The sequence below is a fragment of the Tachyglossus aculeatus genome, chromosome Y4 (genome assembly GCF_015852505.1).
Source record: "Tachyglossus aculeatus isolate mTacAcu1 chromosome Y4, mTacAcu1.pri, whole genome shotgun sequence".
NCBI classification, from domain to species: domain Eukaryota; kingdom Metazoa; phylum Chordata; class Mammalia; order Monotremata; family Tachyglossidae; genus Tachyglossus; species Tachyglossus aculeatus.
This window is the reverse complement of record NC_052096.1, coordinates 13,402,999-13,459,998: the sequence shown is the minus strand read 5'-3', so window position 1 is coordinate 13,459,998 and position 57,000 is coordinate 13,402,999. Positions and strand designations below refer to the sequence as shown.

The 57,000-nt window shown below is 53.1% G+C and overlaps 1 protein-coding gene across 1 annotated transcript; it reads right to left on the bottom strand.

Moving 5' to 3' along the window:
- Positions 1 to 14,953: 14,953 nt before the first annotated feature.
- On the bottom strand, positions 14,954 to 44,360 carry LMNA (lamin A/C). The gene is given in 13 exon segments (XM_038768863.1): positions 14,954 to 15,036; positions 17,190 to 17,456; positions 18,153 to 18,260; positions 23,225 to 23,344; positions 23,761 to 23,868; positions 26,046 to 26,289; positions 29,868 to 30,088; positions 30,189 to 30,314; positions 32,100 to 32,270; positions 32,360 to 32,485; positions 32,925 to 33,081; positions 43,946 to 44,235; positions 44,237 to 44,360. Coding segments are annotated over 13 exon segments (2,040 nt in total). The 5' UTR covers positions 44,312 to 44,360; the 3' UTR covers positions 14,954 to 15,009.
- Between the last annotated feature and the right edge of the window lie 12,640 nt (positions 44,361 to 57,000).

The window sequence follows — 57,000 nt, the reverse complement described above, 5'->3', positions numbered from 1 at the left end:
GGGAAGTCCAAGTCGGCAACATAGAGAGACGGTCCCTACCCAACGGCGGGCTCACAGTCTAGAAGGGGGAGACGGACAACCACACAGAACATATTAACAAAATAAAAGAAATAGAATAGTAAATACGTACAAGTAAAATAGAGTCATTCATTCACTCAATCGTATTTATTGAGCGCTTATTGCGTGCAGAGCACCGGACTAAGCGCTTGGGAAGTATAAGTTGGTAACATATAAAGACGGTCCCTACCCAACGGCGGGCTCACAGTCTAGAAGGGGGAGACGGACAACGAAACAGATCATATTAACAAAATAAAATAAATAGAATAGTAAATACGTACAAGTAAAATAAATAAAGTCATTCATTCAATTGTATTTATTGAGTGCTTACTGTGTGCACAGCACTGTACTAAGCGCTTGGGAAATATGAGTTGGCAGCATATAAAGACAGTCCCTACCCAACAGCGGGCTCACAGGCTAGAAGGGGGAGACAGACAACGAAACAGAACATATTAACGAAACAGAATAGTAAATACGTACAAGTAAAATAAATAGTCATTCATTCATTCAATCGTATTTATTGAGCGCTTATTGTGTGCAGAGCACTGTACTAAGCGCTTGGGAAATATAGGTTGGCAACATATAAAGACAGTCCCTACCCAACAGCGGGCTCACAGTCTAGAAGGGGGAGACAGACAACAAAACAGAACATATGAACAAAATAAAAGAAATAGAATCGTAAATACGTACAAGTAAAATACATAGAGTCATTCATTCATTCATTCAATCGTATTTATTGAGCGCTTACTGTGTGCAGAACACTGGACTAAGCGCTTGGGAAGTATAAGTTGGCAACATATAAAGACGGTCCCTACCCAACAGCACGCTCACAGTCTAGAAGGGGGAGACAGACAACGAAACTGAACATATTAACAAAATAAAACAAATATAGAATAGTAAATACGTACAAGTAAAATAAATAGATTAATTCATTCATTCATTCAAGCGTATTTACTGAGCACTTACTGTGTGCAGAGCACCGGACTAAGTGCTTGGGAAGTAGACTGTTCTCCCCCTTCTAGACTGTGAGCCCACTGTTGGGTAGGGACCGTCTCTATAAGTTGCCAACTTGTACTTCCCAAGCGCGTAGTATAGTGCTCTGCACACAGTGAGTGCTCAATAAATACGATTGAATGAATGAATGAACAAGTTGGCGACATATAGAGACGGTCCCTACCCAACAGTGGGCTCACAGTCTAGAAGGGGGAGACAGAGAGCAAAACAAAACATATTGACAAAATAAAATAAATAGAATAAATATGTACAAATAAAATAAATAGAGTAATAAATCTATACACACATATATACAGGTGCTGTGGGGAGGGGAAGGAGGTAGGGCTGGGGGGTTGGGAGAGGAAGGAGGGTGCTCAGTCAGTCCTTTCTGAGGTCGGGTCAACGAATCCATCCCCCTGCCTCCGCGCCCCCCTCCGCACCATGCATTCACACACTACTTGTTCATTCCTTCCTCTCCCCCTCGTCCCCCTCTCCATCCCCCCATCTTACCTCCTTCCCTTCCCCACAGCACCTGTATATATGTATATATGTTTGTACATATTTATTACTCTATTTAATTTACTTGTACATATCTATTCTATTTATTTCATTTTGTTAGTATGTTTGGTTTTGTTCTCTGTCTCCCCTTTTAGACTGTGAGCCCACTGTTGGGTAGGGACTGTCTCTAGATGTTGCCAGCTTGTACTTCCCAAGCGCTTAGTCCAGTGCTCTGCACATAGTAAGCGCTCAATAAATACGATTGATGATGATGATGATGATTTATTGAGCGCTTCCTGTGTGCAGAGCACTGGACTAAGCGCTTGGGAAGTCCAAGTTGGCAACATAGAGAGACGGGCCCTACCCAACGGTGGGCTCACAGTCTTTCCCAAGCGCTCAGTCCAGTGCTCTGCACACTGTGGATAAACAGAACAGATATGTACAAGTAAAATAAATAAAGAAATCTAGTAATAAATAATCAATCAATCAATCAATCATATTTATTGAGCGCTTACTATGTGCAGAGCACTGGACTGAGCGCTTGGGAAGCCCAAGTTGGCAACATAGAGAGGCGGGCCCTACCCAACGGTGGGCTCGCAGTCTTTCCCAAGCGCTCAGTACAGTGCTCTGCACACTGTGGATAAACAGAACAGATATGTACAAGTAAAATAAATAAATAAATCGAGTAACAAATAATCAATCAATCAATCATATTTATTGAGCGCTTACTATGTGCAGAGCACTGGACTAAGCGCTTGGGAAGTACAAATTGGCAACATATGGAGACAGTCCCGACCCAACATTGGGCTCACAGTCTAAAAGGGGGAGACAGAGGAAAAAAAAACCAAAACCAAACATACTAACAAAATAAAATAAATAGAATAGATATGTACAAATAGAGTAATACCTACCATCCATACATAGTCTACCATCCTACCATAGTCTACCTTGCATCCCTCCCCGACTGCCCCCATCCCCCGGGGGGGCTCGGAGCGGGCCCGGCCGGGATCAGCATCATCACCATCAATCGTATTTATTGAGCGCTTACTGTGTGCAGAGCACTGTACTGAGCGCTCGGGGAGTCCAAGTTGGCAACATAGAGAGACAGTCCCTGCTCACAGTCCAAAAGTCTGAAAGGGATCCCCCGTTGGGCCCGACCGGAGGGCCTGGTCTCCATCTGGGGGAGACCCCCGGCCCCACCCCACCCCCCTGCCCCCTTTTTGGGGTCCCCCAGGCCTGGCCCTTGGTGCCCCCGCCCCCCTCCTCCAGGCAGCCCTCCGCCCCGGCCCCGGGCACCTGCTCCCGCCGCGGTGGGTCCCGGTTCCCCCGCTGCCGCCGCCGCCGCCGCCACTGCCTAGACGCCCTCCCCCTCCCTCAATCCCCATCCAAGGCTCTGCTTCGCTGGTCCTCCGTCGCCATGGCAACCCATCGGCCTCCTCCCTGCCTCCAAGCCCCCTCCCCCCACCCCCGCATCGGGGGGTCCCTGAGTTGGCCTGCAGACCTTCCACCTGCGGGTGATGGGTAGGGCCCGTCTCTCTATGTCGCCAACTTGGACTTCCCAAGCGCTTAGTCCAGTGCTCTGCACACAGTAAGCGCTCAATAAATCATCAGTCGTATTTATTGAGCGCTTACTATGTGCAGAGCGCTGTACAATAAATACGACTGACTGACTGAATGAATGGGCTGGGGAGCCTAGGCTGGGGAGGGGAGGTGTGTGTTCCCTTCAAAGCCCTACTGAGAGCTCGCTCTTGGCCTTCCCTAAACGTTTAGTCCAGTGCTCTGCACACAGTAAGCGCTCAATAAATACGATTGAATGAATGAATGGGCTGGGGAGCCTAGGCTGGGGAGGGGAGGTGTGTGTTCCCTTCAAAGCCCTACTGAGAGCTCGCTCTTGGCCTTCCCTAAACGTTTAGTCCAGTGCTCTGCACACAGTAAGCGCTCAATAAATACGATTGAATGAATGAATGGGCTGGAAAGCCTAGGCTGGGGAGGGGAGGTGTGTGTTCCCTTCAAAGCCCTACTGAGAGCTCACTCTTGGCCTTCCCTAAACGTTTAGTCCAGTGCTCTGCACACAGTAAGCGCTCAATAAATACAACTGAATGAATGAATGAATGGGCTGGGGAGCCTAGGCTGGGGAGGGGAGGTGTGTGTTCCCTTCAAAGCCCTGCTGAGAGCTCACTCTTGGCCTTCCCAAACGTTTAGCCCAGTGCTCTGCACACAGTAAGCGCTCAATAAATACAACTGAATGAATGAATGAATGGGCTGGAGAGCCTAGGCTTCGTAGGGGAGGTGTGCGTTCCCTTCAAAGCCCTACTGAGAGCTCGCTCTTGTCCTTCCCTAAACGTTTAGCCCAGTGCTCTGCACACAGTAAGCGCTCAATAAATACAACTGAATGAATGAATGAATGGGCTGGGGAGCCTAGGCTGGGGAGGGGAGGTGTGTGTTCCCTTCAAAGCCCTACTGAGAGCTCACCTCCTCCAGGAGGCCTTCCCACACTGAGCCCCCTCCTTCCTCTCCCTCCCCATCCCCCCCGCCGCCTTACCTCCTTCCCCTCCCCACAGCACCTGTATATATGTATATATGTTGGTACGTATTTATTACTCTATTTATTTATCTATTTTATTTGTATATATTTATTCTATTTATTTTATTTGGTTAATATGTTTGGTTTTGTTGTCTGTCTCCCACTTCTAGATTGTGAGCCCGCTGTTGGGTAGGGACCGTCTCTAGGTGTTGCCAACTTGGACTTCCCAAGCGCTTAGTCCAGTGCTCTGCACGCAGTAAGAGCTCAATAAATACGATTGAATGAATGAATGAGTTGTACTTCCCAAGCGCTTAGTCCAGTGCTCTGCACACAGTAAGCGCTCAATAAATACGACTGAATGAATGAATGAATGGGCTGGGGAGCCTAGGCTGGGGAGGGAAGGTGCATGTTCCCTTCAAAGCCCTACTGAGAGCTCACCTCCTCCAGGAGGCCTTCCCACACTGAGCCCCCTCCTTCCTCTCCCTCCCCATCCTCCCCGCCTTACCTCCTTCCCCTCCCCACAGCACCTGTATATATGTATATATGTTGGTACATATTTATTACTCTATTTATTTATCTATTTTATTTGTATATATTTATTCTATTTATTTTATTTGGTTAATATGTTTGGTTTTGTTGTCTGTCTCCCCCTTCTAGACTGTGAGCCCACTGTTGGGTAGGGACCGTCTCTAGGTGTTGCCAACTTGGACTTCCCAAGTGCTTAGTCCAGTGCTCTGCACACAGTAAGCGCTCAGTAAATACGATTGAATGAATGAATGAGTTGTACTTCCCAAGCGCTTAGTCCAGTGCTCTGCACCCAGTAAGCGCTAAATAAATACGATTGAATGAATGAATGAATTGTACTTCCCAAGCGCTTAGTCCAGTGCTCTGCACCCAGTACGCGCTCAATAAATACGATTGAATGAATGAATGAGTTGTACTTCCCAAGCGCTTAGTCCAGTGCTCTGCACCCAGTAAGCGCTCAATAAATACGATTAGATGAATGAATGTATGTGTTGGGGAGGAGGGGGCTGGGGGGCTGCAGAAAAGGGGAAGGGTCCGCTCTGGTCTCAGATGGGACCTCCAGGATCCAGAGAGCCCGCCGGCCCCCACTCATTCATTCAATCGTATTTATGGAGCGCTTACTGTGTGCAAAGCACCGTACTAAGCGCTTGGGAGAGGACAGTTCAACAATAAACAGGCACGTTCCCTGCCCACAACGGGTTAACATTCTGGAGCGGGGGAGACAGATGGGAATAGAAATCAATAAATGAGAGATGTGGCCTTGAGTGGTGCGGGGCTGGGATGGGGGATGAAGAAAGGGAGCCAGTTGGGACGACAAAGAAGGGAGCGGGAGAAAGGGAAAGGAAGGGCCTGGCCTGGGAAGGCTTCTTGGAGGAGATGGGAATTCCATAAGGCTTTGAAGGGGAGGAAGAGTCTTTGTCCATGGGATCTGAGGAGGGAAGGCCGTCCGGGCCAGAGGTAGGACAAGGATGAGGGGTCGGGAGTGAGATGGATGAGATGGAGGCACAGCGAGAAGGTTGGCATCAGGGGAACCAAGTGTGTGGGCTGCATTCTAGACTGTGAGCCCGCTGTTGGGTAGGGACCGTCTCTATCTGTTGCCAACTCGGACTTCCCAAGCGCTTAGTCCAGTGCTCTGCACACAGTAAGCGCTCAATAAATACGATTGAATGAATGAATGATTGGATTAGGAGCGCAGCCAGGGGAGGTAGGAGCGGGAAAGGGGGGTGGCCGGCTTTAAATAATAACACTGATGATGGTATTTGTTAAGCGCTTACTGTGTACCAAGCACTGTTCTAAGCGCTGAGGTAGAAGCAGCGTGGCTCGGTGGAAAGAGCCCGGGCTTTGGAGTCAGAGGTCATGGGTTCAAATCCCCGCTCCGCCCATTGTCAGCTGTGTGACTTTGGGCAAGTCACTTCACTTCTCTGTGCCTCCGTTCCCTCATCTGTAAAATGAGGATTAAGACTGTGAGCCCCCTGTGGGACAACTTGATCACCTTGTAACCTCCCCAGCGCTTAGAACAGTGCTTTGCACATAGTAAGCGCTTAATAAATGTTATTATTATTATTATTTGGGCAAGTCACTTCTCCCCCTTCTAGACCGTGAGCCCACTGTTGGGTAGGGACCGTCTCTATATGTTGCCAATTTGTACTTCCCAAGCGCTTAGTACAGTGCTCTGCACACAGTAAGCGCTCAATAAATATGACTGAATGAATGCATGAACTTAACTTCTCTGTGCCTCAGTGACCTCATCTGTAAAATGGGGATTAAGACTGTGAGCCCCCCGTGGGGCAATCTGATCACCTTGAAACCTCCCCAGTGCTTAGAACAGTGCTTTGCACATAGTAAGCGCTTACTAAATGAAATCATTATGATTATGCAAAGGAATCGGGTTGTCCCAAGTGGGGCTCGCAGTCTTAATTCCCATTTGACAGATGAGGGAACTGAGGGCCAGAGGAGTGACGTGACTCGCCCAAAGTCACACAGCTGACAAGTGGCGGAATCGGGATTAGAAACCACAACCTCGGACTCCGGAGCCCACGCTCTTGCGACGGCGCCACGCTGCTTCTCTTTCAAGCCGGTGATGACGAGTTTCAGTTTGAGGTGGAGGCAGATGGGCAACCACTGGAGTTTTTTGATGATGATGATGGCATTTATGAAGCGCTTACTACGTGCCAAGCACTGCCTAAGCGCTGCGGTAGATACAAAGTGATCGGGTTGTCCCACGTGGGGCTCACCGTCTTCATCCCCATTTTACAGATGAGGTCGCTGAGGCCCAGACAATAATAATAATAATAATAATGGCATTTGTTAAGCGCTTACTATGTGCAGAGCACTGTTCTAAGCGCTGGGGGGGATATAAGGTGATCAAGTTGTCCCGCGTGGGGCTCACCGTCTTCATCCCCATTTTACAGATGAGGTCACTGAGGCCCAGAGAAGTGAAGTGACTTTCCCAAAGTCGCACAGTTGACAATTGTTTTGACCCTGCATGTTTTGTTTTACCTCCTTCCCTTCCCCACAGCACCTGTATATATGTAGATATGTTTGTACGTATTTATTACTCTATTTATTTATTTATTTATTTTACTTGTACCTATCTATTCTATTTATTTTATTTTGTTAGTGTGTTTGGTTTTGTTCTCTGTCTCCCCCTTTTAGACTGTGAGCCCACTGTTGGGTAGGGACTGTCTCTAGATGTTGCCAATTTGTACTTCCCAAGCGCTTAGTCCAGCGCTCTGCACATAGTAAGCGCTCAATAAATACGATTGATGATGATGATGATGGTCTGTCTCCCCCTTCTAGGCTGTGAGCCCGTTGTTGGGTAGGGACCGTCTCTAGCTGTTGCCGAATTGTACCCTCCCAAGCGCTTAGTCCAGTGCTCTGCACACAGTAAGCGCTCAATAAATACGATTGAATGAATGGTCGGAGCCGGGATTGGAACCCATGACCTCTGACTCCAAAGCCTGGGCTCTCGCCACCGAGCCACGCTGCTCTTCAGGAGGGGGGAGACGTGTCCTGAAAGTTTTAGTACAGGAGGGTGAAACTGCCATCCAGGCAGGAGAATTATGAAATATGAAAATTTGCGTATTGGTAGCATATGTAAATTATGATGGAAATTATACTAATCACTATGCAAATGTTCATGTGAGCAAATTGTTATGCAAATAAGGCTGGAGGGGGGGGGGAGACTCCAGTTTAACTCCTCCCTCTCTTGTCCCCCTCCTCCTCCTCCTCTTCCCCTAGCACACCTGGGTGGGACCAGGCCCCAGGCCTCCTCTGGGAGGCGCTAGACGAAAGGGTGGCAACTGCAGCAGGAGGGAGGGAGGGTAGACTGCAAGGAGGACTTCCCCGCAGCTGGGGTGGTAGAAGGGAAATTGGAGAGGGAAGTGGAAGAGGGGCTGCCCCAAGGGCTTCCGGTGGGTAGAGGAGGCCTCGTGCTAAGTCACGCCTGGCTTGCTGGTGGGAAAACAGAAGTAACTGCCCACCCTTGCCCCGCCCCCCCCCACAAGACAAGCCTGCCCCGTGGAGGTAAACTGAGGCACAACAGGGAGAGGGAGCGAGGTCCGGGGGCGCTGCAGCCTGAATCCAGAACGGCCTGCCCCCTTGCCACACCTGTACTCCATCTGGATCCAGGCCTCTGACAAACTCCTCCTCTCCGGGATCAGTCGTATTTAATGAGCGCTTACTGTGTGCAGAGCGCTGTACTAAGTGCTTGGGAGAGTACGATATACCAATCAACTTAAACCACATAACGTCTCTTAGTGCCCTCATCCCTCAAATGGGGATGAAGAATGCGAGCTCCGCGTGCGACAACCTGATCACCGTGGATCTACCCCAGCGCTTAGAACGGTGCTCGGCACATAGTAAGCGCTTAACAAACGCCATAATAATCATAAACAAGCACATTCCCTGCCCACAGTGAGCTTACAGGCTAAGAAGACGGGGGAAGGTCATAGGGGTGGGGGAGGATTTGGGAGGAAGGAGGGTGTTTTGTTCTAGACTGTGAGCCCACTGTTGGGTAGGGACTGTCTCTATATGTTGCCAACTTGTACTTCCCAAGCGCTTAGTACAGTGCTCTGCACACAGTAAGCGCTCAATAAATACGATTGATGATGATGATGATGACTGTCTCTATAGGTTGCCAACTTGTACTTCCCAAGCGCTTAGTACAGTGCTCTGCACACAGTGAGCGCTCAATAAATACGATTGATGATGATGATGATAACTGTCTCTATAGGTTGCCAACTTGTACTTCCCAAGTGCTTAGTACAGTGCTCTGTACACAGTAAGCGCTCAATGAATACGATTGATGATGATGATGATGATGATGACTGTCTCTATAGGTTGCCAACTTGTACTTCCCAAGCTCTTAGTACAGTGCTCTGCACACAGTAAGCGCTCAATAAATACGATTGATGATGATGATGATAACTGTCTCTATATGTTGCCAACTTGTACTTCCCAAGCGCTTAGTCCAGTGCTCTGCACACAGTAAGCGCTCAATGAATACGATTGATGATGATGATGATGATGACTGTCTCTATAGGTTGCCAACTTGTACTTCCCAAGCACTTAGTACAGTGCTCTGCACACAGTAAAGCGCTCAATAAATACGATTGATGATGATGATGATAACTGTCTCTATATGTTGCCAACTTGTGCTTCCCAAGCGCTTAGTACAGTGCTCTGCACACAGTAAGCGCTCAATAAATACGATTGATGATGATGATGATGATGACTGTCTCTATAGGTTGCCAACTTGTACTTCCCAAGCGCTTAGTACAGTGCTCTGCACACAGTAAAGCGCTCAATAAATACGATTGATGATGATGATGATAACTGTCTCTATATGTTGCCAACTTGTACTTCCCAAGCGCTTAGTCCAGTGCTCTGCACACAGTAAGCGCTCAATTATTACGATTGATGATGATGATGATAACTATCTCTGTATGTTGCCAACTTGTACTTCCCAAGCGCTTAGTACAGTGCTCTGCACACAGTAAGCGCTCAATAAATACGATTGATTGATTGATTGTTGTCTGTCTCCCCCTTCTAGACTGTAAGCCCGTTGTTGGGTAGGGACCGTCTCTATATGTTGCTGACTTGTACTTCCCAAGCGCTTAGCGCAGTGCTCTGCATACAGTAAGCGCTCAATAAATACGATTGAATGAACGAATGAATGAATGAAATGGTGGTGGTGGGGGAAACCCAGGCATCCGGGCTCCCAACTGAACACAGAGCTGGGAAGGGAGGTGCCGAAGGGGTCGCCTCCCTGGTATCCAGAAGATTTCAAGGGTCGCTTCCGAGTCTCCAGGCCTGGCGGGGAGGAGTCCTCTTGTCAACTTGTACTTCCCAAGCGCTTAGTCCAGTGCTCTGCACACAGTAAGCGCTCAATAAATACGATCGAATGAATGAATGAATGAATGTCTCCCGCTATCTCTTTAGGTTTCCGTCTCTTCGTCTCTGCCTCTGTCTCTCCGTCGCGGTTGGGCAGTTTCGGGGGAGGCCGATGCCAGCGCCCACACACTGGCTCCGGGGCTGCGGTTCCGGAGCGGAGCCGGCGGGAAGAGGGGAAACGGGGAAACGGGGGCAGGACGCCCGGCTCCTCCGGTCCGGACGAGGGAGGCCGAGCGGGAAAGTAATTTGTACTTCCCAAGCGCTTAGTCCAGTGCTCTGCACATAGTAAGCGCTCAATAAATACGATTGATGATGATGATGATCGATGAAAGACCAACGCCGGGAAACAGAAATAGCGTGGCTGACTACGAGTCGGCGGCCCCGGTTTCGAATCCGGGCCCACGCCACTCGTCTGTTCTGTGACCTAGGCCTCCCTCGTTGGGGGCAGCAAATGGAGTAGAAGCGGCGTGGCTCAGTGGAAAGAGCCCGGGCTTTGGAGTCAGAAGTCATAGATTCGAATCCCGGCTCCGCCACATGTCTGCTGTGTGACCTTGGGCAAGTCACTTCGCTTCTCTGAGCCCCAGTTACCTCATCTGTAAAATGGGGATGAAGACTGTGAGCCCCACGTGGGACAGCCTGATCACCTTGTATCCTCCCCAGCGCTTAGAAGAGTGCTTTGCACATAGTAAGCGCTTAACAAATGCCATTATTATTATTGGTAGTAGTAGTAGTAATAATTGTGGTAACAAATGCCATCATTATTATTAGTAGTAGTAGTAATAATAATAATAATTGTGGTATTGAACGAATGAATATGATTGAATGAATAAATGGTCGCTGTTAAATTTTTATTTTGTGCCACGCACTGTACTAAGCCCTCGGGTGGGTACAGTCAAATCAGGTTGGACACAATCCCCATCCCACGTGGGGCTCGCAGTCTCCATCCCCATTTTATAGATGAGGGAACTGAGGCACAGGGAAGTGAAGTGACTGGCCCAAGGTCACACAGCAGACAAGAGACAGAGCAGGGATTAAAACCCAAGTCCTTCTTACTCCTAGGCCCGGGCTCTACCCACTACGCCATGACTATGAGCCTTCTGTAGGACACGGACTGTGTCCAAACTGATTATTTTACACTACAGTTCCTGGAGCATAGTAAGCACTTAACAGACAACATTAAAAAAATGCTTCACACATAGGGCAGCAAATGTGTCTGATGTTATATTGTACTCTCCTAAGCGCTTAGTACAGTGCTTTGCACATAGTAAGTGCTCAATAAATACGATTAGTAGTAATAATAACAAGCTAGCTCTCTTCCTTCAAAGCCCTACTGAGAGCTCACCTCCTCCAGGAGGCCTTCCCACCCTGAGCCCCCTTTTTCCTCTCCTCCTCATTCATTCATTCAATCATATTTATTGAGCGCTTACTGTGTGCAGAGCACTGGACTAAGCGCTTGGGAAGTCCAAGTTGGCAACATCTAGAGACAGTCCCTACTCAGCAGTGGGCTCACAGTCTAGAAGGGGGAGACAGACGACAAAACAGAACATATTAACGAAATAAAATAAATAGAATAGTCAATATGTACAAGTAAAATAGAGTAATAAATATGTACAAACAACTATACAGGTGCTGTGGGGAGGGGGAGGAGGTAAGGTGGGGGGGATGGGAAGGGGAGGAGGGGGAGAGGAAGGAAGGGGCTCAGTCTGGGACCCCCCACCCTACCTCCTTCCCCTCCCCACAGCACTTGTATAGATGTTTGTACAGATTTATTACTCTATTTATTTTACTTGTGCATATTTACTATTCTATTTATTTTGTTAATGTTGTGCATCCAGCTTTACCTCTATTTATTCTGATGACTTGACACCTGTCCACATGTTCTGTTTTGTTGTCCGTCTCCCCCTTCTATAGACTGTGAGCCCGTTGTTGGGTAGGGACCGTCTCTAGATGTTGCCTACTTGGACTTCCCAAGCGCTTCGTCCAGTGCTCTGCACACAGTAAGCGCTCAATAAATACGATTGGATGAATGAATGAATGAATGAAGGCCGAGCTGAGCGCTGGCGCCACCTCGTGGCGCAGAGCGGGAACGCAGGCGGAGGGCCCGAGTCCCGGACACACAATTAAAATAATGATGGTATTTGTTAATAATAATAACAATAATAATAATAATAATAATAATAATTTCGGTATTTGTTAAGCGCTTACCATGTGCCAAGCACTGTTCTAAGCGCCGGGATAGATACACGGTAATCAGGTTGTCCCACGTGGGGCTCCCAGTCTTCATCCCCATTTTCCAGATGAGGTCACTGAGGCCCAGAGAAGCGAAGTGACTTGCCCGAGGTCACACAGCTGACAATCGGAGGAGCCGGGATTTGAACCCACGACCTCTGACTCCAAAGCCCGGGCTCTTTCCATTGAGCCACGCTGCTTCACTAATGTCCTGTTTATTTAATTTATTTTGTTAGTATGTTTGGTTTTGTTCTCTGTCTCCCCCTTTTAGACTGTGAGCCCACTGTTGGGTAGGGACTGTCTCTAGATGTTGCCAACTTGTACTTCCCAAGCGCTTAGTACAGTGCTGTGCACACAGTAAGCGCTCAATAAATACGATTGATGATGATGATGTCGGGACCAGAGGGTGGGGATGGGGAACGACCCGGTGCCATTGAAGGAACTGGGTGGGGGGGTTCCTTGGGAGGGGGAAATTCTGTTCATCTTTATAATTGTAATATTAATCATAGCCTTCGTTAAACACAATAATAATAATGCTGGTATTTGTTAAGCACTTACTATGAGCCAGACACTGTTCTAAGCGCTGGGATGGATATCAATCGATCAATCAATCGTATTTATTGAGCGCTTACTGTGTGCAGAGCACTGGACGAAGCACTTGGGAAGTACAAGTTGGTAACGTATAGAGACAATCCCTAACCAACAGTGGGCTCACAGTCTAAAAGAGAACAAAACCAAATGTACTAACAAAATGAAATAAATGGAATAGATATGTACAAGTAAAATAGAGTAATAAATATGTACAAACATATATACATATATACAGGTGCTGTGGGGAAGGGAAGGAGGTAAGATGGGGGGGATGGAGAGGGGGACGAGGGGGAGAGGAAGGAAGGGGCTCAGTCTGGGAAGGCCTCCTGGAGGAGGTGAGCTCTCAGTAGGGCCTTGGATATAAGCATATAATAATAATAATGGCATTTATTAAGTGCTTACTATGTGCGCAGCACTGTTCTAGGCGATGGGGGGGAATACAAGATGATCAGGTTGTCCCACGTGGGCTCACAGTCTTCATCCCCATTTTACAGATGAGGGAACTGAGGCCCAGAGAAGTGAAGTGACTTACCCAAAGTCACACAGCGGACAAGTGGCGGAGCCGGGATTCGAACCCCTGACCTCCGACTCCGAAGCCCAGGCTCTTTCTACTGAGCCACTGGTTGGATACAGTCCCTTGTTTCGTTCATTCATTCAATCGTATTTATTGAGCGCTTACTGTGTGCAGAGCACTGGACTAAGCGCTTGGGAAGTACAAGTTTGGCCCCTTGTCGAACGTGGGGCTCACAGTCTCGGTCCCCATTTCACAGATGAGGTAGTTGAGGCCCAGAGAAGTGAAGTGACTTGCCCAGGGTCACACAGCAGACAAGTGGCGGAGCTGGGATGAGTACCTATGACCTTCCAACTGCCAGACCCACGCTCTATCCGCTATGCCATGCTCGAAACTACCCCAGCGCTTAGCCAGCTGGTGAATCGTACTTGTTATTATTACTATTATTCGAGTTAGGTTGGACGCAGTTCTCGTCCCACACCGAACTCACAGTAGGAGGAAGGACGGGAATTGGATCCCCATTTTGGGAAATCAATCAATCATATTTATTGAGCGCTTACTGTGTGCAGAGCACTGTATTAAGCGCTTGGGAAGTACAAGTTGGCAACATAGAGAGACAGTCCCTACCCAACAGTGGGCTCACAGTCTAAAAGTGGAAATGAAGTGACTTGGGGGTGCCCCCCACCCGCCACCCCTGTTGTCCTCTGCCCGTGGGGCCGCTGAGATGGGGCAAGCCCTGCTTCCCCTCTGACCTCTGCAATGACATCAGCCAATGTAGACAAATCTAGTGTGTTTATTGAGTGCAGGGGAAGGGGGCGAATACAGCAGCGGGGGGAAAGGGAGGAGCGGACGGGTTGGGGGGCGGTGGGGACACTACAGCCTTTGGAGTTTGCTCAGGACGGACGCCCTCCGCGTCCCCCTGCGGCCTCACCCCTTCTTAGGGGAGCGGGAAAAGCTGCAGATATTGGCGAGCTCGGGCTGTCCCGGTTATGACTCGAACCCAGAGCCACTTAAGGCATCGGTCCCCGCCTCGCCCACCCTTGTCCCGTCTTTTGTCTGGTTAAATGGAGGGCGCAGGGGCCTGGAAAGGAGCGAGGTCGGTGGGCCTCCGCCGCCACCTTCTCCCAAGGTCTCCCATCCCTCTCCCCTCGGCCCCGGGTCTCCCCGAGTGGGAGAAGGGGGAAAAAGAGTCTGAGGGTCCCCGAGGAGACCCTGAGGAGAAGGGGAAGGTGGCAGAGGGGGAGGCTCTCGTGCCCGGCCCAAGGGGCGTCAGGCGGAAACGAGAAGCAAACTCACGGTGGTGGGAGAAGGCCCCTGAGCCTCCCTCCTGGCCCGCTGGTTTTGGGGGGCGGGTAAAGGGGGGCAAAGCTCTTTGGTTCGGCACTAGCGCTGGCGGAAAAAGAAATGATCTGAAGAAAAATAGACTGGTTTTTGGTTTCTCTCGGCGGGGCGGGGGGCCAAGGGAAGGGCGGCAGGCAGCGGCAAGGCACGCGACAAGTGGGAGTTTGGATATTTTTCTCTGCAGTATAAAACTGTCGTAGAAAATTACATGTTTCTTAGAAAAAAACACAAGACAAAAAACTTGGAGGCTTTTTTGGCTTCAGGAGCCCCCCCCCAAACTGGGGAGGGGGGGTGGGGGCGTGGGGGGGGGCGGCTGCCAGGCCCCCCTTCCCTCCACCGACTGCTCTCACATGATGCTGCAGTTCTGCGGCGTCTGAAAAAGGGAGAGAGACCCGAGGTTGGTGGCGGGGCGGCCCTGGGGACCCCCTCTCCCCGCGAGTGCTGGTCGAGGGCGCAGTCGTTTCCCACCCGTCTCATCATCGTCGATCGTATTTATTGAGCGCTTACTGTGTGCAGAGCACTGGACTAAGCGCTTGGGAAGTACAAGTTGGCAACATAACTCCAAGGTCTCCCCGCCCCGGGAGAGCAGGGGTGAGTCGGGCTGCAGAGGAGCAGGCTCGCCATAATAATAACACCACGTAATAATATAATATAATATAATATATAATATAATGTAACATAATATAACATAATATAATAAATATAATATAATGTATAATATAATATATAATATAATATAATATATAATATAATAATATGATAGTAACGTCATAATAATAGCACAGCATGGCTCAGTGGAAAGAGCACGGGCTTTGGAGTCGGAGGTCATGGCTCCGCCACATGTCTGCTGTGTGACCTTGGGACCTGTGTGACCTTGGGCAAGGCACTTAACTTCTCTGAGCCTCGTCTAGAAAATGGGGATTAAGACGGTGAGCCCCCCGTGGGACAACCTGATCACCTTGTATCCCCCCCCAGCGCTTAGAACAGTGCTTTGCACATAGTAAGCGCTTAACAAATGCCCTCATGATTATTATTATTAATAACGATAATAGTGGTATCTCTCATGCGCTTACTATGTGCCAAGTGCTATAATAAGCCCCTGGGTGGATAATAATAATAATAATAATGATGGCATTTATTAAGTGCTTCCTCTGTGCCAAGCACTGTTCTAAGCAGTGGGGAGGTTCCAAGGTGATCAGGTTGTCCCACGGGGGGCTCACAGTCTTCATCCCCAGTTTACAGATGAGGTAACTGAGGCTCAGAGAAGTGAAGTGACTTGCCCAAAGTCACACGGCTGACAAGTGTGACTTGTCATTTTCATCTGTAAAATGGCAATTAAGACTGTGAGCCCCCCGTGGGACAACCTGATCACCTTGTAACCTCCCCAGTGCTTAGAACAGTGCTTTGCACATAGTAAGTGCTTAACAAATGCCATTATTATTATTATTTATTAAGTGGCGGAGCCGGGATTTGAACCCATGACCTCTGACTCCAAAGCTCGTGCTCTTTCCACTGAGCCACGCTGCTTCTCAACTAAACCGGGTTGGACATAGTCCCCCGTCTCACATGGGGCTCCCAGTCACAATCCCCATTTTACAGCCGAGGTCGCTGAGGCCCGGAGAAATGAAATGACTTGGCCAAGGTCACACGGCAAGAAGACGGTGGAGCCGGGGTCAGAACTCGGGTCCTCCTGACTCCCGGAGAAATGAAATGACTTGGCCAAGGTCACACGGCAAGAAGACGGTGGAGCCGGGGTCAGAACTCGGGTCCTCCTGACTCCCGGAGAAATGAAATGACTTGGCCAAGGTCACAGAGCAGGACGGTGGTGGAGCCGGGGTCAGAACTCGGGTCCTCCTGACTCCGGGAGAAGTGAAATGACTTGGCTAAGGTCACAAGGCAGGAAGGTGGTGGAGCCGGGATCAGAACCCGGGTCCTCCTGACTCCCGGAGAAGTGAAATGACTTGGCCAAGGTCACAGAGCAGGACGGCGGCGGAGCCGGGATCAGAACCCGGGTCCTCCTGACTCCCGGAGGAAATGCAATGACTTGGCCAAGGTCACACGGCAGGACGGTGGCGGAGCCGGGATCAGAACCCGGGTCCTCCTGACTCCCGGAGGAAATGCAATGACTTGGCCAGGGTCACACGGCAGGACGGCGGCGGAGCCGGGATCAGAACCCGGGTCCTCCTGACTCCCGGAGAAGTGAAATGACCTGGCCAAGGTCACAGAGCAGGACGGCGGTGGAGCCGGGATCAGAACCTGGGTCCTCCTTACGCCCAGAGAAATGAAATGACTTGGCCAAGGTCACACGGCAGGACGGCGGCGGAGCCGGGATCAGAACCCGGGTCCTCCTGACTCCCGGAGGAAATGCAATGACTTGGCCAGGGTCACACGGCAGGAAGGCGGCGGAGCCGGGATGAGAACCGCTGGGATCCCGCCACCCGGGGGTCCCGCTGTACCCCGTAGGCCTTGCCGCTCTCCCCGCCCCTGTCACGGTGCCCGGGGGAGGAGGGCAGGGAGGGCACTGACCTGGGTGCGGGGGGCACCGTTGCCCAGGACGTAGGAACGGGTGACCAGTGAGTCCCCGAAGCCGCCGCCCCCGCTGCCCCCGACGCTCCGGAAGCTTCGGGTGATGGTGACGCTGGAGGCCGAGGAGCCGGACGACACGGAGCCGCCCGCCGCCTGCGCCCCGGCCCCCGCCCCCGCCGCCTTGTCCGCCGGCTGACCGCACGTCCCGCACAGCACCGTGCGGGACCGCAGGTTGTACTCGGCCGGGTCCCCGGAGCAGTGGGCGCCCTGTGAGGGGTGGCGGGGAGCGGCGGGGAAGGAGGGGAGACAAGGCTCAGGCAGGAGGGGGTGGGGGGGATGCCGTCTTGGGGGAGGAGGGGCCGCCTCCTGCCCCCCGGGCCCGGGGGAAGGGCCGGGACAGGGGCCGGGGGGGCTGCCGCCGCCTCCCGTCTGTCCTCCGGGATCAATGGAAAGACCAGGCCCAGGCAGGAGGAGGCGAGGGAGCCGCCACGCGGGACCGTCAGGGAGCCCGGGCGCCTCCCGTCCGTCTGCCGGGACGAGAGGGAACGAGGCCCGGGCAGGACGGGATGGGGGCCGCCCGTCTTGGGGGACCAGAAGGCGGTAGGCGCGGAGCTGGCCCCCCAGGGAAGGTGGGAGGAGGGACCCCCGGGACGGCACGGCTTCGGCCCGGGCGGGAATCCGGCCCGGGGCCCGGCCGAGCGGCTGCCCCCTCCCCAAAACCCCCGCCTCCTGGGGAAGGGGGGAGACTCTCGGCCCCCGCCCGGACCCCCGGGCCGGAGCCGGCGGCAGCAGCGGTTGGGGTGGGTCGGGGGGGGGGGGGGGTGTCAGTGGGGTGGGTAGCCCGGGCAGAGAGAAATCAAAGGTTTAGAACAAAAAGAGACAGAAAAACTGCAGTGCGGAGGCATGGGCGGTGCGGCGGAGGGGCCGGGCGGGCCAGCGGGCTCAGCGTCGGGTGCCACTCACGTGGTGGTGGTGGTGGTGGTGGTGTAACACGGCGTCCCCGTCCTCCTCGTCCTCGTCCTCGTCGTTGGCCAGAACCACCGAGCGGACCAGCTTCCTCATGGCCACCTCCTGCGGGAAGGGACGGGCCCGACTCTGAGTCCAACGGCGGCAGGGAAGGTGACGCGGGGGCTCCCGGGGACGGGGACTGAGGAGGCCGCGGCCCCCCTCGGCCGCCCGGCCCTTCTGTGGAACTTATCTGTATCCGTGTCCGTCCCCTCTCTTGGCCGGAAGCTCGTGTGGGCAGGGAACGTGCCTGTCCTACGGTTCCCGGGCGCTTAGTTCAGTGCTCGGCACGCGGTAGGCGCTCAGTAAATACGATCGGCTGATTGACTGATGAATCCGGGAGTCACATCGGTGTGGATCAAATGGCAGGCGCAGCTAAGGGTTGCGGGGAGGCCTGGGGCCTGCATCGCTGCCGTTGGCTTCGAAGCTGTCCATCCCCTTGCCCCCTCCGACCTCCCATCCCTTCTGTCCTTCTCCCTCGCAGCCCACACCCTCCGCTCCTCTGCCGCCACTAATCTCCTCACCGGGCCTCGTTCTCGCCCGTCCCGCCGTCGACCCCCGGCCCACATCCTTCCCCCGGGCCCGGAATGCCCTCCCTCTGCCCATCCGCCCAGCTCGCTCTCTTCCTCCCTTCAAGGCCCTACTGAGAGCTCACCTCCTCCAGGAGGCCTTCCCACACTGAGCTCCCCTTTTCCTCTGCTCCTCCTCCCCCTTCCCCTCCCCAAAGCACTTGTGAATATTTGTATATATGTGTTACTCTATTCACTTCATCAATGATGTGTACATATCCAGGGTGGGCCTGGAATGCCCCCAATCCCTCTGCCCATCCGCCAAGCTCGCTCTCTTCCTCCCTTCAAGGCCCTGCTGACAGCTCACCTCCTCCAGGAGGCCTTCCCAGACTGAGACCCTTCCTTCCTCTCCCCCTCATCATCCCCCCCATCTTAACTCCTTCCCTTCCCCACAGCACCTGTATATATGTATATATGTTTGTACATATTTATAACTCTATTTATTTATTTTACTTGCACATATCTATTCTATTTATTTTATTTTGTTAGTCTGTTTGGTTTTGTTCTCTGTCTCCCCCTTTTAGACTGTGAGCCCACTGTTGGGTAGGGACTGTCTCTATATGTTGCCAATTTGTACTTCCCAAGCGCTTAGTACAGTGCTCTGCACATAGTAAGTGCTCAATAAATACGATTGATGATGATGATGATATCTATAATTCTATTTATCTATTCTGATGGCATTGACACCTGTCTACTTGTTTTGTCGTCTGTCTCCCCCTTCTAGACTGTGAGCCCATTGTTGGGTAGGGACCATCTCTGTTGCCAAATTGTACTTTCCAACAGTGCTCTGCACACAGCAGGTGCTCAATAAATACGACTGAATGACTATTTACCTGTTTCGATGCTATTCGTTCAATCGTATTTACTGAGCGCTTACTGTGTGCAGGGCTGTACTAAGCGCTTGGGAAGCACAAGTCGGCAACAGAGACAGTCCCTACCCAACAACGGGCTCACAGTCTAGAAGGGGGAGACGGACTTTATTCATTCACTCAGTCGTATTTATTGAGCACTTACTGTGTGCAGAGCACTGTACTAAGCGCTTGGGAAGTACAAGTCTGTGTACTGTGACTAAACCAGGACTGGTTATTTCTCCATCCTGACGGTGTATGTATCTGTGAAATGTTTATGTATGATAATGTGGGGAAGCAATGTGGTGGGTGATAGTTACACTGTACTCCTCCAAAGGCTGAGGATCGAGTAAGAGTTGAATAAAAATGATGGACTGGGCTGGAGAACAACCATGAGGTCCACACCCTCCGGTCCTCTGCCGCTAATCTCCTTCCTCTCCCACTCCAATATAATAATAATAATAATAATTTTAATAATAAAAATAATGGCATTTGTTAAGCGCTTACTATGTGCAAAGCACTGTTCTAAGCGCTGGGGGGATACAAGGTGATCAGGTTGTCCCACGGGGGGCTCACAGTCTTATTCCCCATTTTACAAATGAGGTAACTGAGGCTCAGAGAAGTTAAGTGACTTGCCCAAGGCCACACAGCAGACATGTGGTGGAGCCGGGATTCGAACCCACGACCTCCGACTCCAAAGCTTGTGCTCTTTCCGCTGAGTTTTGTTTTGTTGTCCGTCTCCCCCTTCTAGACTGGGAGCCCGCTGTTGGGTAGGGCCCGTCTCTATGCGTTGCCAACCTGGACTTCCCAAGCGCTTAGTCCAGTGCTCAGCACACAGTAAGCGCTCAATAAATACGATTGAATGAATGAATGAATGAACAAGTCGTTTGTTTTGTTGTCTCTCCCTTCTAGACTCTGAGCCCATTGCTGGGTAGGGATTGTCTCTGTCTGTTCATTCATTCAATCGTATTTATTAAGTGCTTACTGTGTGCAGAGCACTGGACTAAGCGCTTGGGAAGTGCAAGTTGGCAACATATAGAGACGGTCCCTACCCGACAGTGGGCTCACAGTCTGCTGCCGAATTGTACTTTCCAAGGGCTTAGTCCAGTGCTCTGCACACAGTAAGCCCTCAATAAATGCGAATGAATGAATGAATGAATGAATGAATGAATGAATGAATGAATGAATGAATCTCGGAGCCAGAGCGGCTCAGTTACCACCTCTAGCCGCCAGAGGGCAGCGGCGGCCGGTTTGTTTTGTTTTGTTGTCTGTCTCTCCCTTCTAATTAATAATAATGGCATTTTGTTAAAAGTGCTTACTATGTGCAGAGCACTGTTCTAAGCGCTGGGGGGGTTACAAGGTGATCAAGTTGTCCCACATGGGGCTCACGGCCTTAAACCCCATTTTACAGATGAGGCAACTTCCCCCTCTCCATCCCCCCCATCTTACCTCCTTCCCTTCCCCACAGCACCTGTATATATGTATATATGTCTGTACATATTTATTACTCTATTTTTTAATTTTATTTGTATATATCTATTCTATTTATTTTATTTTGTTAGTACGTTTGGTTTTGTTCTCTGTCTCCCCCTTTTAGACTGTGAGCCCACTGTTGGGTAGGGACTGTCTCTAGATGTTGCCAATTTGTACTTCCCAAGCGCTTAACACAGTGCTCTGCACATAGTAAGCGCTCAATAAATACGATTGCTGCTGATGATGATGATGAGGCTCAGAGAAGTTAAGTGACTCGCCCAAGGTCACACAGCAGACGTGTGGTGGAGTCGGAATTCGAACCCAGGGCCTCTGACTCCAAAGCCCGTGCTCTCTCCACTGAGCCACGCTGCTCCTTCTAGACCGTGAGCCCATTGTTGGGTAGGGATTGTCTCTGTCTGTTGCTGAATTGTACTTTCCAAGGGCTTAGTCCAGTGCTCTGCACACAGTAAGCTCTCAATAAATGCGACCGAATGAATGAATGAATGAATCCTTCCTCTCCCCCTCGTCCCCCTCTCCATCCCCCCATCTTACCTCCTTCCCTTCCCTACAGCACCTGTATATATGTATATATGGTTGCACATATTTATTACTCTATTTATTTATTTATTTATTTATTTTACTTGTACATTTCTATCCTATTTATTTTATTTTGTTGGTATGTTTGGTTTTGTTCTGTCTCCCCCTTTTAGACTGTGAGCCCACTGTTGGGTAGGGACTATCTCTATGTGTTGCCAATTTGTACTTCCCAAGCGCTTAGTACAGTGCTCTGCACATAGTAAGCGCTCAATAAATACGATTGATTGATTGATTGATTGATTGAATCTCGGAGCCAGAGCGGCTCAGTTACCACCTCTGGCCGCCAGAGGGCAGCGGCGGCCGGCAGGGTCCGGGTTCAGTCCCAGCCTCCCGCCGCTAGAGGGCAGCGGCGGCCGCGCGGGGCCGGGGCGGGGTCTGCCGTTAGCAACTCTGGCCGCCAGAGGGCAGCGGGGGCGGGGCGGGGTCCGGGATCAGTCCCAGCCTCTCGCCGCTAGAGGGCAGCGACGGCAGGGCGGGGCCGGGGGTGGGGCGGGGTCTGCCGATACCACCTCTGGCCGCCAGAGGGCAGCGGGGGCGGGGCGGGGTCCGGGTTCAGTCCCAGCCTCTCGCCGCTAGAGGGCAGCGGCGGCAGCGCGGGGCCGGGGGGTGGGGCGGGGTCTACCGTTACCATCTCTGGCCGCCAGAGGGCAACGGAGGCGGGGCGGGGTCCGGGTTCAGTCCCAGCCTCTCGCCGCTAGAGGGCAGCGGCGCCCGCGCGGGGCCGGGGCGGGGTCTGCCGTTACCACCTCTGGCCGCCAGAGGGCAGCGGGGGCGAGGCGGTGTCCGGGGTCAGTCCCAGCCTCTCGCCGCTAGAGGGCAGTGGTGACGGGCCGGGGGCCGGGGGTCTGGGGTAATATTCATTCATTCATTCATTCATTCAATCGTATTTATTGAGCGCTTACTGTGTGCAGACCACTGTACTAAGCGCTTGGGAAGTACAAGTTGGCTTAATAAAGTGCTTTGCACACAGTAAGCGCTCAATAAATACGACTGAATGAAAAGTTGGCAACATCTAGAGACGGTCCCTACCCAACAGTGGGCTCACAGTCTAGAAGGGGGAGACAGAGAACGAAACAAAACATATTAACAAAATAAAATAAATAAATATGTACAAATAAAATAGATAATAAATGAATTATATAATAATAAGAATGAAATTTGTTAAGCGCTTACTATGTGCAAAGCACTGTTCTAAGCGCTGGGGGGATACAAGGTGATCAGGTGGTCAATCAATCAATCAATCGTATTTACTGAGCGCTTACCGTGTGCAGAGCACTGTACTAAGCGCTTGGGAAGTCCAAGTTGGCAACATATAGAGACAGTCCCTACCCAACAGTGGGCTCACGGTCTAAAAGGGAGAGAGGTGGTCCCACGTGGGGCTCACAGTCTTCATCCCCCTTTGACAGATGAGGGAACTGAGGCCCCGAGAAGTGAAGTGACATGCCCAAGGTCACACAGCTGCCAAGTGGCGGAGTCAGGATTCGAACCCATGACCCCAGACTCCAAAGCCCGGGCTCTTTCCACTGAGCCTCGCTGTACTGACCTCTCCCGTGGAATTGATGAGGGCCGTGCGCAGGCTGTTCCCGCAGCCCCACGAGGTCTGCGCCTTCCACACCATGTCAGTCGGGGGGCTGTGCGTGGCCCCGGCGCCCGATGCCCAGATCTGGGGAAGGGGGACAGAGGGATTGTTAGGCCGAGACCCTCCCCCCCCGCCGCCACCATCCCTGCCCTCCCCCAACCTCTAATAATAATACATACAATAATAATAATAATAATGCAAGGTGATCAGGTTGTCCCACGGGGGGCTTTCAGTCTTCATCCCCATTTTCCAGATGAGGTCACTGAGGCCCAGAGAAGTGACTTGCCCAAAGTCACCCAGCTGATGAACCCATGACCCCTGACTCCAAAGCCCGGGCTCTTTCCACGGAGCCACGCTGCTTCTCCCCACTGTAAGCTGGTTGGGGGCGGGGAATGTGATTCTTTACCATTGCTCTGTCCTCTCCCGAGCGCTTAGTCCGGTGCTCTGCACACGGTAAAGCGCCCAATAAATGCGATTGAAGGAAGGAAGGAATGACTCACCGTCACCACCTGCCCGGCCTTGAGGGTGAACTTGGGGGGGAAGCGGTAGGTGAGCAGCGGGTCGTCTCCGTTCTGACGCTTGATCTGCCAGTTACCCAGGGCCTGGTCCTAATGACGACAAGAAGAAGAACCGTGGTACTTGAGAAGCGCTTACTATGTGCCGAGCGCTGCTTTAAGCCCCGGGGTAGCTACACGGTCATCGGGTTGGACTCGGTCATTCATTCATACACTCGTATTTATTGAGCGCTTACTGTGTGCAGAGCACTGGACTAAGCGCTTGGGAAGTCCAAGTCGGCAACATCTAGAGCCAGTCCTTACCCAAAAACGGGCTCACAGTCTAGAAGGGAGAGACAGACAACAAAACACGTAGAGAGGTGTCAAAATCGTCAGAACAAATAGAATTAAAGCGATGGGCACGTCATCAACAATCAATCAATCGTATTTGAGTGCTTACCGTGTGCAGAGCACTGTACTAAGCGCTTGGGAAGTCCAAGTTGGCAACATATAGGGACAGTCCCTACCCAACAGTGGGCTCACAGTCTAAAAATAAATAGACTAGTAAATATGTACAAGTAAAATAAATAGAGTAATAAATCTGCACAAATATAGCCCACTGTTGGGTAGGGACTGTCTCTATATGTTGCCAATTTGTACTTCCCAAGCGCTTAGTACAGTGCTCTGCACATAGTAAGTGCTCAATAAATACAATTGATGATGATATACAAGTGCTGTGGGCAGGGGAAGGAGGTAGGGCGGGGGGGATGGGGAGGAGGAGAGGAGGAGTCCATATCTGTCCGTATCTAATAATAATAATAATGATGATGGCATTTATTAAGCGCTTACTATGTGCAAAGCACTGTTCTAAGAGCTTGGGGAGGTTACAAGGTGATCAGGTTGTCCCACGGGGGGGCTCACAATCTTAATCCCCATTTTACAGATGAGGTCACTGAGGCCCAGAGAATCAATCAATCAATCGTATTTGTTGAGTGCTTACCGTGTGCAGAGCACTGTACTAAGCGCTTGGGAAGTACAAGTCAGCAACACAGAGAGACAGTCCCTACCCAACAGTGGGCTCACAGTCTAGAGAATCAATCAATCGTATTTATTGAGCGCTTACCGTGTGCAGAGCACTGTACTAAGCGCTTGGGAAGTACAAGTCGGCAACATATAGAGACGGTCCCTACCCAACAGTGGGCTCACAGTCTAGAGAATCAATCGTATTTATTGAGCGCTTACCGTGTGCAGAGCACTGTACTAAGCGCTTGGGAAGTACAAGTCGGCAACATAGAGAGACAGTCCCTACCCAACAGTGGGCTCACAGTCTAGAGAATCAATCAATTGTATTTATTGAGCACTTACCGTGTGCAGAGCACTGTACTAAGCGCTTGGGAAGTACAAGTCGGCAACATAGAGAGACAGTCCCTACCCAACAGTGGGCTCATGGTCTAAAAGAAGTGAAGTGACTTGACCAAAGTCACACAGCTGACAATCGGCGGAGCCGGGATTGGAACCCATGACCTCTGACTCCAAAGCCCGGGCTGTTGTCCCCTGAGCCACGCTGCTTCTCTATTCTATTCTCTATCTATTAACGTCCGCCCAGGCAGCTCATTGTGGGCAGGGAGTGTGTCTGTTAATAATAATAATAATAATGATGGCGTTTGTTAAGCGCTTACTATGTGCAAAGCACTGTACTAAGCGCTGGGGAGGTAACAAGGTGATCAAGTTGTCCCACAGGGGGCTCACAGTCTTCATCCCCATTTTACAGATAAGGTAACTGAGGCACAGAGAAGTTAAGTGACTTGCCCAAAGTCACACAGCTGACAATCGGCGGAGCCGGGATTGGAACCCATGACCTCTGACTCCAAAGCCCGGGCTCTTTTCCGCTGAGCCACGCTGCTTCTCTATTCTATTCTCTATCTATTAACGCCCATCCAGAACGCTCGCTGTGGGCAGGGAGCGTGTCTGTTAATAATAATAATAATAATAATGACGGCATTTGTTAAGCGCTTACTATGTGCAAAGCACTGTACCAAGCGCTGGGGAGGTAACAAGGTGATCAGGTTGTCCCACAGGGGGCTCACAGTCTTAATTCCCATTTTACAGATAAGGTAACAGGCACAGAGAAGTGACGTGACTTGCCCAAAGTCACACAGCTTTTCTTGCCGTCCTCTCCCAAGCGCTCCGCACACGGTGGGCGCTCAGTAAATACGACCGGACGAACGGGTGGTTCCGCTCTGCTGAAGGTGGGGGGGGACACCGCCCCGCCGCCCCCGACCCCCACGGACCTCGCTGGACTTGTTCCGCAGCCGCACGAACTTTCCGTCCTCGTCCACCTCCTCGACGGCCACGCGGCCGCTGGTGCGAGCGTGCTGGGAGAAGTTGCTGCGGCTCTCGCTGGCCTCCAGTTTCCGCTTCTTGGTCACACTGCCGCCGCCACCGCCGCCACCACCACCGGCCCCGCCGCCGCTGCCGTGCGACGCGGCCCGGCCCCGGCTGCGCTGGGCGTTGGGGCTGGGGGACAGACGCAGCCTGGACGGGGCACAGAAAACACGGTCAAGAGCTAGGCCCCCGCCTTTCCTGTCACGGTATTCACTCCTTATTATAATAATAACAATAATAATGGCATTTATTAAGCGCTTACTACGCGCAAAGCACTGTTCTAAGCGCCGGGGAGGTCACAAGGCGATCGGGTTGTCCCACAGGCGGCCCTCAGTCAATCCCCGTTTTACAGATGAGGTCACCGAGCCGCGGAGAAGCGACTTGCCCAGAGTCACACAGCTCGACAACTGGCGGAGCCGGGATTTGAACCCATGACCACCGGCTCCAAAGCCCGGGCTCTTTCCTCCGAGCCACGCTGCCGCTTCTTATGATAATAATAATAACGATAGCGTTTATTAAGCGCTTACTATGTGCCAAGCACCGTTCTAAGCGCTGGGGGCTGTTACAAGGTGATCAGATTGTCCCACGGGGGGCTCACAGTCTTCATCCCCATTTTCCAGACGAGGTCACTGAGGCCCAGAGAAGTTAAGTGACTTGCCCAAGGTCACACAGCGGACGTGTGGCGGAGCCGGGATTTGAACCCATTACCTCTGACTCCAAAGTCCGTGCTCTTTTCCACTTTGCTTCTCAATGATAATTATTATGATAATAATAATCGTGGTATCCGTTGCCGGCTTACGGCGCGCCCGGCCCCGTATTGAGCGCTCGGGTGGAGACGGGGAAATCGGGCTGGACCCAGTCCCTGTCTCACACGGGGCTCACGGTCTCGATGCCCATTTTACAGGTGAGGAAACCGAGGCACAGAGAAGAAACGACTTGGCGGCAAACGGTGGAGTCGGCGTTAGAACCCGTGACCTTCTGATTCCCACGCGGGCTTCTAGCCGCTAAGCAGCACGGCACAGGGGAAAGAGCCCGGGCTTTGGAGTCAGAGGTCACGGGTTCAAATCCCGGCTCTGCCAACTGTCAGCTGGGTGACTTTGGGCAAGTCACTTCACTTCTCTGTGCCTCAGTTCCCTCATCTGGAAAAATGGGGATGAAAACTGTGAGCCCGCCACGGGACAACCTGATCACCTTGTAATAATAATAATGGCATTTATTAAGCGCTTACTATGTGCAAAGCACTGTTCTAAGCGCTGGGGGGATACAAGGTGATCAGGTTGTCCCACGGGGAGCTCACAATCAACCCCCATTTTACAGATGAGGGAACTGAGGCACGGAGAAGTAAAGTGACTTGCCCAAGGTCACACAGCTGACAATTGGCGGAGCCGGGATTTGAACCCACGACCACTGACTCCAAAGCCCGAGCTCTTTCCGCTGAGCCATGCTGCTTAACCTCCCCAGCGCTTAGAACAGTGCTTTGCACATAGTAAGCGCTTAACAAATACCATCATTATTATAATTAAGCCACAGGAAATAAGCATTCACTGTGCGCCAGACACTGTACTAAGCGCTGGGGAAGATACAAGAAGCAGCGTGGCTCAGTGGAAAGAGCACGGGCTGGGGAGCCAGAGGTTGTGGGTTCTAATCCCCGCTCCGCCACTTGTCAGCTGTGTGACCTTGGGCAAGTCACTTAACTTCTCGGAGCCTCAGTGACCTCATCTGTAAAATGGGGATGATGACTGTGAGCCCCCCAACCTGGTCACCTTATATCCCCGCAGCGCTTAGGACAGTGCTTTGCACATAGTAAGCACTTAACAAATGCCATTATTATTATTATTAACTTCTCTGGGCCTCAGTTCCCTCATCTTAAAATGGGGATGAAGACTGTGAGCCCCACGTGGGACAACCTGATCACCTTGTATCTCCCCCAGCGCTCAGAACAGTGCTTGGCACATAGTAAGCGCTTAATACCAACATTATTATTATTATTATTATTATTATTATACAAGGTAATCAGGAAGGACACAAGCCCTGTCCCACTTGGGGTTCATAGGGCAGGGAACGTTTCTGTTATATTGTTATATCATACTCTTTTTTTATGGCATTTGTTAAATCGATCAATCAATCAATCGTATTTATTGAGCGCTTACTGTGTGCAGAGCACTGTACTAAGCGCTTGGTTAAATACTCACTATGTGGCAGGACTGGACAAAGAGTTGGAGTAGAAACAGGATAAGGTTGGACACAGTCCCTGGTCCACCCGGGGCTCCCGCTCTTCACTGTTCACTTTTAGACCGTGAGCCCACTATTGGGTAGGGACTGTCTCTATATGTTGCCAATTTGTACTTCCCAAGCGCTTAGTACAGTGCTCTGCACATAGTAAGCGCTCAATAAATACGATTGATGATGATGATGTTCAGTACAGTGCTCTGCACCGATAAACACGGCTGACTGATCTGTCTTAACCCCCATTTTACACACGAGGTTCATTACTGAAGTGTCGTTCCTCAAGGGCTCAGCACAGTGCTCTGCCCCCAGGAAGCGCTCAATAAATATTCATTCATTCATGCAATCATATTTATTGAGCGCTTACTGTGTGCAGAGCACCGTACAAAGCGCTTGGGAAGTACAAGTTGGCAACATATGATTGCCCTCTCCATCCCCCCACCTTACCTCCTTCCCTTCCCCACAGCACCTGTATATATGTATATATGTTTATACATATTTATTACTCTATTTATTTATTTTGCTTGTACATATCTATTCTATTTATTTTATTTTGTGAGTATGTTTGGTTTTGTCCTCTGTCTCCCCATTTTAGACTGTGAGCCCACTGGTGGGTAGGGACTGTCTCTAGATGTTGCCAACTTGGACTTCCCAAGCGCTCAGTCCGGTGCTCTGCACACAGTCAGCGCTCAATAAATACGACTGATGATGACGATGATTACTGAAGTGTCGTTCCTCAAGTGCTCAGCACAGTGCTCTGCCCCCAAGAAGCGCTCAGTAGATATTCATTCATTCATGCAATCATATTTATTGAGCACTTACTGTGTGCAGAGCACCGTACTAAGCGCTTGGGAAGTACAAGTTGGCAACATATGATTGCCCTCTCCATCCCCCCACCTTACCTCCTTCCCTTCTCCACAGCACCTGTATATATGGATATGTGTTTATACATATTTATTACTCTATTTATTTATTTTGCTTGTACATATCTATTCTATTTATTTTATTTTGTTAGTATGTTTGGTTTTGTTCTCTGTCTCCCCCTTTTAGACTGTGAGCCCACTGTTGGGTAGGGACTGTCTCTAGATGTTGCCAATTTGTACTTCCCAAGCGCTCAGTACAGTGCTCTGCACACAGTCAGCGCTCAATAAATACGACTGATGATGATGATGATGATTACTGAAGTGTCGTTCCTCAAGTGCTCTGCCCCCAGGAAGCGCTCAATAAACATCCATTCATTCATGCAATCCTATTTATTGAGCGCTTACTGTGTGCAGGGCACCGTACGAAGCGCTTGGGAAGGACAAGTTGGCAACAGGTGATTGACTGACAGGTAACTGAGGCCCAGAGAAGCGAAGCGACCGGCCGCAGCAGGGAAGCGGCGGAGCGGGGGATCTGAACCCGGGTCCCGCCGACTCGCGGGTCCGGGATCGCTCCGCTAGGCCCCGCTGGGCCTACCCCTTCCCACCGTGCTGGTGCCCACCCCCCGCGGCCCCCTGTACCTCTCCTCCTCGCCCTCCAGCAGTTTGCGGTAGGCGTGGATCTCCATGTCCAGCGCCAGCTTGATGTCCAGCAGCTCCTGGTACTCGTCCAGCTGCTGCTGCATGCGCGCCCGCATTTCCGCCATCTCCCGCTCCTTCTCCGAAAGCAGCCGCCGGCTGGTGTCCCGCTCCCGGGCCAGGGCGTCCTCCAGGTCCCGCAGCTTCGCCTCCCGGGCCGCCAGCTGCGGGGAAGGGGCCCGTCAGGGGGGCCGGGGGGCCCTTCGGGGGGCCGGAGGGGACCCCCCCGGCCACCCGTCTCCTCCCTCGCTCCCCGCGGCCTACCTGCTTCTGCAGCTGGCTGAGCTGGGCGGACAGGCTGTCGATGCGGATGCGCGTCTGCTGCAGCTCCTCGTGGGCCGCTCCCGCCAGGTTGCTGTTTCTCTCGGCCGACTGGCGGGCATTGTCCAGCTGGAGGGGGCCGGGGGAGGCCGGAGTCAGTGCCGGGGATCGGGCAGGTGGGAGGGAGTGACCTCGGCCTCCCCCCTCTACCCTCAGCTGGTCACGGTCGGGGGACGGGTCTGCTAATTCCGCTGTCCTGTGCTCTCCTCACCGCCGGCCTTAAAGCCCCCCATCCCCTCGCCCCCTCCCGCCTCACCTCGCCGCTGTCCTCCTCCAACCCGGCCCGCACACTTGGCGCCTCTAACACCGACCTTTAGAAGTGAAGTGACCTGCCCGAGGTCACACAGCGGACAAGTGTGCTGAGACACAAACGTATTTATTCTGTTTATTTTATTTTGTTAATATCTTTTGTTTTGCCGTCTGTCTCCCCCTTCTAGACTGTGAGCCCACTGTTGGGTAGGGACCGTCTCTACACGTTGCCAACTTGGACTTCCCAAGCGCTTAGTCCAGTGCTCTGCACACCGTAAGCGCTCAATAAATACGATTGATTGATTGATTGACCTTCTCGCTGCCCCTCCGTCTCGTCCATCTCACGGCTGACCTCTCGCCTCCCTCCAGCCTGGAACACCCTCCATCCCCAAGTCCGACAGTGACTCCCCCCGCCAGCCTTCAAAGTCTCATGGCTTTGGCGGAAAGAGCCCGGGCTCCGGAGGCGGAGGACGTGGGTCCTAATCCCGGCTCCGCCACTTTCATTCGTTCATTCAATCGTATTTATTGAGCGCTTACTGTGTGCAGAGCACTGGACTAAGCGCTTGGCAAGTACAAGTTGGCAACATACAGAGACGGTCCCTACCCAACAGCGGGCTCACAGTCTAGAAGGGGGAGACAGACGACAAAACAAAACATATTAACAAAATAAATAGAATATGTCTGTGTCTCAGCACACCTGTCTGCTGTGTGACCTCGGGCAGGTCACTTCACTTCTCTGTGCCTCATTTACCCCATCTGTCTATTTATTTTGTTAATATGTTTTGTTGTCTGTCTCCCCCTTCTATTCATTCAATCGTATTTATTGAGCGCTTACTGTGTGCAGAGCACTCTACTAAGCGCTTGGGAAGTAGACTGTGAGTCCGCTGTTGGGTAGGGACTGTCTCTATATGTTGCCAACTTGGACTTCCCAAGCGCCTAATACAGTGCTCTGCACACAGTAAGCGTTCAATAAATATGATTGAATGATTGAACTGAGCGCGCCCTGTGGGACAACCTGATTGCCTGGTATCTATCCCAGAGCTTAGAACAGTGCTCAGCACATAGTACGTGCTTAACAAATACTGCAATTATTATTATTATTATTATTATTATTATTAAAGGCCCGACTCCTCCAAGAGGGTTTCCCTAACTAAGCCCTCGCTTTCCTCTTCTTCTTATTTTACTTGTACATATCTATTCTATTTATTTTATTTTGTTCATATGTTTGGTTTTGTTCTCCGTCTCCCCCTTCTAGACTGTGAGCCCACTGTTGGGTAGGGACTGTCTCTATACGTTGCCAACTTGGACTTCCCAAGCGCTTAGCCCAGTGCTCTGCACCCAGTAAGTGCTCTATAAATACGATTGATTCTTCCATTCCCTTCGGCCTCACCCTGATTTGCTCCCCGTGTTCATCCCCACCCCCCAGCCCCACATCGCTTATAATGTCCGTCTCTCCCTCTAGTCCGTGAGTTTGCCGTGGGCAGGGAATGCGTCTGTCTCGTCCAAGCGCTCAGCAGGGTGCTCCGCACTTAATAAAGTGCTCAATAAATACCGGTGATGGGGGGGGATCGGGGCCAGGGAGTTTGGGGGGGTGCAGGCGGGCACCTTGGCGGAGTAGGTCTTCTCCAGGTCCTTCTTGTATTGGTCCACCTGGTCCTCGTGTTGGGCCCGCAGGTCCTGCAGGGCGTCCGCCAGCTTGTTCTCAAACTCGCGCTGCTTCCCGCTGTCGATCTCCACCAGCCGAGTCTCGTGCCGCCGCTTCGTCTCCCGCAGCTCCTGGAAAGGGGGGGGACCAGAGAGGGTGAGAGACCCCTCGCCCCGGGGGCCTCCCCCGGCCCGCCCGCGGGCCCCCGCCGGCCCCGCACCTCGCTGTAGATGTTCTTCTGGAAATCGAGCTCCTCCTTGAGCGTCTGCAGCCGGTTCTCGGCGTCCACCCGGCGCAGCATCTCGTCCTGCAGCTGCTTCTTGGCCTCCCCGAGAGCCGCCTCCAGCTGCGGGGGGGAGGACAGTCAGGGTGGGAAGAGAGGGGGTCAGGATTCGGGGGGTCAGGGACCCTCGGGCCTCCCTGCCGATCCTGGGAGAATGGAGGGATCCTCGTCGGGCTAGACTGCGAGCCCGCTGTTGGGTAGGGACTGTCTCGATGGGTTGCCGACTTGTACTTCCCAAGCGCTTAGTACAGTGCTCTGCACACAGTAAGCGCTCAATAAATACGACTGATTGGTTGGAGGGGTGTATAGAGGTGGAATGACCCTCGGGGGGCTATGAGGGTGGAGGGGGAAAGGGGTGTAAGGACCCATAAGAGGCGAGGCGGCGTGACCCACGGGAGGCGAGTGGGGAAGGCTCATCATCATCAATCGTATTTATTGAGTCTAAAAGGATGGTGGAGGGGGAGAAGTGAGGGGGCCCTGGGGAGGTTGTTTGCACTCTGACCTTGGCCAACTGCCCCCGCAGCTCGTGCAGCTCCCCGTCCAGCGTGCGCTTCTCGCTCAGGGCCGTGCTGAGCGCCGCCTCCTTGGAGTTGAGCAGGGCCTCCAGGTCCTTGAGCCGGGCCTGGGCGGCCAGCAGGTCCCCCTCCTTCTTGGCATTGCTGGGGGCGGGAGGGGAGAGCCAGCGTGAGCCGGAAGGGACGGAGGGAAGGATGGACTGTACTCTCCCAAGCGCTCAGTACAGTGCTCTGCGGGTAATAAGCGCTCTCTAAGTAGGATTGCATGAAAGGGAGGGAGGGAGGGGCTGTTTCCCGCGGGCCCGGCAGAGCTGAGGACGGGTGGGCGGGAAATCCGCGATGCCAGAGGACCCCCCCGCCCGGGACACGGGACCCCTCCCTCCCCGTCCGGACCCCCGCCCGGGACAGATGACCCCCCCACTCCCTGGGCTCAGGACCCCCTGTTCCCCGTAGGGCAGAGGAAGTGGTCTCTTCTCACCCCTGCGACCACCACCCGCATGCCATCGTTAATAATAATGATGGCATTTATTAAGCGCTTACTATGTACAAAGCACTGCGCTAAGCGCTGGGGAGGTTAGAAGGTGATCAGGTTGTCCTGCGGGGGGCTCCCATTCTTCATCCCCATTTTCCAGATGAGGTCACTGAGGCGCAGAGAAGTGAAGTGATTTGCCCACAGTCACACAGCTGACAAGTGGGGGAGCGGGGATTTGAACCCATGACCTCTGACTCCAAAGCCCGGGGTCTTTCCACTGAGCCACGCTGCTTCTCGTAATCATTATTATTATAAAGCCCTCCAACAGCTCTGCCTCCATCCTACACACACACCCCCTCCGCGAGCTGGACCGCCACCTCGTCTATGTCGCCCACGACCCCTCTCCGACATCCTCCCTCCCCCTTCATGCGCACTCTCCCCACCGTCAAAGCCTTATTAATAATGTTATTTGTTAAGCGCTTACTATGCGCCAAGCAATGTTCTAAACACTGGGGTAGATGCAAGGTCAGCAGGTTGTCTAATGGGGGGGGGGTTTCACAGTCTTAATCCCCCATTTTACAGATGATGGTCAGAGAAGTGAAGGAGACAGGAGGAGTCAGAGGTCATGGGTTCAAATCCCGGCTCCGCCAACTGTCAGCTGTGTGTCCCTTCCCCACAGCACCTGTATATATGTATATATGTTTTTACATATTTATTACTCTATTTATTTATTTATTTTACTTGTACATATCTATTCTATTTATTTTATTTTGTTAGTATGTTTGGTTTTGTTCTCTGTCTCCCCCTCTTAGACTGTGAGCCCACTGTTGGGTAGGGACTGTCTCTATATGTTGCCAATTTGTACTTCCCAAGCGCTTAGTACAGTGCTCTGCACATAGTAAGCTCTCAATAAATATGATTGATGATGATGATGAAGACTGTGAGCCCCCCGTGGGACAACCTGCTGACCTTGTAACCTCCCCAGCGCTTACAACAGTGCTTTGCACATAGTAAGTGCTTAATAAATGCCATCATTATTATTATAAGTGGTGGAGCCGGGATTAGAACCCACATCCTCCTGTATATATGTATATATGTTTGTACACATTTATTGCTCTATTTATTTATTTATTTTACTTGTACATATCTATTCTATTTATTTTATTTTGCTAGTATGTTTGGTTTCGTTCTCTGTCTCCCCCTTTTAGACTGTGAGCCCACTGTTGGGTAGGGACTGTCTCTAGATGTTGCCAGCTTGTACTTCCCAAGCGCTTAGTACAGTGCTCTGCACACAGTAAGCGCTCAATAAATACGATTGATTGATTGATTGATCCTCTGATTCCCAAGCCCGCGTTCTTGCCCCTAAGCCACCCTGCTTCTTAAGGTCACGTCTCCTCCTTGAGGCCTTCCCCGATTAAGCCCTCTGTTCCCCTGCTCCCTTTCCTTTTCATTCATTCATTTGATCGTCTTTACTGAGCGCTTACTCTGTGCAGAGCACTGTACGAAGCTCTCGGGAGAGGACATTACCATAATAAGCAGTCCCATTCTCTGACCACATGTCATTTATGCCCTTGGATCTGTGACCCCTGGTCATTTGATATCGGACCCACAGCTCTTAACAATCAGTCGTATTTATTGAGCTCTTAAGAAGTGCACAGCACTATACTAAGCGCCCGGGAGAGTACAGTAGAATTAGCCGGCACGTTCCCTACCCATAACGAGCTTAGTCTAGAGGGGGAGATGGACTTTGATATGAGGAAACGAGCAATTTATAATTTATAACAAAGATATGTACATAAGTACCGTGGGGTTGGGGTTATGGACGTATCTATAGCGACTAGAGCCCGGGCCCGCCTGGAAGTCAGAAGGACCTGGGTTCTAATCCCGGCTCCGCCACTTGTCCGCTGTGTGACTTTGGGCAAGTCACTTCACCTCTCTGGGCCTCAGTTCCCTCTTCTGTAAAAGTGGGGATCGAGACAGTGAGCCCCAAGTGGGACAGGGACCGTGTCCAGCCCGATTTGCTTGTTTCCACCCCGGAGCTTAGTAATAATCATAATCATAATCATAATAATGGTATTTAAGTGCTTAGTGCTTTGCACACAGTAAGCGCTTAATACATGCCATCATTATTATTATGTGCCAAGCACTGTTCTAAGCGCTGGGGTAGATACGAGGTAATCAGGTTGGCCCCCGTGGGGCTCACAGTCTTCATCCCCATTTTCCAGATGAGGTAACTGAGGCACAGAGAAGTGGAGCGGCTTGCCGAAGGTCACACAGCGACAAGTGGTCCTCTGACCCCCCAAGTCCGTGCTCTTGCCACTAAGCCACGCTGCTTCTCTAAAATGGCGAGTACGGCACAGTATAGTACACTACAGTGTAGTACGGTGACTGGCACCTAGTAAGCGCTTACCAAGTAATCATAATTATTATTATAAATGATTGACTGATTGATTCAAGCGTATGAATTGAGCGCTCCCTGTGTGCAGAGCACTGTACTAAGCGCTTGGGAAGTACAAGTTGGCAACATCTTCCCCTCTAGACCGTCAGCTGGTGCGGGCAGGGAACGTGTCTAACACTTCTGTGGCTGTCATAGTCCAGTGCTCTGCACTCGGTAATGCTCAGTAAATACCACAGATGTGATGACGATAAATACCCCAGGCTGGGAGGCGCCCGCCCGCCCCCAATTCCTGGGATCGCTGGCGAAGCCCCCAAGCCCCGCCAACATCCGGCTCCAGATGCGCCGCATGTGGGAGGACATCTGGAGCCCGGCCCCGGGTGTCTGTGCGGGCCTGGGTCCAGCGAGGAGGCCTCTGGGCCCACTCCCCTTCCCCACCGCCCCATCAGCGTTAAAACCCACCTCTGCCCCTTGCCTCCAGCTTGGGCACCCCAGGAGCCGGGCTAGCGTGCCGGGGACCCCCGGCCGGCCCTGGGTCGGAAGAGGACGGGCCCCCCCCCCATCCCCGCCACCCCGCCATGCGGGAGGAAGGAAACCCTCTCGCCTCCGCCGCGGAAGCCCCAGACCGCAGCGGGGAGGGGGAGAGTTGTGGTTCGACGGCTGGGCTCCCCCCCACCGCCCCCGTCGAGGAGGGCGCGGAGGCAGGGGGATGGCCGCGGAGGCCTCGGCGCGGCGGGCTGGGAGAAACGGAGGGTGGGGGGCGTGCAGAAAAGCCAGGCCGAGGCCCGGCTGGGGACTCGAGGGCCCCAACCCAGCTGTCTCTGGGGGCTGCATTTGGGCCTGGCCCGGACCCTCCCCGCCGGAGCTAAAAATAGAGGCCTGGTCGTGGCCTGCTCGCAGCCCGCAGCCCCAGGCCCGCCAAGACCGCAGTTTTCCGTGACTTCAGCGCGGGGCGGTGGGGGGAGGCCGGCTCTCCTGGCTCAGGCCGGGGAGGATCGCCCCTCCTCGCCCCCCGCCCCAACAGGGGCGATGCCCGGCTCCCGGCCCCTGCCCAGTCCGCTTCTGCCCAAACTGGCGCGGAGAAGGTGGACGTAGGGGACACCCGGGGGTTCCCCCGAGAGGGAGCCAAAGTCTCGGGGCTCCCCGTGGCCTCGGGCCCCACCCAAGATGGCGGCAGGGCCAGCCCAGCCCCCTGCCTCAGTTTCTCCATCGGCGCCGGCCCGGATCCCCAGGAGGGGGTGGAGGACGGGTGGGGAGTCCTGGGTTTTTTTTTTGGGGGGGGGGGCTGTGGAGATGGGGGGTCGGGGGGAAGGGGGACCGGGGGAGGGAAGGGGGGACCGATGGCGGGAAGAGCCCGGGCCAGGAGCCAAACCCTAAACCCGCCCGCTGAGTCACCGCCCGGGACGGGACGGGACGGGGGGAGAGGGGAAGGCCCGGACCGCCCCGGTTTGGGTCTCGTTGCCCTGGGCGACTGGGGGGTGGGCACAGGGACCCCGGTTGGTGGGGGGGCCGGGGAAGGGGCCAGCAGACGGATACACCCACAGACGAACAGACAGGAGTTCGCCCGGCCCGGCCCGGCCCGGCCCGGCCCAGCCCTGGGAGGGTAAAGTTGCCAAGAGGTGTCTGCTCTGTTTGTGTGTGTGGAATGATGGTATTTATTAAAGGCTTACTCTGTGCCAAGCACTGTTCTAAGTGTGGAGGCCGGGCGATGAGTAAGACGCCAGCTATGCCAGGGAGCGCGGCCCGAGGGGGGATGGTGACAGGAGGGAGGCACACAGGCGGAGACAGACACACAGGGCCAGCAGAGAGAGATACACAGAGACAGACGCACAAGGAGACGAGAGAGACCGAGACGGGCAAGGCGGGGAGAGAGACAGGGAACAGGCGGAGAGAAATAGAGAACAGGCCAAGGCGAGGAGAGAGAGACAGAACAAGGCGAGGAGAGAGACAGAACCAGGCGAGGAGAGAGGCAGAGACAGAACAAGGCGAGGAGAGAGACAGAGTAAGGCGAGGAGAGAGACAGAATAAGGCGAGGAGAGCGGCAGAATAAGGCAAAGAGAGAGGCAGAATAAGGCGAAGAGAGAGGCAGAATAAGGCGAGAAGAGAGGCTGAGACAGAACAAGGTAAGGACAGAGACAGAACAAGGCGAGGAGAGAGACAAAGACAGAACAAGGAGAGGAGAGAGACAGAACCAGGCGAGGAGAGAGGCAGAGACAGAACAAGGCGAGGAGAGAGACAGAATAGGTGAGGAGAGAGATAGAATAAGGCGAGGAGAGAGGCAGAATAAGGCAAAGAGAGAGGCAGAATAAGGCAAAGAGAGAGGCAGAATAAGGCAAAGAGAGAGGCAGAATAAGGCAAAGAGAGAGGCTGAGACGGAACAAGGTGAGGACAGAGACAGAACAAGGCGAGGAGAGAGACAAAGACAGAACAAGGAGAGGAGAGAGACAGAACAAGGCGAGGAGAGAGGCAGAGACAGAACAAGGCGAGGAGAGAGACAAAGACAGAACAAGGCGAGGAGAGAGACAGAGACAGAACAAGGCGAGGAGAGAGACAGAGACAGAACAAGGTGAGGAGAGAGGCAGAGACAGAACAAGGCGAGGAGAGAGACAGAGACAGAGACAGAACAAGGCGAGGAGAGAGGCAGAGACAGAACAAGGCGAGGAGAGAGACAGAGACAGAGACAGAACAAGGCGAGGAGAGAGACAGAGACAGAACAAGTCGAGGAGAGAGGCAGAACAAGGTGGGGAGAGAGGCAGAGAGAACAAGGCGAGGAGAGAGGCAGAGACAGAACAAGGCAAGGAGAGAGGCAGAGACAGAACAAGGCGAGGAGAGAGGCAGAATAAGGCGAGGAGAGAGACAGAGACAGAACAAGGTGAGGAGAGAGACAGAACAAGGCAGGGAGAGAGCTAGAACAAGGCAGGGAGAGAGGCAGAACAAGGCGGGGAGAGAGGCAGAACAAGGCGGGGAGAGAGGCAGAACAAGGCAGGGAGAGAGGCAGAACAAGGCGAGGAGAGAGACAGAACAAGGTGGGGAGAGAGGCAGAGATAGAACAAGGCGGGGAGAGAGGCAGAGACAGATCAAGACAAGGACAGAGACAGCAAGGCGAGGAGAGAGGCAGACAGAAGGCGCGGAGGGAGACAGAGACGGATCAAGACAAGGGCAGAGACAGAGCAAGGCAAGGAGGAAGACAGAGACGGATCAAGATGAGGACAGAGACAGAGCAAGGTGAGGAGGGAGACAGAGGCGGATCAAGACAAGGACAGAGACAGAGCAAGGCGAGGAGAGAGACAGAGACGGATCAAGACGAGGACAGAGACAGAGCAAGGTGAGGAGAGAGACAGAAACGGATCAAGACGAGGACAGAGACAGAACAAGGAGAGGAGAGAGACAGAGGCAGAAGAAGGCAAGGAGGCAGAGACAGAAGAAGGCGAAGAGAGAGACAGAAGAAGGCGAGGAGAGAGACAGAAGAAGGCAAGGAGAGAGACAGAAGAAGGTGAGGAGAGAGACAGAAGAAGGCGAGGAGAGAGACAGAAACAGATCAAGGCGAAGAGAGACAGAGGTCAAGGCAAAGAGAGACAGAGATCAAGGCGAAGAGAGACAGATCAAGGCGAGGAGAGAGTCAGAGAGATCAAGGCGAGGAGAGAGTCAGAGACAGATCAAGGCGAGGAGAGGGAGACAGGGTGGAGAGAGGTGCCCAGTGTCTCTGTGTGCCTCAGTTTCCCCGCTGGGGGCGGGGCCCTTGGTGGAGCCCACGGCCTGGGCCGCTCCGGGCCGGTCCCAGGCAGCGCGGGGCGGGATGGGCCGGTCCCCTGCCGCTCCCGGAGCGGGGCCGGCCCAGGCAAGGCCCGGCCGGGCCTCCTCCAGGCTGTCCTCCTGCCAGGGCCATGCCGGGCCAGGGCGGGGCCGGGAGAGCCGGGACTCCGGGGGCCAGGCCGTGACTCACTGCGGTTTCCCCATCAACGTGGCATTGTCTGGCACTGGCCCGCGTCGTGGGGCAGGGAACGGGCCTGCTCATTCTGCTCTGTTGGACTCTCCCAAGCGCTTAGTACGGTGCCCGGCACACAGTAGGCGCTAGATAAATGCCACTGACCGACTCGGTACCACCCTCGCCTCCAAACCGCTTCGCCAAGGGCCACAGAAATAGGGTGGGGAGGGGCAAACTGAGGCAGGGACGGCTCCCCACCCCCAACACCGGGCCACGAGGCTGTAGGGTGGGGCCGGAGGCGAGTTCCCGCTCTTGGGGCGGGCGACTGGGTGAGAGGGCGGGCGAATGGGCGACGCCAGGCACTGACCAACCGGCCCAGCCCTCACTGCGGCCCGAATCTCCCCAAATCGCCACCCTCCTCCTCTGTCACCTCTCCCCCTCCCCTCCCTGCTGTGCCTATTCATTCATTCACTCCATCCTATTGATTGAGCGCTTACTGTGTGCAGAGCATTGGACTGAGCGCTTGGAAAGGACAATTTGTCTCCCCCTTTTAATCAATCAATCAATCAATCGTATTTATTGAGCGCTTACTGTGTGCAGAGCACTGGACTAAGCGCTTGGGATGTACAAGCTGGCAACATACACAGACAGTCCCTACCCAACAGTGGGCTCACAGTCTAGAAGGGGGAGACAGAGAACAAAACCAAACATACTAACAAAATGAAATAAATAGAATAGATAGGTACAAGTAAAATAAATAGAGTAATAGACACAGTCTATTAGACAGTCTTTTAGACTGTGAGCCCACTGTTGGGTAGGGACTGTCTCTATATGTTGCCAACTTGGACTTCCCAAGCGCTTAGTCCGGTGCTCTGCACACAGTAAGCGCTCAATAAATACGACTGATGATGATATGACAATTTGGCAACAGATAGGGACGGTCCCTACCCAACAACAACAACAACGGGATCCCGCTCACCTCTCCGCCCTCTCTCCTTCTGCGGGTGCTCCCTAGCCTGGCCCCCTAAGAGGCCTTTTTGGCCATCCCCCTGCCTCCGGCCGGTTGTTCTCGCCCTGTGTTCCCCTGCTCTGCACGTAGTAAGCGCTTAACAAATGCCATTATTATTATTATTATTAGTCTGTCCCATAAGGGGTCTCGGTGGCTCCTCGTCGACTGTATCATCTTTCCCCTTGTGCTGATCTTCAGCAAGCCTTCCCCGCCACACACACACACACACACACACACCCTCCCTCCCCTAAATTTATGAGTCAGCGTCCCGACAATCTCTCCCCAGAAGGCCATCCAGGGCTATTCTAAGCTCCAGCCGGCGGAATCGGCTTTATTCCAACTTCCGACGGGAGGGCTGGGAAGGGGGGGAATCTCCCGGGACTGAATTAAGGACGAGGCCCGGGGGGCCGGAAACGTCGCCCCCCAGCCCCCCACAAAAATAACGGTAACGTTTGGACCCTCTCGACGGTCAGTCCTTCCTCCCGTCTGCCCCGGATCCCTCCTGCTGTCGTTTCCCGGAGGATGGGGGGGGGGGGGGGGGCACCTGTTGGGCGGAGGCGGGGACAGCTGGGCCGGGGGCCGCGGGGACCCCTCGTTGGCGGCCCACCTGTCCCAACGCCAGTTGTCTCGGCCACGGCGTCTATTCACGGCCCTCCCCCGGCCCTCCAGGATCTCCAAGCACCCCGAGGCCCTGGCATCTGCCCCGCCCCCGCTCGAGGAGGCTCCCAGGGGGCCCAGACAATTGGGGTTTTGTCCCTTCGATAGGGCACGGGGCGCTGGGGGTGGGTAAGCCTGGCATGCCAAGACTGGGAGCTGACACCCACGTGCCAAGGGGCAGGGCCACAGAGACACGTGCTGGGCCCAGAGACAGGGGGGAGAGACAATCTCGGGGCCACCCACGGGCCGGGAATCCCCTCCCCCCCACCCCCAGCCCCCCGGCAGGAAAGGCGGATGGGGCCCGGGGAGGGGGGCATCTCCCCCAGGGCCGGGGCTAAGGAGTCTATTTGTTTGGGGGCGGGGCCGCGTCACCGTGACAACCGGGGGAGGTGGTGATAGAGGAAGCAATCGAGGATCCGACCGACTCGGTTCTGCTTTTTGGCGGGGGTGAGGATGATGATGATGGCATTTATTAAGCGCTAACTATGTGCCGAGCACCGTTCTAAACGCTGGGGAGGTTACAAGGTGATCAAGTTGTCCCACGGGGGGCTCACAGTCTTCAGCCCCATTTTCCAGATGAGGTCACTGAGGCACAGAGAAGTGAAGCGACCCGCCCAAAGTCACACAGCTGAGAGTGGGCAGGGCTGGGATTCGAACCCACGACATCTGACTCCCAAGCCCGGGCTCTTTCCCACTGGGCCTCGCTGAGGATGCTCGGGGACTCCAGGAAAAGAAGCGGGGGGTGGGGGCGGGGAGGGGGGACAGGCGGCCCACCCCCCAAATCGTCTGTCTGTCTCTTTCCAAGAGCCAGTCCTTTCCCAGCCAGAACCTCCGGGTGGGGAGAGCGCTTAGTCCAGTGCTCTGCACACAGTAGGCGCTCAATAAATACGATTGAATGGATGGATGACTGAGAGGGCAGACTGCCCACTTGACCTCTGATCCCTGGTTAAACTTTACCCGTCCGAGTTCCGGCCACCTGGGCTAACGGGGCGGTTGGCCGGGGGTGAGGAGGAGGTTGCGGCCTTCTCTAATCTTATCCAGGTGTGCGGGAAGAGGGGCTCTGAAGGACCCCCACTCCCCAAATCAGAACCCCCACCCCCCAAATCAATCAATCAATCGTATTTATTGAGCGCTTACTGTGTGCAGAGCACTGTACTAAGCGCTTGATCACCGTCCCCACTGCTCTCCACCGAGCTGGTCCGCGGCCCAGGCCACGGGCGGGAGCGGGGAGGGATCTCAAAGCGAGGCCCGGGACACGGAGGGGACCGTCCCCGGAGCGAGAAGAGAGGGGGAGGAGGAAGGAGGAGGAGGGAGGGAAAGGGGAGGGAGAGGGAGGGAGGGAGACAGCGGGAGAGGGAGGGGAAATGGAAAAAGAGAGAGAGAGGGCGGGGGAAAAACAGGGAGAGAGAGAGAGAGAGAGAGAGAGAGAGAGAGAGAGACAGGGAGAGACGGGGAGAGAGAGACGGGATAGAGACGACAGGGGAGAGAGAGACAGGGGAGGGAGGGCCAGGGAAGGGGACTGTGCGCCCATTGCTGGGTAGGGACCGTCTCTCTATGTTGCCGACTTGGACTTCCCAAGCGCTTAGTCCAGTGCTCTGCACACAGTAAGCGCGCTCAATAAATACGATTGAATGAAGGAATGGATGAATGACAGGGAAGGAGAGAGCCAGGGAAGGAGAGAGTTAGGGAAGGAGACAGATAGGGAAGGAGAGGGATAGGGAAGGAGAGGGATAGGGAAGGAGAGGGATAGGGAAGGAGAGAGTTAGGGAAGGAGAGAGTTAGGGAAGGAGAGAGTTAGGGAAGGAGAGAGTTAGGGAAGGAGAGAGATAGAGAAGGAGAGAGATAGAGAAGGAGAGAGATAGAGAAGGAGAGAGATAGGGAAGGAGAGAGATAGGGAAGGAGAGAGCCAGGGAAGGAGAGAGCCAGGGAAGGAGAGGGAAGCGCTCAATAAATACGATTGAATGAATGAATGACAGGGAAGGGGAGAGCCAGGGAAGGAGAGGGCCAGGGAAGGAGAGGGCCAGGGAAGGGGAGGGCCAGGGAAGGGGAGGGCCAGGGAGGGAGAGGGAAGCGCTCAATAAATACGATTGAATGAATGAATGACAGGGAAGGAGAGAGACAGGGAAGGAGAGGGCCAGGGAGGGAGAGGGCCAGGGAAGGAGAGGGCCAGAAAAGGAGAGAGCCAGGGAAGGAGAGAGCCAGGGAAGGAGAGGGCGGGCAGAGAAGCAAGTGGCAGAGCGTGGGGCGAATGGGAGGCGAGCAGCCGGACACCGAGCCAAGGACCAAATCCCGTGTCAGGGCAGCCTAGGGCCGGGCGGGCAGGGCTTCCCCTCGGCCGGAAAGCGAAAGCAAAGGGCCCGGGGGGTCCGGGGGGCCCGGGGGGCACACGGGGCCCCTGACCGGGGAAGGAGGACCGCCGCCTACCACCGTCATCACCATCATCATAACGTGCCACCTATCATCATCATCATCATCATCCCCACACTCCCCACGAGGGTGGGGGGGCGGGGGGGCGAGGGGGGAGGGTCCCCCCCCCCCCCGGGGACTCACCGCGCCTTGAGCTCCTTGAACTCCTCGCGGACCTTGCTGAGCTCCAGCTGGAGGCGGGCGCGCTCCTTGGCCACCGAGTCGAGGGTCTTGCGGGCGTCGCCCAGCTCGGCCTCGTAGGCGGCCTTGAGGCCGGACACCTCCCGGGAGACCACCTCCTCCGACTCGGTGATGCGGAGCCGCAGCCCCGCGTTCTCCGACTCCAGCGAGCGCACCCGGTCGATGTAGACGGCCAGCCGGTCGTTGAGCTCCTGCAGGTCCTCCTTCTCCTGCAGCCGGGTGATGCGGTTGGGGGGACAGCGGGGTGCCGGAGCCGGGGCCGCCCGAGGCCCCCCGGGGGGCGGCCCGACGCTGGGCCGGGGTCTCCATGGTGGGCACCGCCTGGCACCGGGATCCTCCGCACGGCCCAGGCCTCGATGAACCGTCTGAGTCACCGGGGCCGGGCCTACGGCTGAAATATGCCAGGGAGAGGGGGGGCGGGGGGGCGGGAGGGACCCGCCTGGGTGGGTGGGTGGGGGGGTGGGGCTGCCCCTCTTAAAGGACCCGCCCCCCTCTCCTTCCCCTTGACGTCCACCGGGCCGGACCTCTATAATTCCGCTTATTCAGACCGATGCCCGCCGCCTTTCAGCCGGATTCACCCGTCATTCAACCCTGTGTTGCCAACTTGTACTTCCCAAGCGCTTAGTACGGCGATGAGGCTGATGTTGGGTAGGGACTGTCTCTATATGTTGCCAATTTGTACTTCCCAAGCGCTTAGTACAGTGCTCTGCACATAGTAAGCGCTCAATAAATACGATTGATGATGATGATGGCATTTGGCCCGGAGATGTGAAGGGACTTGTGTTGCCAGCTTGTACTTCCCAAGCGCTTAGTACGGCGATGAGGATGGTGGCATTTAGGCCGGAGAAGTGAAGGGACTTGTGTTGCCAGCTTGTACTTCCCAAGCGCTTAGTACGGCGATGAGGATGATGGCGTTTAGGCCGGAGAAGTGAAGGGACTTGTGTTGCCAGCTTGTACTTCCCAAGCGCTTAGTACGGCGATGAGGATGATGGCGTTTAGGCCGGAGAAGTGAAGGGACTTGTGTTGCCAGCTTGTACTTCCCAAGCGCTTAGTACGGCGATGAGGATGATGGCATTTAGGCCGGAGAAGTGAAGGGACTTGTGTTGCCAACTTGTACTTCCCAAGCGCTTAGTACAGTGATGATGATACAGTAAGCGCTCAATAAATACGATTGAGGATGATGATGATGATGGCATTGATTAAAAGCCTACTACGTGCAAAGCACTGTTGCAAGCGCTGGGGAGGTTGTCCCACGCGGGGGGCTCACGGTCTTCATCCCCGTTTGACAGGCGAGGGAACCGAGGCCCGGAGAAGTGAAGGGACTTGTGTTGCCAACTTGTACTTCCCAAGCGCTTAGTACAGTGATGATGGTGATGGCATTTATTAAGCGCTTACTACGTGCAAAACACTGTTCTAAGCGCTGGGGAGGTTACACGGTTGATCAGGTTGTCCCACGGCGGGGGGGGGGGGGGGGCTCACGGTCTTCATCCCCGTTTGACAGACGAGAGAAGTGAAGTGATTTGTGATGCCAACTTGTACTTCCCAAGCGCTTAGTACAGTGATGATGATGATGGCGGCATTTATTAAGCGCTTACTACGTGCAAAGCATTGTTCTAAGCGCTGGGGAGGTTACAGGGTTGATCAGGTTGTCCCACGGGGGGGCTCACGGTCTTCATCCCCGTTTGACAGACGAGGGAACTGAGGCCCGGAGAAGTGAAGGGACTTGTGTTGCCAACTTGTACTTCCCAAGCGCTTAGTACGGTGATGATGATGATGATGGCATTTATTAAGCGCTTACTACGTGCAAATCACTGTTCTAAGCGCTGGGGAGGTTACAGGGTTGATCAGATTGTCCCACGGGGGGGCTCACGGTCCTCATCCCCGTTTGACAGACGAGGGAACTGAGGCCCGGAGAAGTGAAGGGACTTGCCCAAAGTCACCCAGCTGACAGTTGGTGGAGCCGGGATTTGAACCCGTGACCTGTGACTCCAAAGCCCGGAGTCTTTCCACTGAGCCACGCTGCTTCTCTACAGTGCCCTGCACACAGTTAGCGCTCAATAAATACGATTGAATCAATCAATCAATCAATCAAGCGTATTTATTGAGTGCTTACTGTGTGCAGAGCACTGTAATAAGCACTTGGGAAGTACAAGTTGGCAACATAGAGAGACGGTCCCTACCCAACATTCCATTTCTTGATTTTCGTTCCTTCCTTCATTCATTGTCGTATTTATTGAGCGCTTACTCTGTGCAGAGCACTGGACTAAGCGTTTGGGAAGTCCAAGTTGGCAACATAGAGAGACGGTCCCTACCCAACAGCGGGCTCACAGTCTAAAAGGGGGAGACAGACGACAAAACATATTAACAAAATAAAATAAATAGAATAGTAAATATGTACAAGTAAAATAGAGTAATAATAGTAATGATAGCATTTATTCAGCGCTTACTATGTGCAAAGCACTGTTCTAAGCGCTGGGGAGGTTACAAGGTGATGAGCTTGTCCCATGGGGGGCTCACAGTCTTAATCCCCATTTAACAGATGAGGGAACTGAGGCCCAGAGAAGTGAAGTGACTTGCCCAAAGTCACACAGCTGACAAGTGGCAGAGCCGGGATTTGAACCCATGACCTCTGACTCCAAAGCCCGGGCTCTTTCCACTGAGCCAAGTAATAAATACGTACAAACATATATATAGGTGCTGTGGGGAGGGGAAGGAGGTAAGGCAGGGGGGGGATGGGGAGGGGGAGGATGGGGAGAGGAAGGAGGGGGGCTCAGTCTGGGAAGGAATGAATTCCTTCATTCAATCGTATTTATGAAGAAGGACAACGATAATAATAATGATGGCATTTGTTAAGCGCTTACTCTGTGCAAAGCACTGTTCTAAGCGCTGGGGAGGATACACGGTGATGAGGTTGTCCCACGGGGGGGGGCTCCCAGTCTTCACCCCCATTTGACAGATGAGGTCACTGAGGCCCAGAGAAGTGAAGTGACTTGCCCAAGGTCACCCAGCTGACAATCGGCGGAGACGGGATTTGAACCCATGACCCATTGAGGCACGCTGCTTCTCAAGTCGGCAACATCTGTCTAGAAGGGGGGAGAGAGACGACAAAACAAGTAGACAGGCGTCAATACCATCATCATCATCAACATCAATCGTATTTATTGAGCGCTTACTGTGTGCAGAGCACTGTACTAAGCGCTTGCACTGTACTAAGAATAGAGTTATAATAATAATAATAATGGTATTTGTTAAACGCTTAGCATGTGCAACGCAGTTATAGCTATATCCAAGTTAATAAAATACAGTATGTACAAATAAAATGAGTAATAAATATATACAAATAGAGACAAGTGCTCTGGGGAGGAGGAAGAGGAGAGGAAAAAGGGGGGGTTAAATCTAGGAAGGCCTCCTGGAGGAGGTTTACTTGTTTTGATGTAGCCTGGCTTCATGGAAAGAGCCCGGGTTTGGGAGTCAGAGGTCGTGAGTCCTAATCCCGCCTCCGCCACTTGTCAGCTGGGTGACTTTGGGCGAGTCAATGGACTTCTCCGTGCCTCAGTTACCTCATCTGGAAAATGGAGATTCCCTGGTAACATTGTATCTATCCCAGCGCTTAGAACAGTGCCTGGCACATAGTCAGCGCTTAACAAATACCATTATTGTTATTATTTGTTTATATCGATGCCCGTTTTACTCGTTTAGCTGTCTCCCCCCTTCTAGATTGTGAGCCCGATGGGGGCAGGGGTTGTTTTTTGTTTTTGATGGCATTCGTTAAGCGCTGACTAGGTGCAAAGCACTGTTCTCAGCGCTGGGGAGGATACAAGGTGATCAGATTATCCCACGTGGGGCTCACAGTCTTCATCCCCATTTTACAGATGAGGGAACTGAGGCCCAGAGAAGTGAAGTGAGTCGCCCAGAGTCACACAGCTGACAATTGGCAGAGGCGGGATTTGAACCCACGTCCTCCGACTCCCAAGCCCGGGCTCTTTCCATTGAGCCACGCTGCTTCTCGGGTCGTCTCTATTGCCGAATTGTACTTTCCAGAAGCAGTGTGGCTCAGTGGAAAGAGCCCTGGCTTTGGAGTCAGTGGTCATGGGTTCAAATTCTGACTCCGCCACTTCAATCATTCAATCGTATTTATTGAGCGCTTACTGTGTGCAGAGCACTGTACTAAGCGCTTGGGAAGTACAAGTTGGCAACATATAGAGACGGTCCCTACCCAACAGTGGGCTCACAGTCTAGAAGGTGGGCTCACTTGTCAGCTGGGTGACTCTGGGCAAGTCACTTCACTTCTCTGGGCCTCTGCAGCGTGGCACAGTGGAAAGCGCCCGGGCTTTGGAGTCAGAGGTCATGGGTTTGAATCCCGGCTCCGCCACGTGTGCTGCGTGACCCCGCGCAAGTCACTTAACTTCTCTGAGCCTCAGTTACCTCATCTGTAAAATGGGGATTGACTGTGAGCCCCACATGGGACAACCTGATCACGTTATATCCCCCCAACGCTTAGAACAGTGCTTTGCACAGAGTAAGCGCTTAACAAATGCCATCATCATTATTATTATTATCTGTAAAATGGGGATGAAGACTGTGAGCCCCACGTGGGACAACCTGATCACCTTGTAACCCCCCCAGCGCTTAGAATAGTGCTTTGAACCTAGAAGCAGCGTGGCTCATTGGAAAGAGCCCGGGCTTTGGAGTCAGAGGTCATGGGTTTGAATCCCGGCTCCGCCACATGTCTGCTGCGTGACCCTGCGCAAGCCACTTAACTTCTCTGAGCCTCAGTTACCTCATCTGTAAAATGGGGATTGACTGTGAGCCCCACATGGGACAACCTGATCACGTTATATCCCCCCAGCGCTTAGAACAGTGCTTTGCACAGAGTAAGCGCTTAACAAATGCCATCATCATTATTATTATTATCTGTCAAATGGGGATGAAGACTGTGAGCCCCACGTGGGACAACCTGATCACCTTGTAACCCCCCCAGCGCTTAGAATAGTGCTTTGCACCTAGAAGCAGCGTGGCTCATTGGAAAGAGCACGGGCTTTGGAGTCAATCAATTAATCATATTTATTGAGCGCTTACTATGTGCAGAGCACTGTACTAAGCGCTTGGGAAGTACAAATTGGCAACATATAGAGACAGTCCCTACCCAACACTGGGCTCACAGTCTAAAAGAATAATAATGGCATTTATTAAGCGCTTCCTATGTGCAAAGCACTGTTCTAAGCGCTGGGTAGATTACAAGGTGGTCAGGTTGTCCCACGGGGGGCTTAATCCCCATTTTACAGATGAGGTAACTGAGGCACAGAGAAGTTAAGTGACTTGCCCAAAGTCACACAGCTGACAATTGGTGGAGCCGGGATTTGAACCCACAACCTCTGACTCCAAAGTCCGTGCTCTTTCCACTGAGCCACGGTTGTCTTGTATCTAGTCAGAGGAGTCAGAGGTCATGGGTTTGAATCCCGGCTCCGCCACATGTCTGCTGTGTGACCTTGGGCAAGTCACTTAACTTCTCTGAGCCTCAGTTCCCTCATCTGTAAAATGGGGATGAAGACTGTGAGCCCCACGGGGGACAACTTGATCGCCTTGGATCCCCCCAGTGCTTAGAACAGTGCTCTGCACATAGTAAGCGCTTAACAAATGCCATCATCATTATTATTATTATCTGTCAAATGGGGATGAAGACTGTGAGCCCCACGTGGGACAACCTGATCACCTTGTAACCCCCCCAGCGCTTAGAATAGTGCTTTGCACCTAGTAAGCGCTTAACACATGCCATCGTTATTAGGGCGGTGCTAAGCGCTCGGTAAATACGGCTGAATGAATAAATACGATTGAGTGAATGACGAGGTGGGGCGTCCTGGGGGCGGGGGATCGGGCCGCTCCCTGGGAACCCCCCCCCCCCCAGCAACGGCCTCCCGGTGATTCATCCCTCAGCCCCCATCCCCCATCTGCCTCCGCCGTTGCCATGGCAGCCGTGAGTCACATTCCCCTCCAGCCCCCGGGCGTTTCCCCATCCCCACATCTGGGGCGGGGGGCTCAGCCCGGCCCCCCGGATTCCCCCAGGACGAGGGGATGTGTTGGGGGGGACGCCCCCTCCCCACGCGAGCGCTGCGGCCTGGTCCTGTTCCTCGACGTCTCCCCCATCCCCTCCCTCTTCTTCCTCCTCCTCCTCCTCCTCCCGAGGTTGGCATTTCGGTCTAATTCGAAACAGGCCTCCGGCGCCCGACGTGCGTCCCTTTCCCGGGGGTCTCCGCCCCAGCCCCTCCCCAATTCCTGCGGTCGGTCGGGATGGGGAGAAGCAGGGGGGGCGGGGGGCTCGGCCCAGGTGTTCGCTCCCGGGGTTCCAGATGGGGACCCCACTCTTTTAGACTGTGAGCCCACTGGTGGGTAGGGACTGTCTCTAGATGTTGCCAATTTGTACTTCCCAAGCGCTTAGTACAGGGCTCTGCACATAGTAAGCGCTCAATAAATACGATTGATGATGATGATGATGCCCCCCCTCCATCCTCCCCGGCAGGACTCAGGCGTCCTCGTCCCCCTCCCCCCCATGTGAGCCCGCTGTTGGGTGGGGACTGTCTCTATATGTTGCCGACTTGTCCTTCCCAAGCGCTTAGTACAGTGCTCTGCACACAGTAAGCGCGCAATCAATACCATTGATTGATTGATTGATCCCCCTGCCCCTCGCCCCCCTGCCGCCAGACCCCAGGAGCCCGGCGGGCCTCCATCCATTCAAGCCCACTGTTGGGTTGGTACGTTGCCAACTTGGCCTTCCCAGGCGCTTAGTCCAGTGCTCTGCACACAGTAAGCGCTCAATCAATACGACTGACTGAACGAATGAAGTTCTTGGGCGCCTGCTGTGTGCAGAGCACTGGACTAGACGCCCCACCGACCCTCTCCCCTCGTTGGGAAAACCCCCTGGAATCTCCCGTTTTCCCAGGACCAGGCCTCGAGGGATGGGGAAGGGCGGGAAGTGGGGGACCCTTGAGGATGTAGGGGTGAGGAAGGGGAGCCCCTCGGGCCCAAAGTTCCCCAGATTCCCCCCCCCCCCCCCGCCCCCAGCCCCTTCTGGCCTCCATCCCCGCCCCCCCAACGTAGCCGGGAGTGGAAGAGCCCCAGGCGTCCGGGCGCCCCGCCCCCGCTGAGCCCGGTTTTCCGATCCTCTCGCCAGTTCCCAGCCTGGGGCGGCACGGGAGCCACGGAGCTCGGCCTGCTGTACCCTGGGCCCCCCGCCCCTGGCCGCATGCCCACCCCAGCCTCCACCCTTAACCCCTCTCTGCCCGGACTCTGCCCTCCTCCTGCCCCCTGACCCCATCCCTCTCTGCCCCCCCCCGTCCCTGTCCCCTGCTCAGGCCTGTCTCCCCCCCCCCCGCCCCCCAAAACTCACCCCCCCGCCCCGTGCCCCAAGACCCACCCCCAGGAAATGGCACCAGATGCCCCCACCTCCCCCCACCGAGGCCCTGTTGGCCTCAGCGGGGAGGCGGCCTGGCTTGGTACACAATCTCCACGCCCCTTCCTGCGCCATCTTGCCTCTCCTCCTCTCCATCTAATCACAACAATAAGAATAATTTTGGTATTTGTTAAGCCCTTACTCTGTGTCAAGCACTGTTCTAAGCGCTGGGGGAGATCCAAGGTCATCAAGTTGTCCTACCTCTCCTCCTCTCCATCTAATGACAACAATAAGAATAATTTTGGTATTTCTTAAGCGATTACTCTGTGTCAAGCACTGTTCTAAGCACTGGGGGAGATACAAAGTCATCAGGTTGTCCTACCTCTCCATCTAATAACAATAAGAATAATTTTGGTATTTGTTAAGCCCTTACTCTGTGTCAAGCACTGTTCTAAGCGCTGGGGGAGATACAAGGTCATCAGGTTGTCCTACCTCACCTCCTCTCCATCTAATAACAACAATAAGAATAATTTTGGTATTTCTTAAGCGATTACTCTGTGTCAAGCACTGTTCTAAGCACTGGGGGAGATACAAAGTCATCAGGTTGTCCTACCTCTCCATCTAATAACAATAAGAATAATTTTGGTATTTGTTAAGCCCTTACTCTGTGTCAAGCACTGTTCTAAGCGCTGGGGGAGATACAAGGTCATCAGGTTGTCCTACCTCACCTCCTCTCCATCTAATAACAACAATAAGAATAATTTTGGTATTTGTTAAGCCCTTACTCTGTGTCAAGCACTGTTCTAAGCACTGGGGGAGATACAAGGTCATCAGGTTGTCCTACCTCACCTCCTCTCCATCTAATCACAACAATAAGAATAATTTTGGTATTTCTTAAGTGCTTACTTTGTGTCAAACACTGTTCTAAGCGCTGGGGGAGATACAAGGTCATCAGGTTGTCCTACCTCTCCTCCTCTCCATCTAACAACAATAAGAATAATTTTGGTATTTGTTAAGCCCTTACTCTGTGTCAAGCACTGTTCTAAGCGCTGGAGGAGATACCAGGTCATCAGGTTGTCCTAACTCACCTCCTCTCCATCTAATAACAATAAGAATAATTTTGGTATTAAGCGCTTACTCTGTGTCAAGCACTGTTCTAAGCGCTGGGGGAGATACAAGGTCATCAGGTTATCCTACAATGAGGCTCAAAGGCTTAATCCCCATTTTCCAGATGGGGTAACTGAGGCACAGAGAAGTTAAGTGACTTGCCCAAATTGTTAAGCGCTTACTCTATGGCAAGCACTGTTCTAAGTGCTGGGGGAGATACAAGGCGATCAGGTCATCCCACGTGGGGCTCACAGTCTTCACCCCCATTTTCCAGATGAGGTACCTGAGGCACAGAGAAGTGAGGTGACTGGCCCTAAGCCACACAGCTGACGAGTGGTGGAGCTGGGATTAGAACCCAGGACCTCTGATTCCCAAACCCTGGCTCTTGCCACTCAGCCTATACCCTTTTAGACTGTGAGCCCACTGCTGGGTAGGGACTGTCTCTATATATTGCCAACTTGTACTTCCCAAGCGCTTAGTACAGTGCTGTGCACACAGTAAGCACTCAATAAATACGATTGATTGATTGATTGATCTCTGCCACCGTCCCTGTCGTTTCATCTCCATCCCTGTCTCTGTTTCTCCAACTCGGCCCTGTCTCTTCCTCTCAGTCCCTGTCTTTCCCTCTCCTTCTCTGTCTCTCCATCTGCCTCTCCATCTCTCATTCATTCAGTCGTACTGATTAAGCGCTTACTCTGTGCAGACACTGTACTGAGCGCTTGGGAAAGTCCAATACAACAATAAACAGAGACATTCCCTGCCCACCACAAGCTCACAATCGAGAGATGAGCTCCCATCACCATCCGCCTCTCCCTCTCTCAGTCATTCAAAAGCATTTTCACAGTAGGTTACTGTGCGAGGACTACTATACTGAGCACTTCGAACCCCTGCCCTCAAGGAGCTTAAAGTTTCCCTCTGTGACTCTGTCTCTCTCATTCCCCATGACTGTTTTCCGGTTACTTCCCCCTGACCCAACACCCCATCCTAGTGTGTATGGACACGTGCAGTTTCAGGCAGTCAGGAAGTGATACTTGTTGAGCAAGTACTTTGTGCAGGGCACTGTACTAAACGCTTGGGAGAGTACGCTGCAACAGTATAATGCGTGTATATGCATGTACGTGTCCCATCTACTCCATCAGGCTAAAAGTCCCCCGGGGGCAGGGACATTATCTCCTCACCTCACTGTCCCTCCCCCAACGCCCAGCTGTGTGTGTGTGTTTAATTGTCAGCTGTGTAACTTTGGGCACGTTATTTAACTTCTCTATGCCTCAGTTCTCTCATCTGTAAAATGGGGATGAAAACTGTGAGCCCCATGCGGGACAACCTGATCACCTTGTAACCTCCCCAGCGCTTAGAACAGTGCTTTGCACACAGTAAGCGCTTAATAAATGCCATCATTATTATTATCTGTGTGCAGGCTCGCGTTTTATCACTTCCCCATCCCCACCCCCGCCCCTCACCTCAAGCTGGAAGCTCCTCGAAAGCTGGGACCGTTTCTCTTCCTCTTTCTCAGCTGTGTGACTTCGGGCAAGTCACTTCACTTCTCCGGGCCTCAGTTCCCTCCTCTGTAGAATGGGGATGAAGACTGTGAGCCCCCCGTGGGACAACCTGATCACCTTGTAACCTCCCCGGCGCTTAGAACAGTGCTTTGCACATAGTAAGCGCTTAATAAATGCCATTATTATTATTTCTCCTCGTCTCTGTGTGTGACTTTCCTGTCTCCCCCATAGACTGGAAACCCCTCGAGGGTTGGGACGCCTGGAATTAGGTCCTGGGTAGGGGTGAGGCACCGCTGTACCTCTTCCTCCTTCTTCTCCTTCCCCTTCTCCTCCTCCTCCGATGAGAAGCATCGTTGCTCAGTGGGAAGAACCCGGGCTTGGGAATCAGATGTGGTGGGTTCTAATTCCGCCTCCACCACGTGTCAGCTGGGTGACGTTGGACGAGTCACTTCTCTGGGCCTCAGTTCCCTCATCTGTCAAATGGGGACGAAGACTGTGAGCCCACTGTTGGGTAGGGACGGTCTCTATATGTTGCCAATTTGTACTTCCCAAGCGCTTAGTACAGTGCTCTGCACACAGTAAGCGCTCAATAAATACGATTGATGATGATGACAACCTGATTACCTTGTTATCTACCCCAGCGCTTAGAACAATCCTGGACACATAGCAAATTCATTCAATCAATCAATCCAATCATATCAATTCAATTCAATCAATTCAATTCAATCGTATTTATTGAGCGCTTACTGTGTGCAGAGCACTGTACTAAGCGCTTGAGAAGTACAAGTTGGCAGCATATAGAGACGGCCCCGACCCAACAACGGGTTCACAGTTAAGAAGCAGCGTGGCTCAACGGAAAGAGCCCGGGATTTGGAGTCGGAGGTCATGGGTTCAAATCCCGACTCCGCCAATTGCCAGCTGTGTGACTTTGGGCAAGTCACTTAACTTCTCTTTTCTAGACTGTGAGCCCGCTGTTGGGTAGGGACTGTCTCTATGTGTTGCCGACTTGGACTTCCCAAGCGCTTAGTACAGTGCTCTGCACACAGGAAGCGCTCAATAAATACGATTAATTCTCTGTGCCGCAGTTCCCTCATCTGTAAAATGGGGATTAAGACTGAGAGCCCCTCGTGGGACAACCTGATCACCTTGTAACCTCCCCAGCGCTTAGAACAGTGCTTTGCACATACTAAGTGCTTAATAAATGCCATTGTTAGAAGACCATTATTATCAGCGTTTAGAACAGTGCTTGGCACATAGTAAGCGCTTAACAAATGCCATCATTATTATTCCTCCTCTTTCTCCCTCCTTTTCCACCGCCTCCTCTTCCTCCCTCCTCCTCCTTTTCCTTCTCCTCCTCCTCCTTTTCCTTCTCCTCCTTTTCCTCCCTTCTCCCCCACCTCCTTTCAGTCAGGAGGGCAGCGGGCCTAATTAGCAGGGTAATCAGGGTAATTGGCTCGTTACGATGGGTAATGAGGGGAAATCGGCCATTAGCCCCGTGGAAATGACGAGACCTGCCTGGTGGAGAGGGGAGGAAGGGGTGGGCGCTTAGAGATCCGCCGGCCGCTGGCTCCGGGAAATAATTATAATAATAATAATAATAATAATAATGGTATTTGTTAAGCGCTTACTATGTGCCAAGCACTGTTAAGAGCGGGGGTGGATACAAGGTAATCAGGTTGTCCCACGTGGGGCTTACAGTCATAACCCCCATTTTACAGAGGAGGCCCAGAGAGGTTAAGTGATTTGCCCAAAGTCACACAGCTGACAAGCGGCGGAGCCGGGATTAGAACCCACGACCTCTGATTCCCAAGCCCCTGTTCTTTCCACTAAAAGCCACGCAGCTTCTCAGCGGAGGGCCGGCCGGCCTCGGGGTCACCCTCTCTTAGTGGACGGAGCCCAGGCCTTAGATTCGGAATCAATCAATCAATCGTATTTATTGGGCGCTTACTGTGTGCACAGCACTGTACTAAGCGCTTGGGAAGTCCAAGTTGGCAACGTCTAGAGACAGTCCCTACCCAACAGTGGGCTCACAGTCTAAAAGGGGGAGACAGAGAACCAAACCAAACATACTAACAAAATAAAATAAATAGAATAGATGTGTACAAGTAAAATAGAGTAATAAATATGTACAAACATTTATACATATATGTATATATATGTGTATATATATGTATATACATATATACGGAAGGACTCTCGCCTGCTGTGTGACCTTGGACAAGTCCCTTCATTTCTCTGGGCCTCAGTTCCCTTCTCTGTAAGACGGGGATTTTAGATTTCGACCCCCACCTTGGACAGGGACTGAGTCCAACCCGATCTGCTTGTATCCACCCCAGCGCTTAGTACAGTACAGAATACAGTAAGCACCTAACAAATACCATTACTATTATTATTATTATTATTATTATTATTATTATTATTATTATCTCCACTGTTGGCCCCCGAGGACTCCCTGGGGTTTCAGGCCACCCTTGGGCACTAGACGATTCCCACCCTCACTCACTTGCTCTAACCTGCCTCCCCTCTTCTTCTCTCCCCTGCTCTAATCTTCCCCTCCCCATCTTACCTCCCTCCCCTGCTCTAACCTCCCTCCCCTGCTTTAATAATAATAATAATGGCATTTGTTAAATGCTTACTATGTGCCAAACACTGTTCTAAGCGCTGGGGGGACACAAGGTAATCAGGTTGTCCCACATGGGGCTCACAGTCTTAATCCCCATTTTCCAGATGAGGTGACTGAGGCACAGAGAAGTTAAGTGATTTGCCCAGTCACACAGTTGACAAGTGGCTGATGCAGGATTAGAACCCATGACCTCTGACTCCCAAGCCCGGGCTCTTTCCACTGAACCACTTTGCTATCTTTTCCTCCCTGCTCTGCCTTCCCTCCCCTCTCTTCCTGAGAAGCAGCGTGGCTTAGCGGCAAGAGCCCGGACTTGGGAGTCAGAGGTGGTGGGTTCTAATTCCGCTCCGCCACTTGTTAGCTGTGTTGGACGAGTCACCTCACT